Below are 72,089 nucleotides of genomic sequence, written 5' to 3' on the forward strand. Positions count from 1 at the left end.
AGCAGGGCAGTGAAATGGCGAGGGACAGGGCGACGTGGAGGCGATTTGTTTGTGGCCACTCCGTACGGGATTGAGGCGTCTGGCAATAGATAGATAGATAGAAGGAGAGCTTCGCAGTCCTATTGGCCGCTTAGCACTTTTCGCAAATTATGAGTCTTCTCTGAACCACGTTTCACTTTGGAGTAAGTGTTTTGCAGTCCAGTCGGGCCACAAAGCACTTACCAAAATGAGAGTCGTTTGTCAACAGCTACCACCACCACCACCACCACCACCACCACCATCACAGCTACCACCATCACCATCATTATTACCATAGCTACCATCACCACCACCACTACTATGGCTACCACCACCAAAGCTACCACCATCGCCTTCACCACCATTACCATCACCATCACCACCATTCTCGTGGTGACCAGTCACTGAAATGAATTCAATCTCCCGTAAAAAAGACAGAAAAAAAAAAAAAACTACCTTCCCTGCGCCTTATGTTCTCTCAGTCATATTCCTTCCATGTGGCAATGGTGAAATTCAGCAAGAGTCGCTCTGCGTCTTTCAGCTTCTTGGTATCGGAGCCATAGTTTGATTTCAATGCGACATTAGAATATAATCTTATCCTCGTTGTCATGCGGAGACGACAGGGACGACGACAGAGAGAGAGAGAGAGAGAGAGAGAGAGAGAGAGAGAGAGAGAGAGAGAGAGAGCATTATCAGTGTGTGTGTGTGTGTGTGTGTGTATGTGTACATGCGTCTATGCGTCCGTAAACGCGCACTCACAGGCAACCTACTGGGCCTATTGCCACAAAAAGTAAGACATAGGGCAAACTGAACCAGCACACGAATATGTCTTCCGTCCTTCTGAGCTTAAGTCTTCTGAAATTCGAATGTGCACTACTACGGTAACCCATGAACTTGTATGTGACAGATGTGACCAGGTAAAGGCGTAATCTGGCACTATCACTTTCCCTCATCTGTGCGTATGTGACAGAGATATGGCTTGATTAGCATGTGATTTAGCAATGACACGTCCCTTCACTCATACACATGTGGTAGAGATGTGGCCAGGCTAGCTGTCGCTCTGGCTGTGAGACATCCCCTCAACTCACCCATATGTAGCAGAGATCTGGCCAGAATAACGTTCTTTCTGGCTCTGACACATCTCAACCCACGCACATGTGGCAGAGACGTGGCCAGGCTTGCGTTCGCACTGGCAGAGACACATCCCCTTCACCCACGCATATGTTGTAGGGATTTGGAGAAGCTAGCGTTTACTCTGGCAATGACCCATCCCCTCACTCACAGATATGTGGCAGGCTACAGAGGAGAAATTACTGACATGGATACTAATCTGGGCAGATAAACTCAGCTCTTGAGCTTCATGCTTTGGGATCATCATTCCACGGTGGAGATTGCAACCTCCGGACTCAGTGATATTATCTCCACAGTTATCTCACATTAAAATTACAGTAGGCTGTATCGTGAAGGACAGGCATAATCTATAATTCTTCTTGTACTGCATGATCATCATGGTACCAACATTGAAATGCTAAATTTTCGTGTACGATATTCAGAGGGTGCATTATTTATGACTTATTGCACAAAAAAAAGGAACAATGATGTAGTTACATATTTCAATGTCATATTTTTCTGGAGAACATGAAATACCTAACTATAAACGTAAAAAAAAAAAAGTAAACGAACGATAATGCAGAAATTCATAAACTGCTAAAATGTCACGAGGCACGTAATGCAGTATTTCTACAGAAGTGATCCGGAACTCTTAGCCGAATAGAACTATATCTTTCATCTCTAGTTTAGCAGTAAACTTCTGTTTTAGTTATAACAGTATCATTGCAACGGTAATATGCTTTATCCAGTAATAGGTTATAAAATCGGATGTAGATTATGTATCAAAGATTTTTTTTTTTTTTTATTCTGCTGAGGTCATCGAGATCACAGATATTTAACGAACCTCGTCAAAACAAGGAAACCACAATAATGTCAAAGCTGGGTCTCTATTTCACCATGGGAATGTAGCCTACCTGGAAATTACACATCATGTAGACATGCCGCCTTTAAAATTATGCAGCCTCATGTGAATGACACTTTTTTTTTCCCTTAGTCTCATTATGTTCATAATGTGTGGGTCAGTAAAAGATTAGTTATTGATGTTTCCTGGACGTGTACCGACACAGCACTCCCAGTCGGTAATGTGACATTACATTTTTATACGTAACGTCACAGGTTAGGTTACGGGGTGAAAGTTATAATAATCACTTCAACGGAATGCTTTGAACTGTGTGGGGAATAGTTGGAAATCATTGGCAGACACGACATCGTAACTGTTTTTGTGCATCCACTCATCATGTTATGTGAATGACAGATGCTACATTATGAAAGTATTCAGCGTTAGATTATCTAGTGAGGACGAAGGATTTGTTGCCTGCAATGCCATGCAATTATTTAAAATACAAAGTAATATTATAAAGAACATTTTCGCACACAGCACATCTACATTAGTTAATCAGGAAGTGAAACTAAATTCGAATCGGGGTTCACTCAGTTTGAAAGCCCAGCTCGAATCACCTGAAGTTGTAAGTTATATACAGTGTTACCACACGAAACGCGGAGGGAATGGCTAGCGAGGTATCACTTCTTTTATGAGTCACTGTACCTGAGAGCGGAGCTCATTTACTTTGCTCTTCTCCGTTATGTTTGGAAAAGTTTTGAAATGAACCATCGTCATAACCATACTGAAAAACCTACAGCACCCACCTTCACAGGGTGTATTAGTCCTCACCCTGCTCCACCACCTACCACCAGCCCGCTCACTCCTACCCACCCACCCCAACGAAAACCTTTTAAGGTTAAAAAAAAAAAAAATCTCCCCTCCCCATGTCATACAACACCCATCTTTGCCGGGTGTACTCGTCCTCCCCTGACCCACCACATATACTGTATACCACCTTCCTACCCCACCCACTCCTCTCCACCCATCTCGTTCACTTTATGGTACCTTACCTTGCCTCTGACTTATTTTTCTGTATCATCATCATCATCATCATCATCATCATCATCACCTCAGTACACTTTCCCAGCAATGCATGGGGTTGAAGGAATACGAAAAAATTAAAAGGACGCTGGCCAGTAGAAGTGATTCAAAATGCGTGCCACAGTCTTCCTCGCTCCAAGGTGTCCTACCAAACTGGAATCATGAGCCACTCTAATGATATCCTGCCTACAAAGACGAGGGATGACAACTTGATGTACAACCTCCCATTCACAGTCGGCTGATGCTGTTGGGGGTCTCCACTTCCTCATAAGTACTCCTCACTTTATATAATAACAAGTAGAAGCACCAGCTGACTCTTCCTCACTGCAAGCAGAGTTAGCTAGACCTTTCAACTCAGGGTCAGCAGCCTGCAACTCAACCAACTCTTGACGAGACAAATTATCAACACTACGGGATACTGCCTCATCTGGTGAGTGGTCCGAATTAGCAAGAAAAGTGTCAGCTAGGATAACATCATCATCATTATTATCCTTTAAGTCACCAGTAACTTTAGACTTAGCCCTAGTGACAGCACATGCAGAGCACACATCAGGGATATCACAATCCTGGGTCACAGTCACTGGTTCACTAGACAACTGAGGAGCCGGACACACTTGACTTCCACCAATATCATTTCCAAGTAAGAAAGTTACACCTGACATTGGGAGTGTCTCAACCAACCCAACCATAACGGAACCATTAACAAAACCAGACTCTAAATTCACTCTGCACAGAGGGACAGAGAAGTAATTATTCCCTACACCTTGTAAGATTACAGTTTCATCAGAGGAATTAACATTAGAGCCTAGAACACTGGTCAGCATAAGGGATTGGCAAGCACCTGTATCACGATATATTTTAACTGATTTCCTGTCATTATTGTCCAGAAGACTGACAAAACCATCAGACAGGAAATTAGCTCATGAACTCTTGAGAGAGTCACCCACGTTACTGCTCAAAAGAGGAGCTTCATCATGAGAATTTAATTTACCCCTCAAAGCAGGTTCAGTTAACTCAGTTAAAGAATTCTGGGAACTCTCAAGGGAGGACACTAGACCAATTGACTGAATATTTAAAGACTCCTTTTTGTTCACATCACGCTGTCTCCTGAAACATTTCTCTGTAGTATGACCAAGCTTACTACAATAAGTACATTTACTTTTCTGAAATCTAGAGGTGAAGCTGGTATTTACTTCCTGAGAATCATCATCTTTATTCTCTTTCCTGTTACCTGTACTCTGAGTAGAGGCAACGTACTTACTCTCAGCTTTCCTTATTTCTTTAGAATATCTCTTGTGAGTGAGAATATATTCATCAGGTAAAACTGCAGCATCAGACAAATTATCTATTCTTTTCTCATCAAGATATAGGCTTACATCTTTATTAATACACCTTTTGAAATCCTCCAGCAAAATCATCTACTTAAATTTATATTAAACAGAATTTACATTCTTAGAATTTAACCACTGCTCTAACAGATCTTCTTTGATTTTTGCATACTCAACATGGGATTGCTTATCTTGCTTATAAGTTGTCCTAAATTTTACTCTATAGGCTTCAGGAACAAGCTCATAGGCCTTAAGAATCAAGCTCTTAACTACATCATAATTATCAGATTGATCCTGAGGCAAAGATGCATAAGTTACTTGACCTTTACCGGTGAGAACAGTTTGAAGGAGTACTGGCCAATACTTTTTGGGCCAATTAAAACCTGTAGCTACCCTCTCAAACAACTGAAAATACTTTGTTAAATCAGATTCATTAAAAGGAGGGACAAGTTTAACATTTTTAGCCACATCAAAATCATCAGAGCTAGATGATCCAGTTCCACTTTGTTTCATGCGATACTCATGGTCTGCCTGAATCCTAGCAATTTCAATTTGTGCCTGTGCCTCTTGAATACGAGCCTGAGACTCTGCCTCCTTAGCACGAGCCTCCTGCAGGGCTAGCTGTAACTTAGCTATTTCAATCTGCTTTTGCTCATCTGCAGGAATTACATTAAACAAGCTTTTATTAATCATGTCAACAATTTGATCTTTAGAATGATGAGAGCGAACAGCAATGCCCAATTGTTGTGCAACAAGCTAAGTTCATTCTTTGTTCTGTTTTCTACATCACACACTGTTTGCACATTTGACAAAAAATCTTTGGCTTCATCAAGAGTAGTAATAGTAGACATCATGAATAATCACAGTCACAAAATATCAAGCAATATCCTTATGATAATATCCTGAATATCCTGATAAGAGGTCGCCAAATTTATGTTACGGAACAGAGAGAGATAATGAACACTTCAAGTGAGAATACTAAAATCACTACTGTCCCGCAAAGTTCCAGGTTCAAAACAAAAGAGTTAGGTAAAATTACAAGTTAAAGTTTAATGCTCAAACTAACAACTAAACATTCAGGACTCATAAGGATAATGTAATGGCAAAACAGGTTACATATATGGTTAACTGCAATAGCCTCTATTAACACGAATTTAGCAAGAACAAATTTATCTAAGTCAGCCCTGATAAATGAGAGAACCGAATAATGCTCAGTTAAAGTAAAATATAATATTATTACAGATACAAAATATTACTAATACTGGCTGACATTAAAAACTTTACATGAATCACAAAAACCTTACCAGGCCTACGAATTAACACCTTAGGCCATATAGTACAAGAAAAATGGTAACCACACTTATACTCAAATTATACAGCAGCTAGATGGCTGGAGACTTCCAGAGCACTCACAAAAATAATAATACACTATACAGGGGAGGACAGAGATGTGAACAAAATGGGGAGTAGATCTAAGTGGCAATTAATGCAGAGACTGAGCTCATTATACAGTATAGGGACCGGCAGAGCTTGATACAACTTGTAAGAAGGATGCGCAAATGAAGCCATAGGGGAAAAAGAGTTGACAATCCTGCTCTGAACAACAGAAAGAACGACTTACTCTACTATAAGGGGGAGAAGGGGGGATTGAGGTAGAACACGCAAGCCTGGTCACTATGGAAGCCACGAGGCGAATCGTGATCAAACATGCAGCATTCTGTACGTTAGAATTATACAAAGGATGATGAAATCATAGGCTATGTAACACCTCCAACAGGATTACACAGCGATTTAGTCCCGTATTTCATTGGTGCGTGACAGAAATAAATGGAGAGAAATTGTGAATGAATAAGTGATGACGCAGCCCTGACAGGATATTCTCCCGCATTTGGTCTGATCAGCTGGTCATGTCAGGTGCGGGTAAGGGAATGGGTCTGTTATAATGTGGCAGGGGTAAACCAGTTCTGCTGTTGGGCCCTGCTGCGGATGTCACTGATTGCATTACGCAGTTGATCCTTGTGCAGTGTGGTGCGGTGAGGATCTGTCCGTTCTCCCCTTTGGGGTTAAGATGCGAATGAATGTGTTTGAATGGATGAGTAAATGGGGAGTGTGTCGTCCTGTCTCGGCTACCTCCCTTTCCTTGGGGGAAGCAGCCTAGGTATATAGATAGATAGATTTCATTGGTACAAAAGACTTCGTGGCATCACAACTTCTGCAATTTACTTTGCATATTAGATTCTAATATTCTGTATTATATGTTTAATATGAGTGCAGTAAAAAACATGGAGTTTACCAAGATAAATAAGTTTCTGAGGAAGTGGTGCTACGAAATCCATGTTAACGAGAAGACAGCCACCTATCTGCAAGGCTAGCAGCATTTTGTGCCAGACAGCAATGTTTGATTGTTAAGACGACGCCACGCCCCACACCTGTGCTAAAGTAATTATTAAGAAGAAGCTGTGATTCGTTTCTGGTTGGTGCTCTGTATCTCGTTGCCTTGATCTTCACCTTTGATACAGAGGGTTGGTGACTCATTGGAGCATTACCCCAGATTATTCCTTAGGTTGATCTAAAAATAGGGACTTCGATTGTGCTTACCGTAGTTTAAAGGAATATTTGGGTGCTCTCCTGGTCAGTCAGGCTAAAAAGTCAAACATTAAAAGGTACAGTTTCAGTTTTGCAGTTGCACAGCAAGTGACGCCAGGCAAATGTAAGGGAGAGGGTAAAGGAGGTGGGGTAGTTTCTTTCCAGATAACACTCTCTCTAGCAAGAGAACAAATTGATGTTCTCTAGGTTTATACTGTAAACCTTCTTATCTATAACTGAACTGATATGGAGTATCTTTGATTCTGAAAACTGACAAGCGATATTACAACATTTTGAACAGTTTGGATTGTTACCTGGAATTAGGTTTATGTTGTTGTTGTTGTTGTTGTTCATGATGAGAGCTAACAATCCTTCGCTCTTGAGTCTCCCTCCAGTTTAACAGAGTTTATAGCAGGTGAAGGGCTAGCATGAAGTGTCGCCCCTCAAAATATGGGCTGTAAAACTCATAGATGAACGTTACGTAATTAATAACATCCAAGAACCACAGTGTTAATTATACTTCAGTCTTGATTCTCAGCTATAAAATATACATTAGCAAACATGAAGGTGTTAAAAAAATCTTTCAATACTTTCTTCGAGTAGCTTTTAAGATAAAGGAACAAATCACATAAATGTAGGCCTACGGAACTCAGTGCAGCGGCCTTCATACAAGATGTAGGTAGAGGTTATAGACAGAAGCAAAAACACAAGTGAAACAATGCCTTATACCCCCCCCCCCAGCCGTCAACAGAGGCTGCAGTTGTAATAGGTGTTCCCCAAGCAGTCTGGACGAACACCTCCGAGTCCCTAAGGAAGGCCATGGCCGAGACCGGGCTTCCCCACAGAGCTCTCAAGGAGTGTGTGTTGTGTTGTTCGAGCAGGCGGTTATGTGCAATGCAGTTTTCCATATGTGCTTAATAGTATGGGGTGCTGTGTTGCATCCTGGACAGTCATCAGCAACGGAGTCATCCAGCCTTTTCTGATAACTCAAGAGGCTCGATGACGCCCACACCTCAGCCTGGCCAGGTGGACCCTGTCCTTGCGAGGAAGGTAGGATTCAAAAGGGTGGATATCAGAAGGTCGTGCAAGCAGCTGTGTGTCGTCTTAGAGTGACTGAACTGAGCACTGAGTGATCTGAGCATGGATATGCTCCTGGAAGCTTGTTTGAGGCGGACGAGGGTGGAGAGATGACAGAATTTGTGTATGATATCGTGTGCTGGGTGTTTTGATGTTTCTTGGTGTGTGTGTGTGTGTGTGTGTATGTGTGTGTGTGTGTGTGTGTGTTTGTGTGTGCGCTACCATGTAGTGTAGTGGATGGTGTGAGTTTGTAGAGGCTGTGGCAAGAACTTGTGTGCCTCTCATGTCTAGATGATCCTTCACTTTGAGGACTTTGGTTTCTTGGTGTACACACAACAAAAAAACTATCGTTACACCTTCTGCGCGATATAAAATGACACACGAATGAAGGTTTTTGATAACAGCCTCCTCCATTGGTATCCCTGCGTGTGTTTGTTGCATATTTATTATAAGCTATATCCATTGCTTCTCCCATGCATATTTCTACCTCGTCCTAGTTGGCAACTCACCCACTGTCAGGCTTACCAACCCTAGCGAGACAGCCAGGTTGTTCAGTATGAAACACATCGGACCCCCCTGTAACGATAGTTTTTTTGCTGTGTGTACATGGTCTGTAGGTGCAGTAGCTGTGCAGTCTATATGGTCTGCAGGGTGTTGTAGGGTATTTCAATGAGGTTAGAAGCCCAAGCAGGTCTTTGCATAGTTCATCACTTAAGGTACGGTATACATTGTATGCTGTGGTGGTGGTTTCTTTGTTATGTCCGAATGTTGTATAGGCAAGTGAACTTAGGGCGTTGAGTCTTGGTGTTAATTTATTTTTAATGTTTGTGATGCGTTGTTTAAATGACATTGTTGTATTGAATGTTATAATAAGTTGGTGTGTGTGTGTGTGTGTGTGTGTGTGTGTGTGTGTGTGTGTGTGTGGTAGGGGGGTGTTGTTTATAATTAGGCTAGGTGTGGAATGTGACTCTGTTCTGCTGTCCACTTTGTGAGAGGGGTCACTAGATTTTGCTTGGGCTACTTTGAGTCTGTTCGTGATGAACCATTCACGTAGTGTGTTGAGGTAAGACTGGAGGATGTGTGTGGCTGTGTTTGCGTTTTGGTGTGTACATGTTAGTGTCATGTCGTCTGCATAGGAAGCTATGTGTACATATGGTGTGTGAGATGTGGGTATGTCGTGCATGTATAGGTTAAAGAGTGTAGGGGACAAAGCATATCCTTGAGGGATGCCGTTTGTTAAGTTCCTGATGTTCAGTGACTGACCGGCAAATGTATCATGTGCACATCTGCCAGCTAAATAGTTTGCCTGCCATCTTTTTGTGTTATTGCGCATGTTTCTGCTGAATATTTAGTTTGTAAGGTTGTGGTGGGGGATGACATCAAAAACTTTGCTACTGTATAGTGTGACTAGGAGTGTTCTGGCCTAGCTGAACTGATGCCATTAAAAACTCTCTGGGTAAGGTCAATAAGAAGAGTGTTTGTGGAGTGTAGTGGCCTAAAACCATGTTGTGATGGGGCTAGGGGGATGTGAGGTGTTACTAATTGTAATACCAGTCGTTCAGTGACTTTGGAGGGGGTGCAGAGGAGTGTGATGGGGCGGTGTCAGTAAGGTAACGTGGGGTCTTTGTGGGTTTGGGGGTAGTGATGATAATACCATGCTTCCAAATGTGGGGGGTCATGTGTGAGAAGCTGTGGTTTGATATACTGGGGAGTGCTTGTATGCCTTGTGGACCATGGTGTTTAAGGTGTGTTGTTTATGTTGTCTGGGCCACAGGTAGATGAGTGCTTAAGGATGCTAATGATGTGCTTCGTCTGGTTGTAGGTGAAAGGTGCGACATCTGGGTCTGTGGGGAACTGTTCTTGCATCAGATGACACGTCAGTCGTCGCGACGGAGGTTTAGATGACTGACGTGTGAAAAGTGATTGATGAGAGTGTGTTTGCTTGTTGTTTGTTTGAGGGTACGGTGTCTGTTGTAGTGATGGCAGCGTGTGGTTGTGTGGTGTTGCTGCTGGAGAATATGATGCTGTTTAGTGTTTCATAGAGTTTGCTGGTGATTGTTTTGTGATCAAGTGTTTGGGGATAATTATTCCGATTTAGTGTTTGCTGTTCTGATATTTTATTGTTTATTTGTTGTACAGTGTCTTGTGTATGGGGTGTTGGGGAGTTGCAGTGCATCGCGTTGACTGATTAGGTCTCGAATTTCTGGTGTGAAACTGAGATTATATCTCTTTCTGTTGCCTCTAGGGATGTGTCTTTTGTCCGCATTTTGAATTATTGTAATGAAAATTTGCACAGCGATGTTGATGTTTGTGATGAGTGTACTGTTTAACGTCTCAAAGTGTTGTTCAGTTTCAGTTGTGAAGGCCTCCCAGTTGGCTCTCTTATAATTAGTGTATGTGTGTGTGTGGCCAGCTGGGGTGATTCTGGTTTTGGTAGTGATGATGATTGGGAGGTGTATTTGTTGATGGGTCCTGCATTGTACTCGATGTCACCGGATAGAAGTCTTTGAGAAATTACCACTGGGGAGTCATTTCTTGGGGTGAAAAAAAGTGTTGTTGTATTTGTTGTGCTGAGAAACGTGATACTTGCCCGGGCGACCGAAGCCACTCCCAGGTACTCGGACGGGGGTGTTTGCGGTGGTTTGCCCTCCCTGCTGTCCTCCCCGTCCGCTTTGACAGCCTCTGGGGGGTGGACCCACGACGAAGACGCCACCACTTAAGGTTACCACAGTTACCTCCCTTGGTATTTATTCTGGTACTTATTTTACTTATTATTTTACTTATTATTGGCACTTACTTTACCTAGCAACCCGTAAAGACTAAATGGACACCTGGTGTGAGTGGCACCAGTACTTCATTATCACTCCTTAGCCACTCCATCACTATCACAGCCACAGTTACTCACTCACTGCACCTTCACTGTCACTCCTTAGCTACTCCATCACTACCACAAGCACAATCACTCTCACAACACCTTCACTATCACTCCTGAGCCATTCCATCACTATCACAGCCACACTGCATCACTCTCACTACACCTTCATTTCACCATCACCTCCTAGCCACTTCATCACTATCACAACTACATTGAATCACTCTCATTACACCTTCACTATCACCATCTCTCCCTAGCCACTCCATCACTATCACAGGCACACCATATCACCCTCACTACATCATCACTATCACCATCTCTCCCTAGCCACTCCATCACTATCACAGGCACACCATATCACCCTCACTACATCTTCACTATCACCATCACTCCCTAGCCACTCCATCACTATCACAGGAACAATCACTCTCACTACACCTTCACTATCACCATCTCTCCCTAGCCACTCCATCACTATCACAGGCACAATCACTCTCACTACACCTTCACTATCATTCCGTAGCCACTCCACAATCACAGCCACACTGAAACACTGTCACTACACTTTCATTATAGCCATCACTTCTTAGCCACTCCATCACTATCACAGCCACACTGAATCACTCTAACTACATTTTCACTATCACCATCACTCCCAAGCCACTCCATCACCATCACAGCCACACTGAATCACTCTCACTACACTTTCACTATCACGATCACTTCCAAGCCACTACATCACCATCACAGCCACACTTCTCACTCTCACTACGCTTTCACTATCACCATCATCCCCTAGCCACTCCATCACTATCACACACACTTATCACTCTCACTACACCTTCACTATCATTATAAGTCCCTAGCCATTCCATCACCATCACAGCCACAATTATCACTCTCACTACACTTTCACTTTCACTATCACTCCCTAGCCACTCCATCACCATCAGATCCACTTACTAGCACTCACAAAATCACTCCCTCATTAATCTTTACACTCAATACAAAATGATGAAAAAACAAAAGGGCTGGGTGGTAACCATATAACCATACGTGCTCCCTATGTGTCAACAAGTTCGTTGGTGGAGGGTTGGTGCCCCTCCCTGTAAAACAACTAACTCAGTGTCAAATGGCCACCCTGTACGGGACTATGGTGTCTGGCAATAGAGAGATAGACTAAGAAAGATGTCAAAATAAATTGTAATACAGAAAACAGAGACAGATATGAAAGTTTAATTTACGTAAGAGGTAGATTACGAGAAGAGGGGAAAACAGATAATGAGGAAAAGGTGAATTTATTGAAAAAAAAAGAAAAAAGAAAAAACTGAAAGATGTTAAGAACGAATGAAAAGAAACAGAAGATAAAAAAAAAAAGAGACCTGTAAAAGTGAAAAATTCGAGTAATGAGAGAGAGAGAGAGAGAGAGAGAGAGAGAGAGAGAGAGAAAATAATCCCACATTATTAATAATTTCAAAAAAATAGGCCTTAAAACCTAAATGTCAAAAATTCCAAATTTAGCAGCAAAAATGTACTAAATTGGAATCTGGCCAAAAAAAGAAAAGGAGAACGAGAATGTGAGGGCGGTGAAGGTGAGGGCGATGAAGGAAGTGAGGGGGTGAAGGAGGTGAGGGGAGTGAAGGAGGTGAGAGGGGTGAAGGAGGTGAGGGGGTGAAGGAGGTGAGGGGGGTGAAGGAAGTGAGGGGGGTGAAGGAGGTGAGGGGGTGAAGGAGGTGAGGGGGGTGAAGGAGGTGACGGGGGTGAAGGAGGTGAGGGGGTGAAGGAGGTGAGGGGGTGAAGGAGGTGAGGGGGTGAAGGAAGTGAGGGGTGGTGAATGAGATGAGGGGGTGAAGGAGGTGAGGGGGTGAAGGAGGTGAGGGGATGAAGGAGGTGAGGAGGTGAAGGAGGTGACGGGGATGAAGGAGGTGACGGGGATGAAGGAGGTGAGGGGGATGGAGGAGGTGAGGGGGATGAGGAAGATGAGGGGGTGAAGGGGGTGGAGGAGGTGAAGGGGGTGGAGGAGGTGAGGGGGACGAGGGGGTGAAGGGGGTGGAGGAGGTGAGGGGGATGAGGGGGTGAAGGAGGTGAAGGGGGTGGAGGAGGTGAAGGGGATGAGGGAAGTTAGAGGGAAGGAGGAGGTGAGGGGGATGAGGGACGTAAGGAAGATAAGGGAGGTGAAGGGGATGAAGGAGGTGAGGGCGATGAAGGGGGTGAGGGGGATGAAGGGGGAGAGGGCGATGAAGGGGGAGAGGGCGATGAAGGGGGTGAGGGGGATGGAGGAGGTGAGGGCGATGAAGGGGGTGAGGGGGATAAAGGGGGTGAGGGAGATAAAGGGGGTGAGGGGGTTCAGGGAGGTGTGGGGGATGGAGGAGGTAAAAGAGGTGAGGGCGGTGAAGGAGGTGAGGGGGATGAGGGAGGTGAGGGCGGTGAAGGTGAGAGAGATGGAGGTGATGGAGGTGAAGGCCGCCCAAACCAACATCCTCAATGGCCACCTCATCCTGGAGGCTAAGTCACTCCAGGACCAAGGCACACACCGCCCCGCCCTTGGGTGTTTTGCAGGATTTGGGGGCCGTTCTTTCTGGAGGGAGGGAGGGAGGGAGAGAAGGAGGGAGGATAGGAAGAGACGAAGACAAGGGAGGGAGGGAGGGGGGAGAGGGAGATATGGAGAGGAGAGAGGCAAGGAGGGAGCTTCTTGGCCCCAGACACACACCGCCCAACCCTTGGGTGTTTCAAAGGCTTTGAGGGCCCCTCTCTCGGTAGGGAGGGAGGAAGGGAGAGAGTTTCTTGGCCCCGGGCACACACCGCCCAACCCTTGGGTGTTTCAAAGGTTTTTGGGGCCGCTCTCTAAGTAGGGAGGGAGGGAGGGAGGGAGGAAGGGAGAGAGTTTTTTTGGCCCCGGGCACACACCGCCCCACCCTTGGGTGTTTTAAAGGTTTTGGGGGCCGCTCTCTAAGTAGGGAGGGAGGGAGGGAGGAAGGGAGAGAGTTTCTTGGCCCTGGGCACACACTGCCCCACCCTTGGGTGTTTTAAAGGTTTTAGGGCCGCTCTCTCAGAAGGGAGGGAGGGAGGAGGGGAGAGTTTTTTAGGCCCCGGGCACACAATGCCCAGCCCTTGGGTGTTTTAAAGGTTTTGGGGGCTGCTCTCTTGGTAGGGAGGGAGGGAAGGAGGGAGGAAGGGGGAGAGTTTTTTGGCCCTGGGCACACACCGCCCCGCCCTTGGGTGTTTTAAAGGTTTTTGGGGCCGCTCTCTACGTAGGGAGGGAAAGAGGAAGGGAGAGAGTTTTTTGGCCCTGGGCACACACTGCCCCGCCCTTGGGTGTTTCAAAGGTTTTGGGGGCCACTCTCTAAGTAGGGAGGGAGGGAGGAGGGGAGAGTTTTTTAGGCCCCGGGCACACACCGCCCCTCCCTTGGGTGTTTTAAAGGTTTGGGGGGCCGCTCTCTAAGTAGGGAGGGAGGGAGGGAGGGAGGAAGGGAGAGAGTTTCTTGGCCCTGGGCACACATGGCCCCACCCTTGGGCGTTTTAAAGGTTTTAAGGCCGCTCTCTCAGTAGGGAGGGAGGGAGGAGGGGAGAGTTTTTTAGGCCCCGGGCACACAATGCCCAGGCCTTGAGTGTTTTAAAGGTTTTGGGGGCTGGTCTCTTGGTACGGAGGGAGGGAAGGAGGGAGGAAGGGAGAGAGTTTTTTGGCCCTGGGCACACACCGCCCTGCCCTTGGGTGTTTTAAAGGTTTTAGGGCCGCTCTCTCAGTAGGGAGGGAGGGAGGAAGGGAGAGAGTTTCTTGGCCCCGGGCACACACCGCCCCACCCTTGGGTGTTTCAAAGGTTTTGGGGGCCGCTCTCTAAGTGGGGAGAGAGGGAGGGAGGGAGGAAGGGAGAGAGTTTTTTTTGGCCCCAGGCACACACCGCCCTGCCCTTGGGTGTTTTAAAGGTTTTGGTGGCTGCTCTCTAAGTAGGGAGGGAGGGAGGAAGGGAGAGAGTTTCTTGGCCCCGGGCACACACCGCCCCACCCTTGGGTGTTTTAAAGGTTTTAGGGCCGCTCTCTCAGTAGGGAGGGAGGGAGGAGGGGAGAGTTTTTTAGGCCCCGGGCACACAATGCCCAGCCCTTGGGTGTTTTAAAGGTTTTGGGGCTGCTCTCTTGGTAGGGAGGGAGGGAAGGAGGAAGGAAGGGAGAGAGTTTTTTGGCCCTGGGCACACACCGCCCTGCCCTTGGGTGTTTTAAAGGTTTTTGGGGCCGCTCTCTCAGTAGGGAGGAAGGGAGGAAGGGAGAGAGTTTCTTGGCCCCGGGCACACACCGCCCCACCCTTGGGTGTTTCAAAGGTTTTGGGGGCCGCTCTCTAAGTAGGGAGGGAGGGAGGGAGGGAGGAAGGGAGAAAGTTTCTTGGCCCCGGGCACACACCACCCCACCCTTGGGTGTTTCAAATGTTTTGGTGGCCGCTCTCTAAGTAGGGAGGGAGGGAGGGAGGGAGGAATGGAGAGATTTTCTTTGCCCCGGACACACACCGCCCCACCCTTGGGTGTTTTAAAGGTTTTAGGGCCCCTCTCTCAGTAGGGAGGGAGGGAGGAGGGGAGAGTTTTTTTAGGTCCCGGGCACACAATGCCCAGCCCTTGGGTGTTTTAAAGATTTTGTGGGCTGCTCTCTTGGTAGGGAGGGAGGGAAGGAGGGAGGAAGGGAGAGAGTTTTTTGGCCCTGGGCACACACCGCCCCGCCCTTGGGTGTTTTAAAGGTTTTAGGGCCGCTCTCTCAGTAGGGAGGGAGGGAGGAAGGGAGAGAGTTTCTTGGCCCCAGGCACACACCGCCCCACCCTTGGGTGTTTCAAAGGTTTTGGGGGCCGCTTATCATAAAAGACTTTGTGATTCCTTTGTGGTTGAGTTATATATATATATATTAGACTTGTGGACGAGCGGTTATTATACTGGAGTAGCTTGTAGTATATAATTTTCTTTCCCATTTGTAATGTAGTGACAGGAGAGGTAAAGAGTAGTATGGGACTATTTTTATTTGTCTTGGAAATATTAACAAGTCTCTCACACAGAGCGAAGTATAGAGTCCAGTCCCGCTAGCTATCTCTCTGTCTCACTCTCTGTCTCTCTCTCAAGTTTCCAAGCCCTTCTCCCTGCGACCTGTCTCTTGTAAGGCCTCTCTCCTTCTGCTCCTGCCTGTTCTGTGGCTAACCTCCTTCTGAGCTATCTTTCCTAAATTCTGGTGAATCAGAAGATGTATCACGTGTGTTCCCTGTGATGGAAAGTTCTAGAAGCCTGTGTGTGAGTATGTGTGTATGTGTGTGTATGGTCACTAGGCGCTGTCATGTGCCTATCAAGCATTCCTTGAGTTAAGAGTGTGTAAGCATGTTTAGCATTGCTCAATTCTCGCAGACACAATACCTTCTCATCATCTGACTCCCTGCTTCTATCTGTCTCTCTATCTATCTAGTTATCTATCTATCTATTATGATTTGTAATTATAATATGGAGTCCAGATATCTGCTCGGTCACGCGAAAATGGCGTACCATCGACAGTTAATAGTCCTAACATATTAATACATATTATATACATATAATAATGAACTTATAAGCTAATTAAGTGAAATACATAATATTGTAAAAGTAACATAATTGTATGAATATTGTATACATATAATATTTATAGTAAATAGTGATTATTCAGTAATATTACATTTTAAACAAGTTGTATACATATTTGAATAAATGCATTAAAGTAAATTATTTAACTGTAATACAGTATGTACTTGGGTTATTGTAGTGAAATGCATAACTGTGTTGGCCTTATAATTGTAGTTACATTTGTTAATGCAACTCTTACATAAGTGTCTTGGCCTTATAATTGTAGTTAAAGTTACATAAAAGTTACATCTTGTTAATGCAACTGTTAATTGGCAAAGTGTAACATAATGCAATCGTTTGTCGTTACATAATTGTTACATATCGTTTGTAGTTACATAATTGTAGTTAAAGTTACATAAAAGTTACATCTTGTTAATGCAACTGTTACATAATTGGAAAAGTGTAACATAATGCAATCGTTTGTTGTTACATAATTGTTACATATCGTTTGTAGTTACATAATTGTAGTTAGTGTAACATAACGCAATCGTTTGTCGTTACATAATTATAATATGGAGTTACATAATTGTTACATATCGTTTGTAGTTACATAATTGTAGCAAGTGTAACATAATGCAATCGTTTGTCGTTACATAATTGTAGTAATTGCAGTCCTAACATATGCTGCAGTCGATGATAGTGATGATGTGTCATGCCACTTGCTTGTGGAGACAACAATTTGCTTTTTTTGTTTGTAGTTTATGTGGTATTTTGGCATTTGTAGTAACACTTACACTTATTTTCATTTGTTTGTTATGTGATCTTACTCTATTTCTCTTTTTTCTTTCTTACTTTTTCTTTCTTTTTTTTTTTGTATGTATTGATTTTCTATAGTTTGTTTTTCTTTGCTTGTGTACGCTTTTTCTATGTTGTTCATGGTTGCATAATTACTGGCTAATTTCCTTGGGGTACTTTTTAAAAGTTTAGTTTATATTGCACAGGTATTACTGAAAATGATATTATATAGTCCCATATTTTGTTATTTTATATAAACAATATATATACAGTATTAACTATATACACTTTGTTGTTCACTTGTACCTATCGTGGGTAATATGTGTCAGCACTGTGTGGAAATCATTGTCTTCACGATTGTGTTGAAGATGTTCACTCTTGCTAACGTCATTTGTGTTGGCCATTTTTTTTTTTTTTTTTTCTAGTTTACCTTGTAACTTAATTTATATGTTTCCACTAGGTAGCTTTAATTAATAAATGTTTAATACAGTTCTTTTAATCGCTCACTGAGTAACTGTGATGGTATATTTTCTTTATCACTTTGTAGATATAATAATGTATAGTTGTATGTATGAAACACGTATTTTATGTAGGTATAAATGGTAACACTCGTTGGTAGTAAATAAATGTTATAATAAATCAATGAATATATACTGTGTAGAATATTTATTGTTGGTGATTATTTAGTGTTTGAGTTATGCAGATAACTGAAGTAAGTATGTGTATTTAAGTTGTAACTATACAGCACGTTTTATATGTTTGTGCAGAAGCTTATTGTCTATCACTGTGTATTGTATAAATAAAGTAACTATGTAACTCACTAATTTTTACCGTGGTGGGAATGGTGTGGGTGGTGTTGCACGTGGTGATAGCGTTGTTCTTCACGGGTTGATTGGTGTGTTGTGAGGTGTCAGACACACGGCTTGGCGTCGTCTCAGCACACGTATGGTGACGTAAACTTCCCACAGTGGTAGCTGTGGTGAGTAAACGAGTAGCGATGAGTAACTTGAGTGAAGATAAGTAAGATGCTTTATAAATGTGGCTCTGGTGTTTTGCTGCGTGTCTTGACCTCTGCGTCAGCGATTGGAGGTAGGCGGGAGAGAGTGGTGGGGGTTTGTGTGCTTGTTGCTTTGGTCTTTCCTCTTCTTTACTTGCTTTGTTTTATATTCTTCTTGCTGCTGCTTGAAGTTACGTGAAGATTATAGAGTTGTTTTGTAAACTTGTAGGCTATTTGCATTGTAGGCTGTATTTTGTAGGAATTCAATGTAGAACTGAAGCTAATCTTGTAGAGTCTCGCCTGCTTTTGTAGAAATTTGCTTTTAATTCGGAGACGATGTCCGCAGATTCGCTGCTACCAAATGTCATAAAAGACTTTGTGGTTCCTTTGTGGTTGAGTTGTATATATATATTATACTTGTGGATGGAAAGTTTAAGAAGCCTGGGTGTGAGTATGTGTGTATGTGTGTGTATGGTCACTAGGTGCTGTCGTGTGCCTATCAAGCATTCATTAAGTTAAGAGTGTGTAAGCATGTTTAGCATTGCTCGATTCTCGCAGACACAATACCTTCTCATCATTTGACTCCCTGCTTCTATCTGTCTCTCTATCTATCTATTTATCTATCTATCTTTTATGATTTGTAATTATAATATGGAGTCCGGATACGCTCTCTAAGTAGGGAGGGAGGGAGGGAGGGAGGAAGGGAGAGAGTTTCTTGGCCCCAGGCACACACCGCCCCACCCATGGGTGTTTCAAAGGTTTTTGGGGCCGCTCTCTAAGTAGGAAGGGAAGGAGGGAGGAAGGGAGAGAGTTTCTTGGCCCCGGGCACACACCGCCCCGCCCTTGGGTGTTTTAAAGGTTTTGGGGGCCGCTCTCTAAGTAGGGAGGGAGGGAGGAAGGAGAGAGTTTCTTGGCCCCGGGCACACACTGCCCCACCCTTGGGTGTTTTAATGGTTTTGGGGGCCGCTCTCTACGTAGGGAGGGAGGGAGGAAGGGAGAGAGTTTCTTGGCCCCAGGCACACACCGCCCCACCCTTGGGTGTTTCAAAGGTTTTGGGGGCCGCTCTCTAAGTAGGGAGGGAGGGAGGGAGGGAGGAAGGGAGAGAGTTTCTTGGACCCGGGCACACACCGCCCCACCCTTGGGTGTTTCAAAGGTTTTTGGGGCCGCTCTCTAAGTAGGGAGGGAGGGAGGAAGGGAGGAAGGGAGAGAGTTTTTTGGTCCCGGGCACACACCGCCCCGCCCTTGGGTGTTTTAAAGGTTTTAAGGCTGCTCTCTCAGTAGGGAGGGAGGGAAGAGGGGAGAGTTTTTTAGGCCCCGGGCACACAATGCCCAGCCCTTGGGTGTTTTAAAGGTTTTTGAGGTCGCTCTCTTGGTAGGGAGGGAGGGAAGAAGGGAGGAAGGGAGAGAGTTTTTTGGCCCTGGGCACACACCGCCCCGCCCTTGGGTGTTTTAAAGGTTTTGGGGGTCGCTCTCTCAGTAGGGAGAGAGGGAGGAAGGGAGAGTTTTTTTGGCCCTGGGCACACACTGCCCAGCCCTTGGGTGTTTTAAAGGTTTTTGGGGCTGCTCTCTCGGTAGGGAGGGAGGGAGGAAGGGAGTGAGTTTTTTGGCCCTGGGTACACACCGCCCCGCCCTTGGGTGTTATAAAGGTTTTGGGGGCCGCTCTCTCAGTAGGGAGGGATGAAGGAATGGAGAGAGTTTTTAGGCCCCGGGCACACACCGCCCTGCCCTTGGGAGTTTCAAAGGTTTTTGGGGCGGCTCTCTCAGTAGGGAGGGAGGGAAGGAGGGAGGAAGGGAGAGAGTTTTTTAGCCCTGGGCACACACCGCCCCGCCCTTGGGTGTTTTAAAGGTTTTAGGGGCCGCTCTCTCAGTAGGGAGGGAGGGAGGAGGGAGGAAGGGAGAGAGTTTTTTGGCCCCGGGCACACACCGCCCCGCCCTTGGGTGTTTTAAAGGTTTTTGGGGCCGCTCTCTCGGTAGGGAGGGAGGGAGAGAGGAAGGAAGGGAGTTTTTTGGCCCTGTGAACGGACTACCCCGTCCTTGGGTGTTTTAAAGATTTTGAGGGCCGCTCTCTCGGTAGGGAGGGAGGGAGGAAGGGAGAGAGTTTTTTGGCCCCGGGCACACACCACCCCACCCTTGGGGTTTTTAAAGGTTTTGAGGGCGGCTCTCTCGGTACGGAGGGAGGGAGGAAGCGAGAGAGTTTTTTTGGCCCTGGGGGCACACCACCTCGCCCTTGGGTTTTTTAAGGTTTTAGGGCCCCTCTCTCAGTAGGGAGGGAGGGAGGAAGGGAGAGTTTTTTAGGCCCCGGGCACACAATGCCCAGCCCTTTGGTGTTTTAAAGGTTTTGGGGGCTGCTCTCTTGGTAGGGAGGGAGGGAAGGAGGGAGGAAAGGAGAGAGTTTTTTGGCCCTAGGCACACACCGCCCCGCCCTTGGGTGTTTTAAAGGTTTTATGGGCCGCTCTCTACGTAGGGAGGGAGGGAGAGAGGAAGGAAGGGAGTTTTTTGGCCCTGTGAACGGACTACCCCGTCCTTGGGTGTTTTAAAGGTTTTGAGGGCCGCTCTCTCGGTAGGGAGGGACGAAGGGAGAGAGTTTTTTGGCCCTGGGCACACACCGCCCAGCCCCTGGGTGTTTTAAAGTTTTTTGAGGCCACTCTCTCGGTAGGGAGGGAGGGAGAGAGGAAGGAAGGGAGTTTTTTGGCCCTGTGAACAGACTACCCCGTCCTTGGGTGTTTTAAAGGTTTTGAGGGCCGCTCTCTCGGTACGGAGGGAGGGAGGAAGGGAGAGAGTTTTTTGGCCCCGGGCACACACCGCCCCACCCTTGGGGTTTTTAAAGGTTTTGAGGGCGGCTCTCTCGGTACGGAGGGAGGGAGGAAGCGAGAGAGTTTTATTGGCCCTGGGGGCACACCGCCTCGCCCTTGGGTTTTTTTAAGGTTTTAGGGCCACTCTCTCAGTAGGGAGGGAGGGAGGAAGGGAGAGTTTTTTAGGCCCCGGGCACACAATGCCCAGCCCTTGGGTGTTTTAAAGGTTTTGGGGGCTGCTCTCTTGGTAGGGAGGGAGGGAAGGAGGGAGGAAGGGAGAGAGTTTTTTGGCTCTAGGCACATACCGCCCCGCCCTTGGGTGTTTTAAAGGTTTTATGGGCCGCTCTCTACGTAGGGAGGGAGGGAGGAAGGGAGAGAGTTTTTTGGCCCTGGGCACACACCGCCCCGCCCTTGGGTGTTTTAAAGTTTTAGGGCCGCTCTCTCAGTAGGGAGGGAGAGAGGAAGGAAGGGAGTTTTTTGGCCCCATGGACAGACCACCCCGCCCTTGGGTGTTTTGAAGGTTTTGAGGGCCGCTCTCTCGGTAGGGAGGGAGGGAGGGAGGAAGGGAAATAGTTTTTCGGCCCCAGGCAGACACTGCCCCGCCCTTGGGTGTTTTACAGTTTATGGGGCCGCTCTCTCGGTAGGGAGTGAGTGAGAAAGGGAGAGAGTTTTTTCTCCCCAGGCACACACTTTCCCACCCTTGGGTGTTTTACAGCTTTTGGGGGCCACTCTCTATTGAGGGAGGGCGGGAGGGAGAGAGGGAGTTTTTTCGCTCCGGGCAGACATCGCCCCACCCTTGGGTGTTTTTCAGTCTTTGGTGTCCGCTCTCTATGGAAGGAGGGAGGGAAGAGGGAGAAAGGGAGGTTTTTGGCCCCGGCCAGACACCTCCCCTCATTTGGATGTTTTACAGCTTTTGGGGGCTGCCTTCTCTGGAGGGAGGGAGGGAGAGGAGGGAGAGTTCAGTCACTTATACACAGATAAACATTCTGGAGCAGGCACTTAAATGGTTATCACAGGAGGGAACAGTTGGCCGTGGGTGTCACTGCATTTGGATTTTGCCACATTTAGACGATACGTTCTGACCGAGACATTAAAAGTAGTTCACGGGACAGCAATCAGCTCTCCCCAATGAAGGTGCTCTCAGACCTTGCCACTAAAATACATGTAATAGGAACTAGAAACCGATTTATGCGCCGTAAAGAATGTGATTAGTCATTAAGGGTGGCTCGGACAAGGGTAAAGAGTGTTGGTACAGATATACAGCCACGGGAGTGGGTGCTACCCCTACCACGGTAAGGAATGCTGATACAAACATTATTTATCTATCTGTCTATCTGTCTGTGTCTGTATATCTATGTCTTCCTACCTATTTACAAGACTGACGGGCAGACAGACATAAGTATTACACACATATCTCTTCGACTGTAATGATCTGGCAATAATATTAAATGCAAAACATGTTAAATTCAAATGCCTTTCCTCTTCATTCCATCATTATCCACTCCCTCCAACCAAACCACAGACCACGTTCCCACGCTGGTGACTAATTACTTATGTTGAGGAAGGTATAAGAAAACAAAGTTATGGTCAAATTAATGTTACCCCTGAGAACATGCCTGTCGGTCGTCAATTAAGTGAAAAGGAATATAATGCCAGACTAAATAAATGATGATACAAGTAAAAATAATAAAGAGGGAAGCAGCAGGGTTCATGAGGGATGGCTGGAGAAGAAATGGAGACAGAATGATTATATGGAAAAAAAAGATTTAGTCAGTTTTGTCACTTGTAGCTGCACTGGGGTTCTCTCTGATGCCATGCTATTCTCGTGGATGACACAAGATTATTTACAGACGAAAGATTAGGTAGGTTTACGCTTTAGCTGGACTGTTTTCTTAGCTGAAGAAAATCGTCTGACAATAGCAACAATACAGTACCTAATTAATAGCCATCCCATCACAGTCTGTATGTCTACTATATTACTCTAGTGTCCGATTTTTCTACACACCTAACTTATGATATAAACTGTACTTTACACGTCCAAGCCACGTTTCGCGGGTCCTGAAGGGTAACTGATACGTAGGGCTGCCGGAAATCACTTTGTTCCTGTGAAGAAGTAATCAATCCGCACCCAATGCTTCACACACGGGTATAGGTGTGGAAGGCTTTAGCAGTATTGGGTGAAAGTGCAGAGGTTAATTTATGCTTAATAGTTGTGTCTGTAAATGAAAGTCAATAAGTCATACATTAAACCTGGAATGACTTCGAACAACAACACATAAAAGGTCATAGTACCACACCCTCAAAAGGTGGCACTGCTCCATTTTTTACCTGCACAGTGCTTTTCATAACTGAATAAAACAGTAACCAGAGTAAAACACGAAATGCTAACGTTCCAGCTGGAGGGTTAAAGGCTGACAGTACAAAGTTTGTGTCTTTGTGTGCGTGGATGCTTGTGTGTTCGGCCCCTGTCACTGTTTGTTACCTAACCTAATGCCAAAAGACCTAATCTAACCTACTATAACCTAACCAAAAACCTAACAGCTAACGCAAGCTAAACCACCCTAACCTAGACCTTCCCGGGAAAAAAAAAAAAAAAAAATTTTGTGGGAGGGTGAAGTGGGATGTCCAGTATGTACGACTGTGGCGGGGGGAACAGGCACTGACAATAAATTTATTGATATAGGGTTTGGATGCTGGATTTTGTGAGAACGTGAACCAAGCCCATACGGGAGCCTGTTATATCAACGCCACACGAATACAATGGGCAGTATAATCCTGTGTTGAAGATGCTTACTGCCGCCTCTTCCATACCTGTCTATCTATGTGTAACTTTCAACCTATCTATATACTTCGACATGCGTGTTAAACAGACATGAAATTAAGAATGGGTGTAATATATTCAGACAACAGAGTGAGAGACAAACTATGAGCTGAATAAATTGGTACTTACAGATTATGTAGACCATGTACTGCACAATTACTTACCTGAAACAATACAAACCAAATTAGCCTATACTAAACTGCTCTATTTAAATTACATTTGGACAATTTAATTTACATAAATAAACATAAACATTAGCTTACATTCTCCACGCGGTTCCATACTTCATATGACTATCCTAATATAACAAACTTTATACGTTGATATATTAATTGTAATCAATAAATAAATCAACAAATACGACCGCTACTATGAACACAGGATTGCTATTTACAATAATAAAATAATTCCCTCTATCAGCAAGTTGAAATGGCCCTCTGTGTGTAAACTTTTCCTCGAGCATTTTCTCACAGGTATGGTGTGTGCATCCTCACCTGCACTTCACCTTGTCTCAGCCTCTCTTCCTGTTGTTACGAGCAAGCTAGCTCAGCGATGCTTACACACACACACACACACACACACACACACACACACACGGGTAGTGCTACAGTATATTAGATGACGAGTGGACAGGTAAGGATAAAAAGTAGACACGAAGATAATGATAAGGAGTGGACAAGGAGATAAGGATAAGGTGAAGAGGAGGAGATAAGGATAAAGAGTGGAAATGGAAAGAAGAGTACAGAGGGGACGAAAATGAGGAAGAAACAGAAATAAGACATAAGGATAAAGAGACCAGGAGAAGGGTGACAAGAAGTTAGGAAAACGAGAAGAAATATTTAAGTGAAGGGAAAAGGAAAAAAAGACGAAAGAGAAGGAGGAGTGGAAGAAATGTTGTGTAAGCATAAAAACCAGTTAAGTTTGCACATAATACAAACCAAACCAGGCGTGCACTTTAGACAAAAAATATTACGAAAGAGATAGTTGCAATGGGAAGAGAATCAGAAATGGAAATTCATATTGTAGGAGCGAGTGATGGTGATGCACTGTGAGTGATGGGATGTGAGTAATATGCAAGAAAGGCCGATCCAGCCATATGATATAATGTAATGATAAGTCTGACAATAAGAGTGTGCATATGCTCTATACCCACACTGTGATACTGTGTTATGTCGAAAGTAGTTTCAGCCAATCATTGACTCTGCTTAGTTAAAGCTGTTCTGTTACCATAAAATACCAATTTCAGTATTTTGAGAGAGAGAGAGAGAGAGAGAGAGAGAGAGATTATGCAGGGATGGTGTGAGTGGCCGTGTTAATCCCTTCACTACAAGACAGTGATCTTCCAAAGAACGAAAAGAAATTGATCTGGCGGTATCAAGAACAAAATAAGTCAGTACTGCACTGTAGGACTTAATGGAGATTGCCTTTATCCATTTCATTATTGGGGCTCCATCCTAAACTGAAGAATGTCGTGTGGCGGCAGGGAGAATGTATTACAATAGTCATCGTAATGAAGAAAGTAATATGGAAATATGATGAAAGGCAACATGAGATAATGGTGAGCTGAGAGGCTGAGACAGTGATGGAGAATGGGAAAAGAGGAAAGCAGAAGCAGAATTTAACAAAGAAGAGGAAAAGAGGAAATATGCTGAAAATATATGTACAATTCAAACCGAAAGAAAAAAATGAGGGAGGACACAGTGGTGATCTACCTCGGCAGCAGGTAAGTTTTAGTACAATAAATGTGAAAGGTCTTTGCCCCTCCAAAGCAGTTCAGTACAATACTTGACAGACTTCGAAATTATGAAGGTCGAAGAATCCTTCAACCCCATCACTCTGAAATATCTCCAGTAAAATAAATAAAATCAACCGGTGGCTTTCAAAAATAGCATACATTACCTATTTCAAGGGTTAGCAGTATTTCATAACCCATAACTGATGCTGAGGGAAACAACAGAAGTTTACAGATACATGTAAAATGGTTGGGGAGGGAATTCTATTGTACTGGTATTAAGTAGTGAGTTAAAAAGATGAGGAAAGGTTATATATACAGAAAAAGAAACATGCTTTTGGTGATGGTCGTCACATAACGGGTATGATAAGCAAGGTATGGTTACATCCATAGGGATCTCTGCAAAGAATCGTTATTGTCATCATCATGATCATCATCATCATTACCATCATTATGTCTACTGTGAAAGTGCTGTGCTCGATGATCTTACTTTTTTTTTTTTTTTTCACAGTGAAGTAAGCTCTCCCCAAAAAAGTATCGGCCCCTTAGGGTACGATGGCTGTGAAAATGAGCAACTTCCGCGGACACACATGAGTCTATAAATGTGGTGCCTCAAAACATATACCATTCAGTATGTGATTCTTTTTGCAATTTTGAGTTCTAATAATTACCAAAGATGATAATCACACTTGTAATTACAGGATGCCCCACATATTACAATGCTTCGTCCATGTTTCAGAATGATACATGCTATAATAGGGTCGATATTTTTTTTGGGGGGTGTACATGAAGAGCCATTGTGTGCAGCAGTGACAGGCAGTTGATGGTGGTGGTGGTGGCGTTTGATCTGGTCTGGTTCAAGTGAAGAATTGATTCCCCACGGCGAGGTGACGACACACTGGCATCCCCGTGAGTCCGTGACTCTGTTTTTGTCTTCCCCGTCGCTCCCTTTTTCCTGACTAGGCAGGAGGATCGACAGAGATAAGGAAGTAAAGTAGATGGCAGGTAGAGGAAAGTAGCTTTTGCTGCCGTTCATTAATCATAATACACTCGCTAGCCGACGTGTTTCCTCTCTTTCGTTGCATCTCCACAGGTCCATTCTCTCTCTCTCTCTCTCTCTCTCTCTCTCTCTCTCTAACAAACTGCTATCTCATTGCCTTCTTGAAACCTTTTTGGTTACCATTAGACCTTTCAACCGAAGAAAATATTTCGTTTTATTTCATTCTTAACAAGTCTTAACGATTTTTTTCAGCTGGAGATATTTTATGAACTGGAGACTTGTCAGATTCATAACTGCTTTCCTCAAGGTGTCTGTCACGGACTTTAGTCTTGTATACAATGCGTTTATCCATGTCGAAATGAACAGATGTAGATCTTGGCCTCCTCTCAGTCTTATGTTCGTTCCATCCCTTCCCCGAAATATAGTGATACGAGACACTTCTTATGTCAAACAAAACCTCTTGACGACAGCAGGAAATACAAAGTAAACTAGAAAGCATCCAGAACGCACAGCTCCGCCAACGCCAATAAAATACATGATTTACTGCTGTAGTTCCCCTTTCTTACCAAACGAATACATTTACGATCTCACACAGTTAATTCTACGGTCTTAGTCTGCCCTGCTACACAATTTCAGGGAGCGTATACCTCTATCAACGATAATAAAATCTATATTCATTCCTGCATCAGAAGCCAGATCCATCTTAAATCTAATCAACTCTTCCTTGACCTATTGCCCACATATTCACAAGCTTTCAACGAAATCCGATAATTTTTTTGAGATATATTGTACACAAACAAACACGCACGTCCAACTAAGTTGGTGGAGGTTACCGTAATAGTAGTTTGTTTTCTGCACCAACAGTTCACAATGGCCAGTAGGCACCCTGCACGTACTGGCCAGTCACGGGGCATGCGCAGTTGCTCAGTTCTGTCATGGTCGGCTGCTCACGATCAAAGCGCAGCCACCCATCCAGCCTGTGGTAAGGGAACAGCTCTGAGGCCTCACACTCTGTCCCTTTCTCTGCGAATTTGTCTGTTTGTCCATTTGTGTGCCTATCTATTGTCTGACGCCTATTGTCCGACGCTGCATCCTGTGAGGGGTGGGCTCATCTTTACGGCCTCTAGGTGTTACTTTCTCGTGTAGCCTACTCAGTAACGACTCCCTCTTCTTCCCATGACATCACTCCACCCATACTGCACTCCAGCATCCTGGCATATCGTCCCGTCCATGGTTTCCTCCCGCCTTCTTTCAATTACTTCTCCCATACGCTCTTAATCAGACCCCTCATTCTTCCTTTGGTCTCTCTCTCTCTCTCTCTCTCTCTCTCTCGCTCTCTCTCTCTCTCTCTCTCTCTCTCTCTCTCTCTCTCTCTCTCTCTCTCTCTCTCTCTCTCTCTCTCTCTCTCTGTCTAACTTAACAAGTGGAGTGTCCGGGTTGTCGGCGGTGCAGTCAACAGGCCGTCATAAAAAGATCCATCTTGTGGTCTTTTTTCTTTTTTTTTTCCAGTCCATTTGTCCGTGTCCACCCCTCTTTGTCTGATATATCGCCTCCTGGTCCGTGTCTTAGTTATCTCTGGCTCGCGCACGCACGAAAGCACACACGCGCGCGCGCACTCACACACACGCATACAAACGCACACATGCTCCCTGTGTCTGTCTGTCTCTCTGTGTGCTTTCCTGTCATGTTATTGGACTTTCGTAATTAAGGAGTAAACTTGTTCAGCCTTCAGGACGTACCTTCTTGAAACGACAGTGAGGTGTCCGTCACCGCATCCCCCTCCATCCTGTGTGTGTGTGTGTGTGTGTGTACAAGATATCCCTATTCAGGTTCACCATTCCAACTTACACCAACTCTTCTCACTGCATCCACTGCCCCCATCACCTCCATCTGCATCTTCCCTTCATCACCTTCACCACCAGCCCCTCATGGTATTTTCTGTATTGCTTTCTTCCTTGCCAGTAGCTATCTTTTGACACTGGTATTCTTTCTCTTTAACTTCATTTCATCTTACTTCGTTTTTCTCTTCTCATCATTGCTTTTAGTAGGTGATATCAACCATCATCCACACACTTTATGAAGTGCTGCCTACTTCTTCCTTCTTCATCATTCTCTTTCTGTGTCTGCCCTCCTCTCTTCCTATTTTTCACAATCATCCACTCGCTTGATGTAGTGCTACCTACTTCTTCCTTTACTCTTATCATTCTCTTTCTGTGCCTGCTCTCCTCTCTCCCTATTTCTCCCATCTTTCCTGTCGCTTTTATTATTATTCATTCCTTCTCAGGCGGCTTTACACTGAGTGACGAGCGTGATGGTTTCCTATAAGCCAGGAAATCATTTACAACGCTGGGTGGTAACAATGTTACCAACCCATACGTGTTCACCACGTGTTAAGAAGAGGGTTGGCGGAGGGTTAGTGCCCCTTCCCGTAAAACAACTCAAAAACAAGCGGTCACCCCTTATGGGTTTATGACGTCTGGCTATGGGTAGACAGACGAATAGACAGAGCATTGCCTAATTCCTATACCTGTATTTTACCTCCATTTCCTATCATCACTACCTGTCCCACATTGCCTTCTTTCTATTAACACTTTTAATGAAATAGGTGCCCTTGGGTAATATATTTATAGGCTAACTCCAGATGTTGCTGAACTGACTGATATACTTAAAGTCACTAACTTCAAAAAATATCTTACATAACCCCTTCTCTGCGACTAGAACACTTAAATATATTACTTAGGCCAACACTAGACGATTTGGTTCAGTCGAAAGAAATCGTAGCAGTTAGAGGGTTAAGCAATAGCCTTACGATTTTCTTTCCCCACCTTCATCACCTTCTTCCGTCTTGCCTTTCTTTCATCCTCCCATCATTGCCTGACCCTTACCTGTATTCTCCATCCTATATGACCGTCTCTGTCTCCCCACATTTTTTCGCTGTTGCTTTCTTCCTCTTTAGAAACTTCCTTTTGATAGCCTTCCTCTCCTCCCACTTCATCACCTTCAATCTTACACTTTTTCCTCCTGCCACCAATACCCCTTCCGTTCACCCTTGCTATTCTATCTCCAATATCGCTTTTCCTTCACAATACCTCTCTCCTCCCTGCCCTCCCTTTCGCCGTCGCTCGTAAGTGTCCGCGTCATGGTATCAGTTCAGGATCTGAGGTGGTACGGACACTGACTTGTCTGGCGTATATCTAATTTACTCCTCACTGATCATCACATGTACAGTCTAGGGCAAAAGTTAGCTTAATATTTTACTTCCTCTGCTTCTCACTTTTTTTTTTTACTGGCTAATATTCCTCAGCTGAAGTAGGCTCTTGTATGATTCTTTGTGATATGATGTGGCAATGAAGAAGGTGAAGAACATGTTCTGCGTGTCATCTGGACACAATGGAATAGTAGACGAACTTTGCCCCTAATTGTACTGTTGAGGCCATTAGTCCCTGGTACAGCGAGTTGGTCTCGTATTCATTTATATGGGAACAGTCCTTAGCTTCTCAAAGTCACTATGTGTCTACCTAAATTACCCGAAACAATATTTTCTGAATGGTCTTACTATAGTGTTTTATAACTCTGCCTCCTCTGACAACTCTCATCTGTATAAAATTAGCCTGGCACTTGCCGGAACAGAATACTAGAGGCATTCTGACTGCCAGAAGATTAATAGGGACAGTATTAACTTTGGTCCATTGACCCAGCCTTAAGGTGAATTCAGTCCTTTTTCGCTATGATACGTGAGTTTTGAAAACGTAAGCATAAGAATCACGCATTCCTTTCATATTTACAAAAGTTAGTAATATTGTTCCAGGAATTTCTAAGCTCATCTCACCCTACCGCACTGCACCACACACCACCGACCATCCACACTGCTGTCACACTTCAAGGCCAAGCCACCACACACCACACTCCTTCTCAGTGGCCAATCTGATGCCGTTACTGTCAAATGAAACACCTTTAGACACCACGTCCTGTTTTAGTCTCCGAACCGCAACAATTTTGTATCACATTTCCCTTTCTGCAGCACCACCACACTTCTTTCAGATAAGAACAAGTTACATTACAGTACGGTACTTTCATACTATTAGATCAAGACTATGTCGATAATCGGTTCGTGGAAACAGTTTTTGCACTCTGAAATAAGGAAGAGCACGTCTGTGAAACAAAACGACTGGAGATAACAAGAGTGCAAAACTTCACCTTGTCATCATTGTCTGAAGGTTAGCGAGAGAGATATTCAATCCTGAAACGAGGACAGACTAATCAAAAGGTCAATTAAATCGTCTGGCGGCAGCGAGAATAAAATATTTCCTTCATACTGTTATAAAACCGTGTACAAAATCAAATGAGATATTGCTGTAACAACTTTTGATATTCAAGCTGGCTGAAAGGGATGGAATCTTCTTTCATCAGCTTTAAACCCTAGACGCGTGAAAATTCTATGGGGACAAATGTACTATGCAGTAAGGAAAAAAAAAAAAAAAAAGATCCAAATGCTATATGGTTCGTCAATAGGCACTATGGTTGTTCATTTTTCAAACATTTATTCCTCTTTTTTGCACAGAAGTTTGTCTAAATCAATGTTGCATTTACTTCATACGGTGTAAGATAAAACGTCTTAATGTTGGACGGATAAAACTACCAAACACTGTACAACTAAAACTTCTATTATTCTTAAATCTGGAGGCCGAAATTTTCAAATATTTTGCAATAATGATATTCTTGGTAATACAAAACAGGGAGACAAATATATTCATGGACTTTCCACAGTCATCTTATCGTCAGTACCACACGATCTGCAATACACGTTATATAGCCCCTCACCCCTACAAACACAACACGAATCTCATCGCAAAATGATCCCCGGCCATACAATCTTCATAATTCCTAATCAGTATATGTAAGAAAAGACCTTCACAGTACAGAGAGTGTCATGGCCGCACTGTAAATGTATATAATAGTACCTCTTAGGTGTGTGATATATGAACTATACTTAACCATGCACTAGGATTAGCACAGCACAATATCATACACAGCACAATGCATCATATAACGGCACAATTATCAAACGCGTAGGAGAACGTAAACCAGCAGAAACCGTTTACTACCCTGGGTGGTGACCATATAACCAAATTATGGCGCCCGGTGGTTTAGCGGGTAATTAAGGCGCTCCAATCGGACTGAGCCTGTTGAGGTTTACATTCAAGGTGAGGTTGGGGCTTATTGTTCATATAATGCCAATCAAGGATGAGTGAGGCTGGTCACTCTTATCTTAAATGTCAGGACCAACTTGCCTAGCCCTGGGCTTCTACGCTTCTCATGGGACAACATAGGATTGGATGGTGGATGGATGGATGGATGTATTATTAAATCTATTTTTTGTCTGAGAGTAAGGCAGTGAGATGCAAACAGTGTGGAACGTGGAATGGCAGGTGGCTGCTGCACCACTACAGTGCACTTTGCCGAACATTTTGTAACAAAAAAAAAACAAAAAAGCCCCACAACCCACTCCCGTTTTATTGACCTGATTTAGAACCGGGAAACTTCTGGTTATCCGTCAAGGAGAAGTTTGTTATGAAAGGACATAGTTTTCACGGACCAAAAACATCCAAACTGAAATGCAGAGCGTAATGAACACCCTCAAGACAGAACCTGTCAGCGGCATAAACGTTGCAACAAGTTTGTGAACGCAGAAGTGTCTTTTGATGAAGATAACCGGAGTGCAGGAGGTCGGGACTTGGGTATTTAATTCGGGTATTTAAGGCAAAGGTGACCACTCTTATACTTCTGAGCGGCATTATGTAAACTATAAACCCCAGATATTCCCTCACCTCCGACCCGTACAGGTCACATCTGGCTGGACTGATTTACATCACTAGACCACGAGACATCATTTGCTGGTGTTACGGTTACCATCAAACGTAGCAAATGGTTTCGTGGAGTAGAGGAAACATTTGGCCTGTCATTCAGTATAGTCACCAGAATGTATTGCTATAGAGTATATTGAGTGACCCGTGGTTGTCCGCACCCATGAACCTTCAAATTCTTCTGTACGCATTACAAACACATTTCGTCGGATATTAAAAGGTAACATACCGGAGAATTCTAATGTGTAATATTCAAAAGAGACAACTAAGAGAGAATTACTAACAGGCATGATAGAAATGGGTCTACGGGAGGAGGGCATAATAGACATAAGACAGCGGAGAAGATGTACAAGAGTGGCCAAATTCGAGCTGGGAAAAAGTCAAAGAAGACCAAGACGATGCATCACAGCTCAAGTTAGTTTTTGCTGCCAGGTAAGTTTGTGTTTATTGTTGAGGCTGGTCTCCCCACAAGTCGCATAACTTCATAAACAGGAGGTGCTCGTTACCTTCCCGTAATTACCCACACACTGATGAAAAGACTACAAACTGCAAGATAATTAAACTCCCAAAGCAACAAATACACCAAATATCCAGCTTTCCTAAACTTGCACACCACAGGCAAACAGGATGGTTAATATCTCCAGAGTTTGCATTCGCTGAGCTCCGAGGCGTACACAAACAATGAACGAACACACACACACACACACACACACACACACACACACACACACACACACACACACACACACACACACACACACACACACACACACACACACACACACACACACACACACACACACACACACACACACACACACACACACACACACACACACACACACACACACACACACACACACACACACACACACACACACACACACACACACACACACACACACACACACACACACACACACACACACACACACACACACACACACACACACACACACACACACACACACACACACACACACACACACACACACACACACACACACACACACACACACACACACACACACACACACACACACACACACACACACACACACACACACACACACACACACACACACACACACACACACACACACACACACACACACACACACACACACACACACACACACACACACACACACACACACACACACACACACACACACACACACACACACACACACACACACACACACACACACACACACACACACACACACACACACACACACACACACACACACACACACACACACACACACACACACACACACACACACACACACACACACACACACACACACACACACACACACACACACACACACACACACACACACACACACACACACACACACACACACACACACACACACACACACACACACACACACACACACACACACACACACACACACACACACACACACACACACACACACACACACACACACACACACACACACACACACACACACACACACACACACACACACACACACACACACACACACACACACACACACACACACACACACACACACGACTACATCCATGATCCGGGACGAGATGGCAGCTTACAGGGACAGCTTAAATCACAGACGATCACAAACATTTGCCGGCTTCACTCTGCCTATACCCGGGACCCCAAGAACAGTTTTACGGTTTTGTGGTAAAAGGATCATATTTGTTTTGTGGGCAGATGACTTGTGAGGACTTGGTATTACTGTACAAAAAAAAAAAAAAAAAAAAAAACTTCGTAGTGGAGAGGGCCAGTGCATATCAAAGTGAAAAAAATGACCTTTTAACTTAACAGGTTGGGAGGTAGGTAGATGGGTTTTATTTTGTTTCTCTCTCTCTCTCTCTCTCTCTCAATAACACTGATACATCCCGGTTATCAAGTCGCAAACAAAAGGAACGTCATGGTTTATCTCTCAGGCCAACCCTTCCTCCAAACACCTTCCCAGTAACATCATTAATCACAAAAATTTACCAAAAATCCATATTATTTTCCGCACAGAGACCTCCATCACTTCCCACAATTTTTCGTCTGTTTCGTTCATTATATAAGGCAATGCTCACTTTCCCCTCTACCCGTACCTCTAGCCCCTCCCTGTTTCTCCTCCCCCTCCCCACTATCCGCATCCCCTCCCCACCCCCTCTCCCCTTATTCTCTTACGTTCCTTCCTGCCTATGCTTAACAACTTTTCCCTTTCCTCTCCTCTTCCCCTAACCCGTCCTCCTCTCTTACCCCACTTTTCCCAACCTTTCCCTTTACCCTGACCATCCTTCCTCTTCTCTATCCCGCCTCCTTCCAACCCCCTCCCCTAACCCTACCCATTGCCCTCACCACCTTCCCTTTCCCCTCTCCTCCTCTTCCCGTTTCCCAACTCCGCCTTCCTTTTTTACCCCCTTCTCTAAACCTTCCCCTACCTTCGCCATCCACCCTCTCGCCTCCCCTTCCTCTATCCCTCTTTCTTCCCCAATCCTTCCCCATACCGTCATCATCTACCCTGTCTCCTCCCCTTCCCCTACCCAGTCCTCCCTCTTTAACCTCCTCCCCAAGCCTTGCCATTACCCACTCCACCCTCTCCCTTGCCTCTCTCCTACACCTACCAATTACTTAAGAGAACAGCCAAGGTTTGCAAACGGAAGGAATGAAATAATCCTTTACCCTGGGTTAAGGAAAGACGAGGAGACAGCATCTGATTGCACCACACTGCTACAGTGTGGGGAAAAATATGAACAGATTACTATCACCTGAGAGAGTGAGTGTGTGTGTGTGTGTGTGTGTGTGTGTGTGTGTGTGTGTGTGTGTGTGTGTGTGTGTGTGTGTGTGTGTGTGTGTGTGTGTGTGTGTGTGTGTGTGTGTGTGTGTGTGTGTGTGTGTGTGTGTGTGTGTGTGTGTGTGTGTGTGTGTGTGTGTGTGTGTGTGTGTGTGTGTGTGTGTGTGTGTGTGTGTGTGTGTGTGTGTGTGTGTGTGTGTGTGTGTGTGTGTGTGTGTGTGTGTGTGTGTGTGTGTGTGTGTGTGTGTGTGTGTGTGTGTGTGTGTGTGTGTGTGTGTGTGTGTGTGTGTGTGTGTGTGTGTGTGTGTGTGTGTGTGTGTGTGTGTGTGTGTGTGTGTGTGTGTGTGTGTGTGTGTGTGTGTGTGTGTGTGTGTGTGTGTGTGTGTGTGTGTGTGTGTGTGTGTGTGTGTGTGTGTGTGTGTGTGTGTGTGTGTGTGTGTGTGTGTGTGTGTGTGTGTGTGTGTGTGTGTGTGTGTGTGTGTGTGTGTGTGTGTGTGTGTGTGTGTGTGTGTGTGTGTGTGTGTGTGTGTGTGTGTGTGTGTGTGTGTGTGTGTGTGTGTGTGTGTGTAAGTAATCACAGATAATTAAGTGATTAAGCAGTACATATCTCTTGGTAAGATAAGTGTAATACGAAGCTTGAATGAGATGGTAACTGGCTGCATCATCTCTGTGCAACAGTGATAGCATCGTTCTGGCACAGGAAGCTGGTGGTTACGTGATTAGAGACGTGGTCTCCTGTCTGTAAAGACGCTAGTTCGATCCCTGGATTGGATATGACACGTTCCCATAACGTTTGTTGCTGATGTTAAAACAACAACTAAGCTTTCGCAAGACTTATCAGCATATCATAAAATAATTCCATTACTATCATCACACGGGTCATAACAGCTACAGTCATGCATGTACTCTTTATTGTTGGGGATAAAATGGTGACATGTGAAGGTGTATGGCAGGGTGAAGCACTACCCAGAGTCGAACAAGAAAACAAAAAGTGGTTTGATTTAAATGAAACAAGTTTAGAGGTCGAGAACGTGACACATGGGGTCCGCCTCGCTGACAAATACTGCCTTGTCCGCCATATTTCAGGTTGGTGCATAAAATCTGTGTGTAAAGACAAGGCAAGTGTATTGTGTGGTGGAAATGTAAATATGTTGTCTGGGAAGGAATGGTACCGAGGGCAGTGGGTGTCTGGTGGTCAGTGGTTGGACAGGCCAGTCAGTGAGGACCCAGGCAGGCGCATGGATTCTATTCACATTAATTGGCTGGGGAGTTTTATGTCATGTACTGCCACGAAATGGAAGTAGTCTGGTCATTATACCTTAACTCCTTCACCCCCACGACGTATGTTTCGATTTGTTTTGGTACCTTCAGACGATTTTTATCCCGCATAGGAAAGGCCTCACATTGAGGGGTCAGATACAGCCTTCAACAACTCCCCCAGTACCAGAACTGTATAAAATCTTTGAATAATAGTCAAGTGGTAATGTGATTAGTCATCGGAGTGAAGGGGTTAAATTTAACTACACTACGGTAGCCTCGCCTCGGTCCCCTGTACAGTTAGAAGGTGTAATGAAAGTGGCTTCACATTAATTAACCTCCAAATACTTTAGTCAGAAGTGAAACGACAAAGACATTTATTCCTTTACCACAACGCTGGCCGGCAGTCTCATTCACACTTACCATACATTCGCTATGCAGGTGTTCGGCCTCAGTCCACTCCCGAGGCGCCACAAACCCATCATGTAAATAACAACCACTGTGAAGTGTGGACCATCCAACATGGCGTGCTGTTGTGGCGGTGGACAAAACTGCCAGGTATTGTTATGGTCCTTATCACAATATGAAGTGGCAGTTGTAAGGTGCCACAACAGCGCTGACAAGAGGTGGTATTTTGATGGCTTAAGAGCTTTCCCAACGACTCTTCTTCAGCGACTTATTTTACATCCACAGCTGCAGACAATAATATCGCTCCACTTCTCAACTGAACATCTATCTATCTATCTATTGCCAGACGCCTCAATCCTGTTTGGGGTGGCCATAAACAAATCGCCTCCACGTCGCCCAGTCCTCCGCCATTTCACTGCCCTGCTTCCAACTCACACCCCCCTCTCTCAAATACCTCTCCACCCCATCCCTCCATCTCATCCTCAGCCTCCCCCTCCCTCTTCCCCCCTCCACCTCACTCACATACACTCTCTTCGTCAGTCTTTCACCCTCCATCCTCTCCACATGGCCAAACCACCTCAGTGTGTTCCTCATAACGCTTCCTATCACATCCACATCCACACCACAACGCTCCTTTATATCCTCATTCGTCAGCCTGTCTCTCCATGTGACTCCACAGAGTCCACAGGCTCCTCTTAAATAACTCATTTCCACTGCTCTCACTCATGACTTGTGTCCTTCCAACAACGTCCAAGCTTCACTTCCATATGTTAGAGTTGATATCACAATACTGTCATGTTGTAACTTTTTCACTTCCATGCTCACTTCCCTGTTTCTTATCACTGCTTTCAAAGAACCAGCAACCTTTCTTCCCTGCTGTACCCTTTCAAGCACTTCACCCTCCAAACCTCCATCCTTACTCATCACACTACCCAAGTACTTAAACGTACTCAAATTTTCCAATTTCTCACCATCCAACTTCGCTGTACATTCACTGACTTCACTTCTCTCAAAGACCATCACTTTACTCTTCCCTACATTCACCTTTAGATTCCGTTTCTTACACACTCTCCCAAACTCATCCACCAAGCCTTGCAGCTCCCCTTCGTCTTCACTCAACAACACAGTATCATCTGCAAACAATAGTACAGGGAGTTTCCAAACACTATCCTCTCTCACCAGGGCCACTCCAACATCCACTACCCTACCTTGTATCCCTTTTATTACCCTATCCATGTACAGATTGAACAACCATGGAGACATGACACATCCCTGTTTCAACCCAACCTTCAAAGAGAAAAATTCACTTAGTTCACCATCCACACGCACTGCAGCCTTAGCACCATCATACATACTCTTCACAGCATTCAACAACGTCCCATCTACTCCATATATTCTTAATACTTTCCACAATCCTTGTCTATCCACCCTGTCATATGCTTTCTCCAAATCCATGAAAGCCGCATACTACTTCTTTCCCTCCTCTAGAAACTTTTCCACTAAAGATCTAAGAATGAATATCTGATCTACACAACCTCTTCCCTTCCTAAAGCCTCCCTGTTCTTCTCCAACTAATTCCTCTGTTATTTCCCTAACTCTGTCAATAAGTATCCTACCATACACTTTTCCTAGTATACTAAGAAGATAAATGCCCCTATGATTACCACACACTTCTTTTTCCCTTTTTCCTTTGTACTAAAGGAAACCGACTTCCAATCCCCCGGGACTCTACCTTCCTCCCAGGCCAATCTACACATCTTCCACATCCATTCTACTACTGTCTCTCCCCCATGTTTGAGCATTTCACCACACACTCCATCAATTCCTGGGGCTTTCCCCAATTTAACTTTCTTCATTGCTTCCACAACTTCTATCTTACTGAACATATATGAAATATTTGAAAATTCATCGGAAAAAATTATGAGGCTTGGAACACTGCTTCACTGGTTTTCAAAAGTTATTTCTCACTGTCATGTTAATTATCGTGATGAAGATTATAAATATTTTGTTCAGAAACTGTTCAGTACAGCCAGAGACATAAGTACATCTACTGCTTTACTACATCTGCTTTACACTTAGGGTTTATTCGTCATTTTTTTCCCTGATAAATCATTTGACCTATTAGCAGAAAACATATGACATACGACACGTTTCTCAGAGTGAAAACATGAGTAAGAAGAGGAAAGTTAGTAAGACAGGAGTTGAAGTTTGAGCGAACTCTTGTTCCCGGTTGTCCAGAGAAAAAAAATAAATAAATATACTTAGAAAGGTGAATTTGTGTTTTGTCTGTTCATATTATCACAATTCACAATCTGTGCCCAGCCACCCAACACCCTCATCCTTACAAATAGTGGTTGGATTATTATACAGAGGCTGTAAATATGGTTGTGCGTAAATATAGATAACATCATGCATACAAATAAATGGAATGTGGCTTCTCTCAGGCAAAAACCTGCTTAACAACTTTTTTTCCCTATAGACAGACACAGGCACAATATTGACAGATAGGCTACAGACAGACAAACAGACAGATAGACAACTTTTGTAAATGCTCATTATGCATTAATAAAATGAATGAATGCTTACAATGCATCAAACTCTAGATATATTTAAGAAATCTCTCTTTTGTTTCTTTGCATCCACGCGCCATAAAAGGACGCCTTACACCCTCATATTCCGTTACTTACAAACTACATTATATAACGTCTGTATTGAGAGACCCACGAACAATGTCTTACAGGTTTTAACCAGAATTGCTGTTGGCTTGATGCTGATCCTTAGAAATCATCAGTGGAGATTGTTTTAGTTATTTTTACTTTGTGGAACTACAACAGCCTGCCAGTGCCCTAGCCATTGTGAAACCGGCAGTTTTCCCCCTATTATTCAGGTTAACATCTCCCTTTATTACTGCTGTATACATTCTTGATGGTGAATATATAATTTCCGGTTAGCAACAACGCATCCAACGGACAAACTAGTGTCCTACTGAAGAATGGGACTGATGTGGTAATAAATAAGCGTGGCTACAGACGTAAACGATGTCCTCAATGCTATGTCTCAATGTTTCGCTACGCAAAACCAGGCTGGTTTGACTGGCCATCACCACACCTAATATGGAGATAGTCAGGCGTCCATCCAGCTGCCATCCAGGAATGCCAGGCGGTGCCCCGACTCCTGTCAGGCACGCAGGCTGCAGCTTTCATTGTTCTCACCACAGCAGGGGGTTTGTGGGGATTTGGTGCCGCATTCTCAGCTTAGAAGACTTTGTAGCACCCCTTCCGTAGTGATTATTATGCCTACTACAACTTGATATTCCCTTGAATTTTATCAGTCTTCTAAATATCGACAGAAATTGCACAGATTTTGCTAACATGTCATATAGAAAACTAACCAGGTAAGTCAGAGATGCTGGGGAGCTTCCTTAACCAACGAAAACACCACCACATGAGTGTGGGTTATATTCTTTCTAGCTTAGGAGATTTATTGACATTACTTAGTAGTTTATTTTGCCTAATACACCTAAACCCCTTACAGAACGACATTTTGTTCTTGATACAATTAGGTGGTTTTAACATCGTAGGAAGGATATCTTAGCAATGAAGGCATTAGTAAAAGTTCCGCTGAACTCAACCAATTCGAAAAACCTTCCAAAGCTGAATGAAGCCCAGAGGTGGGGGAAAAAAAAAATAAATAAATAAAGGACACTCCGAGGGTGAAGTGATTAATATATTTTTCCCTTTGACTGATCCAGTGGTTGGGTAATATAAGTTATAATTTGCAATAAAGAGGACATTTAGGCATAATAATTATATAAAATAAATGCTAAAGTGGAGGTGCTATGAAGCCTCTTTATGCTAACGAGAATCCGGCTGTGTGTGAAAGTTTGACTGCGTTGCATCTTGTTAACTCGGTATCTCTCGACTTATCCCTTTGCGATTTTCGGGGCAGTCAGACTGCTGGGCACAGACATTTCCCCCTTGTTACTGTCCACACACCAGAGTAACTGGTGACCTGGATAAAAACCGATCAATGTGGGTCGTGTACAAAGGGATGATTAGGACTTAGCAAATATGTTGTGTCTCCCTTAGTGACTCTGGCGGAGTCGAATGTCTGAAAAGCCTTCCTCCACTTCTGTGGAGGAAAAAGGAAACGTTCACACTCCAAGAGATATCTGATCTATTGTTGTGCTAGGCAGTGTAAAGGCAGCAGAGTATTTAGATATAAATTTCCGGCTTATCCTTTCTCGACGTAATTCATTTAGAAGCAAACACTGAGACTCCAAGCACATATGAAGCATTATTACACGACGCAGTTTTAGGACAGAGGTGCATTTACATTGTAGATGTGGATGTCTGGCTCATTAGTTCTTGAAATTGCTGCTTAACGGCAAACGCTCATACATAGGATATTTGGAGCACTGTTGCGCTAAGCAGAGGTGCATTTAGATGTAGATTTCTGGTCATCAGCTCGTATGCTGCCAATGAAGATACAAGCGTTCAGACTCCAGAGATATTTAAAATTCTACCACTCATAGCAGCTTTAGGGCAGACCAGCATTTATATGTATATTTTTGATCGAAGCCTTTGTCCGCGTTGTTGCGGTATTGGTGTGCAGCTGGACACAGGTATGCTGCTTTATGAGTCCGTTTATGCCGGTAACGATGACTTGTGGTAGCCGGTGCAGAAGAAACATGGGGTGTTAATTGTCTTTACTGCCCCAGCATTATAACATGCCGGTAATTTTTGTACTTGAGTGATTTTACTTTCAAAGCCGCAGGAAAATTTATGCAAAACTGAAGAGGCCCTTGAAGGGTACTCTTGAGGACGTTGATGGTGGGTTGTTAAGTAGTGGTGATGGTCGTAAAGGTGATGGTTGTGGAGGTAATGGTTGTAATGGGTTGTTAAATAGTGGTGATGGTTGCAGAGGTGATGCAATGTAAAAAAAAAAAAAAAGGCACCAGACGTGACGGGGCGGAGGGGTATTGGGGCGGGAAATGAAAACAGGTGGAGGGGGAGGATCGGGTTGATGTAACCATTGTCTACGGTAAACAACTCTCCATAAAAGTTAATTATCATATAAATAACTGTCTGTATTTCGTCAACTTAATATTCAAACTTGTTTGGTAGCTGTATGAGTGAGAATTATAACATAATCATGCAAGTCTACTGTTGTAAAACTTTGAAAACTTTGTGAAGATGGACCCAGAGATGGACGACGAGACAATGGGGCGAGAAAAGATGATGACATTAAAATAATACCCTGAAACAAGTGAACATTGGATACAGGAGGGAGAAAAAACCTCTCCCAATCTTTGCTTGCAAAAAAAGATGTTGATGTACACTGCTGTCTCAAGATAAAATAAGTATATAGTACGATTTTTTTTTTTCACTGTAACTGAAAGTGCTGAGTTAGTCATCTTTTACGTGTACATTCTGATTTTGCGAAGATTTATTGTTTGCCACAATGGCACATTTGCAATCAGTTCATAAATAGATCCCTTCTGCTGCTTCTGTGTGTTATTTTACTGCAAATTAAATTAGTCTACGATCAGATAGGTAGACCTTGTTTAAGTTTTACTCAGAGTGATGGTCTAATTGCAATAAACCTCTACTCCGTGCCAAATTTTTTCTTGGCTACAATAAATAACTATTAGTGCTAAAAATTAAATTATAAGGACGTTAAAGCGTTCAGGGTGTTAATCACTTATATTTACATCATCTTCATAGCGAGAGGTTTTTTCCGAAACAGAAATAAAGTCTCTTAGTGATAAAGATTACAATCTTAGTTGGCGGTATCTTAGCAGAAAACATTTTTGCGTCAGTGAATGACCTGACAAGACATATGATGGGCGTCTCATCCTTTGTAACCTCCTTTCTGCTTCTTTGCCACATCCTTGTAAGAACTCATGTCCCTCCAGACTACATACCGCTCCCTATTACAGTCCTCCTCTTACTACCTTTTTTTTTTTCTTATTGTTCTCATCCCCCTCCCCTTTCTGCTCCTCCTCCACCTCCTCTTTCTTCTTCCTCCTCGCTTCCCTCCAAGTCCTCCTCCTCCCCTGCTGGCTTTCAACTAAGCAATTTTACTCCACCCCGTCCACCCCACTAAACTTGATATCCCGTCACTCTGCGTAGCTTCCTATAACCTTCCACTGTCTCACCAAAATCCCCAGAGTATCTATGTCCCATTAACTCTCCCAGTCCTCCTATCTCCCTCATATCGCTTAGTTCATGCCAGGTTTTGCTCACCTACAAATCCAGCTCCAATTTCCAAGTTCCCCGGCATAGTTCTCATTCCTCGTCACTACATTCCTCAGTTTCTACCTGGGTAATGAGAGTCACTTCGGCAGAAAAGTTTAGGCGAGATCCAGCATAGCAGTGGCAATTGTTTTTCTCGCGTTCGTCCACATTCACCTGCAATTCGATGTTGGGATGTCTTCTCGCCCTGACTCCCTTTTCTTTCCTCCCCGCTCACCTCCCCCCTCCTCAGTTCACTCCCCTCCAATCCACCACACACAACCTACAGGTCTACTTTTTTTTGTCCCTTTTACCCATTTCCTTTACCTCTTCTAGCCCACCCACCACCTCCCCTTTTCACTTTCCCCTTCCCCTCACCATTCTTCTCTCATCTTCCCTCCTGGCCTGCACTTCCCCTTCCCTCAAGTTTTACATGAATTTCCCGTCTTAACTTCTACATTATATATCCAACAATGGTGTAGTTACAAGGTGTGGGATGATACGTTTGTTTGGTACTATATTTAAAGACATTTGTTAATGTCTGGTTTTTACCTCCGATGCATCAGTGATAATTTTTACTGAAAGGAAATGAAAGTACAAGTCTTGTACTGTGCAGACTTAATAAATAGATTTTTCTTTTCTGTCTCATAACCTCAGCCATATACGATGAACTGATGCTCGTCGTAAGCCAATGAAGTGCAGGTAAGTTTTTTGGTTTTTCCTCATTTTCTTGCCATCCACAGCAATGACATTTAGAGTCCTTCATAAAGCCATAAAACCATCATGTGTCTACCATATGGTTGTTAGCGGCTCAAAATACCGGCGTTGTCACATCTTGGTTGAGATTAATGACGATTAAGATGATGTCTTTTCCATTTTATTGCATCTGTCACCATCACCATACTGCTTTATTCGGCTCAGAAGAGGCGTTTTGTTGTCCAGGGGTTAATGAAGACGACTGTGTCATACCCCGGCTGTTTGGAAATATCTGACAGAATAAATGATATAATGGCAGGAAGAAGAAAATACGTAAAAAGTCCTTGGACTTAAAGTGTTAATATTGTATTCTGTGCTTTAGGTGGAGGCTGGAGACTCTTGGTGGCTGCTGCTCCACCACCACCACCATTATAAGCCTACCTTCCATTTTTTTTTAAAAATGGGGTTTTTGGTGTTCAAACGTGGACTGAGACACTACAGTACGATGGTATAATTCTGTTATATAGCCTACCCTTGATACTGTCAGGCATATCTATTCAGATTAGTTTTTTGGAACTGGAGGGTCCAGATCTAATCTTCACTAACTCCTTCACAGATAAAGATCAAGGGAAAATTACCACATAGGAAACATAATAGTCATCATCGTAGTGAAGGTTACTGACAGTCAGTTTACGCAATAATTGCTGATGTACTAGAGAGATGGGGGACCATATGGGACTTGGTTTAAGTGAAACACCATATGTGGCTTTGCAGGAGTAAAGCAGCTTGCGTGTGAAAATCCTTAGGTAGCCACGGTGAAGCACAAAATTGGACTTCGCTAGTGAAGCACCGTGTAGGTAAAAATCGTCATGACTGGGCCGCTCCTCAAGATGCTTCTGTCTACCCCCTACCCCCCCCCCGCCCCCCAAAGAAAAAAGTGTTCTCCTTTCCATTAGTAAATGATGACTGCTTATTGAAAACTCCATGGGTATGTCCGGTACAAATTGAGTTGAGCATACTTTAAAATTACTCAGTAACACTGTTGCCTTCTCTGTAAGTATAAGGTGACCATTGATACTGCCTTGGTAAGTCCGGGACACAGGAATTATAACAACAAGGATAAGTTTAATCTAAGGTTAATCATATAGTTTAACACTACATTGCCAATTTTTCTATACAAACTCAGTAATTAGCCATGATTAAGGTTTAGCACGAGAGCAAGTTAATCCCACATTCCACTGATCCACCGGCTATTACTATGAACGTAATTACAGGCTGGAGGCGGTGTTTACCCTGCAACACGGGGCATTAACTAAGCCTCCGCCAAAACACCCAGATTAGAACTCGGCAGCGTATTTGCTGTGCGTCTCCTGGGAGCGACTCACTAATTTGTTATATTTATTGGCTCGACCAAGAGTGAGGTTGGCCTTGCTGGTGAGGCGGCTGGACAAAAACTGTGGCTCAGGTTGACGGTGTGTGTGTGTGTGTGTGTGTGTGTGTGTGTGTGTGTGTGTGTGTGTGTGTGTGTGTGTGTGTGTGGAGGAAGGGAATGAGGACATACGCGTAAGGGGAAGGAAGAAAGGTGTGGCACACGTGGTTGTGGGGAAAGAGGACAGGGGTATGGGAGGAGGGAGGATAGGTGTGTGCGGGGGTGAGGAAGGACAAATGTGTGGGGGGGGGTTGAGGGAGGACAAATGTGTGTGATGGGGAGTAAGGCTGGGCAAATATGTGTGCAGTGGTTAGAGAGGACAGGTGTGTGGGGGAGTGAGGGAGCATAGGCGTATGGGGGAGAAAAAGTGTGTGACAGGTTTGTGTGGGGGAAATGGAGGACAGATGTGTATGTGCTGGAGGTAGGGAGGAGAGCTCCGTGTGCGGGAGAGGAAGGACAAGTGTGTGTGGAGGGGATGAGGAAGGACAGGTGTATGTGTGCGGGAGGGTGAGGGAGGACAGGTGTGTGAGGAGGGGAATGAAAAATGTGTGGGGGGGGGAAGGAGAGGTGTGGGGGATGAGGGAGGACAGGTGTGTGGCGGGGGAGTTGAGGAAGAACTGGCGTGTGTAGGGGGTAAGGTAGGCCGCGTGCGTGTGTGTGTGTGTGTGTGTGTGTGTGTGTGTGTGTGTGTGTGTGTGTGTGTGTGTGTGGGAGAGAGAGAGAGAGAGAGAGAGGGAAGGTGTGTGCAGGAAGTTGGGTAACATGATGCTGGAAGATATGTTAATGTTCGACTGGGTTACTTTTGTAAAGGAACCGAGATTTAGAGTGACAAAAAATCAAATACTTCCAGAACTGAGCTTCACAAAATTACAAAAGACAATTTTCTTCTCATACCGAAGACTTCTTTTTTGCGGGATGAACAAGAGGCATCGATACAATCAGCGTTATTAATTTATTGTTCTTATTTCCAAAAAGAGATCTTGGTTACGACAGGTAGCAGATCATTAACGTCCAGGTGCGTAAGAGAAGGTACTGGAATATCAACCGATAACAGGACAGTGATTGTTGTACAGCAGAGATAGCTAATTACAGATATTATAAGAACGACAGGAACGATAACTAGGAATTATCCATAAAATTCAAAAGTAAATTAACAAGCCGGATGTGAACCTAAAAGTCGATTTAAAAGAATATAAAAGAGTATAACCAATAACCATATCTTCAGGCACTTATACCGTTCAATGGTAAAAATTTTCCAGTTTTTTTTATGGATCCTCTCCATGTTAAACTTGCCTCAATGATTGCAGGTTTTTACCTCTTCAGATAGGCCGGCTTCTGACCAAATAAGATGATATTAACTTTCCTGTGTGGGTGGTGGAGCTGTGGCAGCGGTAATCATATAATGTTGGGTTATAATTACTGGGAGGGTTACTGAGGTAAAACTACACTGGGGAAGGGATGGGTGACGCCGCCACTGAGATATCACGCCCTGCCCTGAGGGGTCATGATGCAGCCTCCTCCCACACGTGGCCCACCAGGACAGAAAGTGCTGACACTGCAGCCAGGCACGCCATAACAATGGGCTTCGTCACGCAGGAAGCTGATATGACGCTCATGCACGTCCCGATCCTTGCCACGCCTTGCATGGCCTGGCGGTGTTTTTACACGCACACACGCACGTAGATGCAGCCACATCTTCACCCCCACCCCCCACACACCGTCGTCCCCACCAAACACACCTAACCCCCCCCCCACACACGTTTCCATGCCACTGACTCCAACGTCCCCACTTCCACCATGCATCTCATTCCGCCGAAGTAATTTATCCACCACACCTCAACGCCTCTCCACAGTGTCTCACTCCCTGGCGCCACTTACTTCCCCCCTGACACCAAAAACATCCATGCTTCCTGTATGCTTAGTCATCCCTCCACCCGAACCACCACCACCACCACCACTTCCCTGCCACACCACTACCATCCCTATGAAACTACCACCACCACCACAACCACATCTGCCACACCACCATCACCCTCTATATCACACCACCATCACCACTATATCCACACACATCATTACATAATCATACTGCTCTATCATCTGGTCCATTCAGTTTATTCCCTAATCGGGCTAATACACACGTATTCTCATACCAAAGTGTTTATCCACATGGCGCCATTTGACCACTACCGCCTTCCTATCAACCACACCATATCCGTCTATATATTTGTTTTTCAACAAACTGTTATCTTTCTAAAGCCACTCACACTAAAATCATTCACACAACAGCCATACCTATATCACCAACATACTGCTCATATATCTATCTGGCACTTCTGTTCATTTCCACCTTAGAAAAGCCTTGCGGGAGAACGATTTCTTTCACCCAGGCTATCGGACTACCTCAGGTAATGTTCTCTCCTTTCACCAGTTAAGGTCAGCACATGGACTTACATCACCACCTGCATAATACACATTATCACAGACTACAGTATTGTGCTTCTCTTCACCACTACATTTCCTCTTCACCAGTTCTTTATACTTTCATTCATCCCTTTCACCAAAGCAGTCCAGCACCACATGTACTTAGAAATTCCTTTGCTGTCTGCACATGATAATTACACTTGTTTCCAACACTGACCCATTCAAATCACCACAACAGCAGTCCAGACTGTAATCACTACTCTTTCACGAAACCACCACATTCTCTCACTCACTATCACGTCCAATGACTCCTCATAACTACACCTGGCTACATTCCAGGCACACCTAGTTGTTCAGGCACAGCCATTAATTAACAGGGACACCTGCCCTCATCACATCCACACCTGTTCTCACCACCATCACACCTGCCTACAACAAGATCACACCAAATGACACGCTACTCTCATTTTTCTATTATATTACTACACCTGTCATTACTAACTGACCTTTCACTTTTCCACACCACTGGCATACATCACAGCCACCTTACTTGATAGCATGACCACATTTCTCACGTCACCACGATACACCAATATCACACCAAATCATTATCAACACCACACAAACTTACTACCATCATTCCAACTCATCCCTACGCTATACCTTCCAACTTCATCACTACACTGACCCATCACAATCTTACCAATGCAGACTACACCAGTAATTTTCTTTACGACGATGCCTTTCCATACCAACAGCACGGTCGCTCGCAAACAAACTTCTTAACTACAACAGATCCTTCTTATGAGGAAAAAAAATCTATTGGCCGTAAGATAAATAACAAAGTAAAGCGTCACTGTACTAACAGGTGGACTGCCGCTAATCGTTCCCTATGAGAGTCTCCAGAGATGAAAAATATGGTCCGTCAATGTTACGAACAGAAAAAAGACGTGATTTCCTTGAAGTCAATGAAGACTACTGCAGATCGAACCATGAGCTCGCGCCTGGTAGCAGTATCAGTTAATTAATGGGCTAACCCCTTCGACCCATAGGAATTTCATAAAATATATTTAGCTGAATGAGTTTCGATCTCATTCAGTTTCTTAGACGTCCCCGGATGGAATAGGCTAATCTTGTCAATGTGTACCTACCTGTAAATGGCATTATATCACCACTGCATCATCACACCTGCCCACACCCACACAAACCTTTCATCCACCACCACGGCTGTCCGCACCACTTAAGTTCTCTTTCATATTCGATGAACGGTAAGTCCATCTGTTGCTGCCGCCCCTCACCGCCCACCCATCCTTCACACCGCATCGTCCCCATACCCTTATCCACGTACATTCTTACCAAAAATCAACCAATCAATCAATCATTCAACCAATTAACTAGCCAACCAACCAACCAACCACCAACCAATCTCTCTCTCTTTCTCTCTCTCTTTCCTTCCCTTCATACTTACTCACCTTCGGTCTGTCTGTTTCCTGTTTTCATGTCTCATCACCACTGGTCTTCAATTTTCAACTCATCTCACTAATTCTCACTTATCCACTGGCCTTCAATTTTCTACTTAGCTCACAACTCCACCTCCCTTATCCATTAACCCACCCCCACACCTCACACCATCTCCCTCCCACCCCCACACCTCACACCATCTCCCTCCCACCCCCACACCTCACACCATCTCCCTCCCACCCCCACACCTCACACCATCTCCCTCCCACCCACACACCTCACACCATCTCCTTCCCACCACCACACCTCACACCATCTCCCTCTCATCCCCACACCTCACACCATCTCCCTCCCATCCCCACACCTCACACCATCTCCCTCCCACCCCCACACCTCACACCATCTCCTTCCCATCCCCACACCACACACCATCTCCCTCCCATCCCCACATCACACACCATCTCCCTCCCACCCCCACACCTCACACCATCTCCCTCCCACCCCCACACCTCACACCATCTCCCTCCCACCCCCACACTTCGCCAGCCATCGCTGCCTGGGTGAGGGCGTGGGTTCTCTGATCTCGGGGTTCACCAGCGGGCAATCACTGTCTTGATTTACGAGCAATAAAGCTGGTGGGGATCACGGGTGAATTGGATTACGAGTTACCGTAAAGTGTACGAGTGATGTCCACCCTCTTACTCACCTGCCAACCCTTTTATGCTCCAGATTCCCTCCTCTCTTCTTTCCTCCTCTTTTTCCTCTCTGATATCTCCTTTTCTCTCATAAAAATACCTTAATTTCCTCTTCTCGCTATCATTTCAATTCCTCGCCTCTCCTCTCTCTTCTCTCCCTTTTTCTACTCTGCTCTCATCCGTATCTGGGCCTCTTTTTCTCCTCCCCCCTTACTGGAATCCCTTGCTCTCTTTTCCTCTCTTTCGAGTTTGATTGGTGGTTACCATAAAATGTTTGAGTAATGTCGACCTTCTCATGCACACAGGAGCCCTCACATCTCAGCTCTCATGCATCAGGACTTGCTCCTCTCTTTTCATTCCTTGAACTCTCTCCTTTCTTCTCCTCAGTTTCATATTGGAACCCCCTATTACTGTCTCCTGCCCTCTTCTCTTATCTTCTTTTTCTTGCATTCACGTTTCTTCTCATCTATTTGGAATTACATGCTTTCTTCTTTCTCCTCTCCTTAGAACACCTTTCCTCGAGGGAATCACTGGTTAAGTTGATCAGGCGTTACCCTAAAGTGTATGATTGATAGTGTGGATCTCGAACACACAGAGGCCCTGCTCTCTTAGAAATTCCTTCATCCCGCAGTTTCTTATCTGATCACAGTTCCTTCACAACTGACAAGTAAGATCTGCTTTCGTCTTCCCTTAAATGTTTGAATAATGGAGTTTCTCATGCACCTATGCAGACTTATTTATCTTCTGTATTCGCAGTTCAATATCTGCCTCCTCTCTTCTACGTGGATTCCCCAATACTCGCCTTCTTTGTCCACTCCTTGGTAAACCCTACTCTCCCCTTCTCCCGTATATCCTCACACAGGAATCCTTTTTCCTACTTTTTTCAATTCTCCTTCCTTCATTTTACTTCTCGCAATTATCTCACCTCTACGCTCCCCTTCTCCTCTCCTCTCTCACATTCTCTTCATCTTTCTACATTTTCTCTCCCCTCCTCTCCTATATATGTCTTATGTCTGGGCCACTCCGATATGGCCGAGTGAGGAGCATCCCATCTGACTGGGGAATGTCATAGGCCTTGTTGCTGTTCACTGTGGATGAGTTTTTATTGATTCTTGAGCTCGTCCATTCCGAGTCAGACACTGATACTTGCCATCCTGTTATATTTAAGAGCTGCGTGTTCTTCACAGTCATGGTTAACCCTCTGGCTGCTGTATGCCTTTGTGAATTGATGTTTAATATCCTCTGACGTTAACTGGAATATATTAGTCTTATTCTTCTGTTAGAACATGAATGAGAATGGTTTTTACATTAAATACTCCCCGTTTTAATCTGAATATAATTGTCAGGAGAAAACATCAAGATATAAAGAGCGTGTTACTACTGAAGAGACTACTAAATATATATGTTTATATTTTTTATTCACTACACTCCAATTACGGCTTCCTGCTTAGTACCCTCTAAATTTTAATTTCACAAAAACTTGATTACCTTACAAAGTTTCACATTGCACGGGATTATATTTATTAACTGTTAAGAGAGAACCCCATCTATATTCAATAACCATGATCTTTTGTGTCACCAGTTATAATAATACAGTGCAGCGTAACCGTCTCACCATCAGCAACGAGCACCATAAACTCATTCTTATATTACTACGATAATTTACACCCTCTTTACTAGTAACTACCAGTTTCCCTTAACAGTAACTCCTGCCCATAATCATATTTTTCCCCACTTCTGAAGATGTATGGAAATGAAGTCTGTCGACAACAGGGTAGAATAAAGCGTACTCAGGTGGCATGGTCATATGGAGAATTGTATAGACACTGTAATGAAACGGGTATATTGAATATGAAGTACGACAATCTGCTGATGATAGGGTAAATGAGTGTGTGCTTAGATAGTATGGTAATCTGGGGAGAATGGATGCAGATAAGAGTCGTGATAGGGGTATGTGAGCAAGCTTGAATGTGGAGGACGTGGTTAGCCAAGAGGAAGCTGGATAGATATAATAAATGAGTGACAAAGCGAGATTTTGAATTTTAGGAATTTAAGGAAATGTCTCTGACGTGGGAAGTATACCCTGTGAGTACTGCTGTTATAGGTCGGCAGATGGTCGTGGCAGACACTGTTTTGATATTCATTGCATCAGAACAGAAATAGACGGGGTGGGTGGAGAGGAGTGGACGGGATGGGCTGAGTTGGTAGTCGTCGTTGAAGCACGCTTGAGGAAGTTGATGCTGAGAAGGTAAGTGTTGCAAATACGCCAGTAAGGTACAAGCAAAAGTGGGAGAACAATAAATGAGTGAGGTGGGCAGATATTAGTGGGTGGGATGGGCTAAGATGGTGGTAGCTGATGAGGTATGGAGGGGGGAATACATCCTGTGCGGATGGGTGACGTCGGCTGTTCGGTATGGATGTTGCGGTGATTTCGTTCAAAGAATAAAATAAAAAGGCAAACAAGCACTCATCACTGTTAAATACGTGACGACTGTCGCCACAGGTTTCAAGTTCTTAGTATCTTTAACAGTACTTTTTTTTGTTTTAACTTTCTTATCCATTCTTTAAGCATAGGAATGGTTTCATCCTCTGAATTAGTTAACATTTTTAAATTAAATTCTGTATACTCCAGACGATTGTATTTAACGTTGGTTTAACCAGTTATTGATAGTTATAGGCAAAATCTGCTAAACTCCTCCAGCACATAAATCTTTTCAAAGCTAAAAACAGCCATCAATAAGTAGAAGAAGAAAGCAAACCCGATGTGTCAGGGAGAAGGGGCTAACTCGTTCAGACAGTTAACGTCATTCTTATTTCACTGTTAACATCACCTGACGGTTTTATTCAAGACTGGAAATATCTTAAAGGGGTTAACGAAAGCTATACCAACACTTTATTTTAAAAAGTATCTCATGCACTGAGTAAATCGTCAGGCTGTAGCAAGAGTAAGGCGAATGCAACGTCTTTGGAGGGAAAGGCTTGGGAGTTTTAGCAGACTGGAACTTGTTGTTTGAGAGTTGAAAGAGGGGAGAGGCGATGATGTGGAGATTTTTCTAATGATGAGATGCACAGACACAACAGGTGGCGGGTAAGCTGGAGAAAAACCATTAGAGGGAGCGACAGGGGGTGACAGAAGATGGCAGTGATCAGAGATATGGAATGAATATGGAAAAAGTTGCTGAAAAAAAAAAAAAAAATGGCAGAGATGATTCAGCCTGACAGTGTGGGTAAATGAAAATAAAATGACTGACAGTGGTGGGAAATATTTAGGCTTCGTCCACCTGTAAGAAGTAAATTTATATATATCAAGGAGAGAGAGAGAGAGAGAGAGAGAGAGAATCATTTGCCGTGTGACTATGATGGATTAAATAATGAAGAATGGCGATGGTGATAATTGTTATTGCCTCTTAGTACTGGATATTTAGATAAAGACTTACGACTTAATATTTTGGTGAATAAAAGTGTAAAAGTAGATCATTTAATTGATCATTTGTTTACGAATGTCGTAATTGAGCGGAGATGGACGCAAAGGTGAAGCCAAATAATTCTGATTGCTAACTGACACTGTTTATTCATGTAGGAGATTGTAACAGCTGATTATAATGTATGATTGTGGTCAGGAGCGTAAGAGTAGATCGTTGGATTATCGTCTGATAACTTGTCAGATGAACTTGTGAAGGATGTTGATGAATCTGACTGACAGCTGGTAATGTATATTTCAGAAGAGTCCGTAACAGCTGGGTAAGTTGATGGTGGTCAGGGAAGTGAAAGTAGAACGTCTATGTGTCGTTCCCTGTGTGACTGTCAGACGAACTTGTTTTGGTATGGAAGATGACACTGATAATTTTGGTTGCTGACTGTTACTGCAAACCTGGCTGCAGATACTGATGATGGTGGTCAGTAAAGTACCGTAGAAGTAAAACGTGTTATGTCTCCCAGTATGACTGTGGAGGATGAACGTTTATGGAAGGCAATATCGATAATGATAACTTTTACTATCCTCTTCTCTGTGGTGGTGAGGATCCACATATGAGTTCGTTTAATGTGATGATGATGATGTTATTATGAACTGAAGGAGGAAACTCGTCGTGAGAGATAACAAATGACCAATTAAAACCTGTAACGATGTTGGTGTGGTGCTGTCAAGACTCGGTGGGGAAATACTTTGAACACGCAACATACACAGCGCTGACACCCACCAGAAAGTAGGCAGGATAAATGGTAGAAAAAAGATGTGAAGGAACAGTAAAATATCTCAGCTCCATATTAGATGTACAGCAGAGATGCAAGAGACAAGGAGGACAAAAGAGGACAGTGAAATATGTAACTGGGGCTGTGGAGAAGTTGTCATTTTATCAGGAGTTTCAACAATGTGTGTCCCTTGTGGATAAGAACTTTAAGTCCAGCTTCTAGTTTTTAAAAGCACTTTTCTTGTCACTGTGCTGGATAAGGGATCCAGACTCTTAAACACTTCAGGTATACTGTATAATACCAGCTAAACTAACATGACCTTTACGTTCCTCTATGTTAACATCTAATGACCTGTCTCTCTCACTTACGTGCGCACGATCAAAAAACCTATCTTTACAACCTTCGTCTTTACATTTTAAAAGAGTGGGTGAGACGCACGAAAATATTCCCCAGTAACTGCTCATAGCTGTGCATGGCTAGTAGTTTTATTAGCACGACGTCAAGAGAGAACTTTATGCAACATATTAAGTAACCAGTTCATTCTGAAATAGTCACCTATAGAAAAAACACGATATGCAACAGCGCTGGATGTGAAACCACCGGTGTTGGGAGTTTTTTGATCGAATAAATTATTAAAAGGCATCGGACACTAAGAATCCAATGGTACCCAATATGATCAATACTGTTCGTGACGCCTAAGGAGGCTTAATTTACTTTCACGTGACCGTGCATATAATAACACTTACCGTGGATGCGACTGCAAATTTCTCTAGCAAAAAAATACAGTGTAACCTCATGACAACAGGGTAGGAAATGGGGGTTGGGAATACGGGATATTTTATTATATCCATCGTCTGTGGTGTCAGATTGTTTCACGAGGACTGGGCACCGATAGTTTGTTGAGGGAGTGGATTCTGCACCAAATTACATTAATTACAAAGACTTTTACACACATCGGCTTTGTGCAATAATTTCTCAATAAATACAAGCAGGTAAGCTGCAAAATTCTTTGGAAAGACTAATTTTGTGTATATATGTGAGAGGTGTAAGAAATAGGATGTTTTGCCAAAGGAACATAAATGTAACAGCTAAAGCTCACGAGTTTTCAACAACCTCTGTGTAGCTCTGATACTCAATACGCTACACATGAACACTACTTTTTAATCTGGTTATAAATTTAGAGGAACTGTTAAGATCTGCATGATAAAATGTTCGTTAGCTCCATAAAATCTTTACACTGAGATCGTTTCTCCATAGAACCAGAACGTCTATACAGCTGTACAGTTCCAATAAATTTCCACATAACTATTTTCCTGGAGCTATTAAAGCTTGTTAAACAGTACATCTTGAGGAATGTCCTTATATCTACGAAAAACGTTTTTTTTCTTTAAAGCTTAACGCTACCATGATGAAGATGATACAAAGCTTTCCTACTCTAATATTAAACATTCCATCTGGGATACTCAAAATTTAACTATAATAGTTTCCAGCCTCTAAACACTAATTAGAATATTTCGAAGGAGGGTTCAGTTACGAGACAAAACTGGCAACCAGATGAGATTCGCCCATTCTCTACGACGACCGACGTTTTATCCTATTGGACGGGAGTAATTGGAAGGGTTGGATACAGCCTTCTCTGACCTCTTCGCAACTACGTGCTCTCCTAAGGTGACTAATATTGTAGTAGTAAGAATAAAATATAGGTGATGTCCTCTGGCTGAAGGAATTAAGTTGTTAAGGTGTGTGTAAGCACTGATTAGGAAATGATGGCAACATACAAAAATAGTTATTATTTATGTAAACAATAATAAGGAAAAAAGAAGTGGTATTTAGCTACGAGAGAAAACTGTGAAACAAATAAGACTATGATGTTGATGTGTGGAAGATGTGAGAACGGTGAGGATGAGATGTAAACATATGGCAGGAATGTCGTAAAACCTTATCAGAGTCTGGTGGCTGTGGCCTGACTGGGACCCCTGCATGCCTTGTGACGTATTCTCCTTAGGTAATGAGGCTCTCTGGCACCCCTACTTTAACCTGTTTATTCCTGCTTATTGTGTGTTACGATTGTCTTCCACATTACTTATGCTATCGATGTCCTTAGTGAGAAGACATGAATAACGCACAACGGAGTATTTGGGTGTAATGTGCAAAATATATTGTTCAGGAGGTGTTAGAAACCCTACTAAGCTCACGAGAACAGCGTGTCATGTGATGCCACCACTTGGGGGAACTGCCCTTATAACACCACCATCCAAAATACAACACTCACTCCAGGCAGCCACAATTGTTTGGAGGTTAATTTCAGATAGCCATTAACATTTTCATTGGGATGACTTGGTCCTTAAAAACTTCTTCCTAATTCCAGGGGCTTTTATGCACATTGAGAGCTTCCGAACCGGAGGGGTTAGAAACAGCAATAATTTAACCCCTTAAAAAACGACAAACCTTTCCTATATAGGCTGAATAAAACTGTCTGGAGGTAGCAAGACTAAGCCACTAACATACGCCATCTTATACAGGGAGTTAAGACTAGTCATGTAGACCAGTAGGGTCTCGCCTGAGATAAGCAAGATTGTATAGTGGTAAACATTGAAATAAATGACCAGTGCCTGTTTTACGGTTAGTCTGAATAAAACATTATGGAACGGTCACGGATTGACGAGGTAATTCTCCCTCGATAATGCTACTTACAAGAGGATACTCAGTGAGAGAGAAAAAGAGCTTTGATATCATTACAGCTTTATGGGAGACATCACATTAGCACCAACTGTCAGAAGACGAAAAGATGGACACAGACCATGGACGTGCGTTCCAGAGTTGACCAGTGCGCATGAAGGCATTCGGTATCGATTAACTTTCGCACTGGAAAGTTGGACAAAAAATATGCGACAGTATTAATTAGGAAAACATACATGAAGTGAGAATTGTGGTCAGTTCAATACTAACACTAGAGAGAGAGACTGAATCAACTCAAGTCATGAGAGGCTGAAAGGAGTCGGTAAGAAGAATGAAGTTGGGAAAAAATAAAATGCTGCACTCTTTTAGAAGCACAACCACCCACCTCCCCGTAACACTCGCTCCCAGCTTTCATTCCCATCGTTAGTCCTCCCTGACCATCTTAAGAACACTCACGGCACCAACACAAAACAGTTCGTAGGACCTTCCACCCAAACATTCCTGTTCCGGCATCAAGAACCAAGGGGATGGTGATAACTACGTCACGTAATGGTCGTTTATCATCACACACACCAACACATCCACATGGCCGAATTACTGGCTCTTGCTGTGGTAATATTATCTTTCCTTGTTGACTGTTTTGTGAGTATCGTGGTGGGGGAGGCAGAGTGTTCTGTGGGAAGCAGCAGTGGACTGTAATTTATTTGCTCCTTATGGCGTCAGGTGGTGGGCAGACGTGTGGTATAGTGTATTATTTTTGTTAGGATCTGATACTGTGTGTTTATTATATTTGCAAGCCGGCACCATACCTTAAAAGTTATGTTGCTAAAATGTATAGCAAAATGAAATCATTAATTCAAACACTTTACGAAATCCAATGAAACAGAAAACCATTACACAAATATTTATCATGCAGAGAAAATCTTGGATAAAAGTATTGTTTTTGTGAAGGAAATAGCTTAGACTGAAGTTACAGCTGCAGTCACCCCACAAAAGTGTCTTTACCCAAATGGTCAGTAGTTCCACAAAGTGTATCGTTGTTGCTCGCATACATTAAGGTAAGGCAATACTAAATGAATATGCAGGATACTTATGGTGAATAACATTCTTTCTTCATTATGTATAATGACAGTTGCAGACATACACATAAAACAAAAGTTACCCGATAATTTTCAAACGTTTCAGCTACTGCAGTATTCAAAGTTAGAAAAAGTCAGCATGTTTTTGGAGTGATTAGACACGTTGGTTATTATTACAGTGGTCATAAAATACAATAACAATGTTTTGACAGCAGCAATCAGGGCCTGCACTCTGTAACTACACCAGCTGTTGACAGCAGCAATCAGGGCCTGCACTCTGTAACTACACCAGCTGTTGACAGCAGCAATCAGGGCCTGCACTCTGTAACTACACCAGCTGTTGACAGCAGCAATCAGGGCCTGCACTCTGTAACTACACCAGCTGTTGACAGCAGCAATCAGGGCCTGCACTCTGTAACTACACCAGCTGTTGACAGCAGCAATCAGGGCCTGCACTCTGTAACTACACCAGCTGTTGCCTCACCACCAATACTGGGATACTGTGGTATTATTGACAGTTGGCCACACAAGCCTGTTATTGGAACTCTAACTGGTGGAGTTTAGACACGTATATTTCTTTAACAAATACTCTCTAACTACATCAAGCCGCTACCTCGCCTTTACTGGTATCACTGGCAACACACATCTGGTACTGAAGTACTCTTAATAGGGCGAAAATTAGATATTTTTATTTTAATCAGCAATACTGCTCAACCGGTCATTCCCACTGTCTGGAAACTTTTGTTGTTCTAATCACTTCCACAGACGGCTAAGTTTCAAGGGTCGCTACTCTCTCCCCACTGTCTCAGTCCCTTAGTCACTCACACGAGAGTCTGAGTCTGTCAGTCAGTCTGTTACGTTAAAGAGTGTCAGAGTCAGTCTGTAAGTTAGAGAGTCTCTGAGCCTGTCAGAGTCAGACTGTAAGTTAGAGTCTCTGATTTAATCAGTCAGCTAGAGTCAGTCTTCGAGTATGTCAGTGTGTCTGAGAATGTATCATAGTCATTCATTTAGTCAGAGGCAGCCTCTGTGTCTGTCGGTCTGTGTGCCTGTCTCTCTCGTACTCCCGCCTCGCCCACTGTACAATGCCAATCCAAATTTTTTATAGAAGTATTCACCTCAGGTTCAGGGCAGCTTAGAATAGCAGTGATGCTCCCCGTCTCAAATGCTGCCTTTACCGTAATTTACACTGATGTCAAACAACGTAAGGAAATAACAGTATGCACACACACAGACGTCTACAACGACGTTATAAATATTTTACTCATGTTGGTGCTAGACAGTTTTGCTCAGCATAGGAAGTGTACCCTAGCAAAGTAATGCAGGTGTTCATCAATGCTCTAACTCCTCCAATAATAAAATCTCATTTACACGAAATAAACTCACCAAGGAGCAAGAATAAAATATATAAAATGTCCTCCATCTGAAAGACTTCATACCGGTTTTACTAACCTCAAAATGTCTGGCTCCTCTCTTCCCAAGACCCTCCCCCCCCCCTCAGAGCCAGACAACAAATGAAGATGTAATACTTATGCGGCCACTCCACTACTCCATCCAGCCCATTCTCAGTACTACAAGTACAGTACAGTAACAGTTTAACCCACTTACACAGGCTCATAACTTTCCGTAACAGCCACTTAAAAGCTCATCACAGGCGGCAACAGTTGGCCGTGGGTGTCACTGCATTTGCATTTTGCCGCATTTAGATGATACGGTCTGACCGAGGCATGCAAAGTAGTTCAGCAGACAGCAGTCAGCTCGGCCCCATCAAGGTGCTCTCAGACCTTGCCACTAAAATACATGTAATAGGCACTAGAAACAATTGTATGTGCCATAAAGAAAGTGAATAGAGTAATTAGGGGTGACTGGGACAAGGGTGAGGAGTGCTGGTACAGACATATACTACCGTGGGAGTGAGTGCTACCCCTACCAAGGTGAAGAGTGCTGGTACAGACATACAACCGAGGGAATGGGTGCTGTCCTTCGCTCGGTGAAGGGTGCTGGTAGACATTTTATGGTATAAATGACTGACCACACACACACACACACACACACACACACACACACACACACACACACACACACACACACACACACACACACACACACACACACACACACACACACACACACACACACACACACACACACACACACACACACACACACACACACACACACACACACACACACACACACACACACACACACACACACACACACACACACACACACACACACACACACACACACACACACACACACACACACACACACACACACACACACACACACACACACACACACACACACACACACACACACACACACACACACACACACACACACACACACACACACACACACACACACACACACACACACACACACACACACACACACACACACACACACACACACACACACACACACACACACACACACACACACACACACACACACACACACACACACACACACACACACACACACACACACACACACACACACACACACACACACACACACACACACACACACACACACACACACACACACACACACACACACACACACACACACACACACACACACACACACACACACACACACACACACACACACACACACACACACACACACACACACACACACACACACACACACACACACACACACACACACACACACACACACACACACACACACACACACACACACACACACACACACACACACACACACACACACACACACACACACACACACACACACACACACACACACACACACACACACACACACACACACACACACACACACACACACACACACACACACACACACACACACACACACACACACACACACACACACACACACACACACACACACACACACACACACACACACACACACACACACACACACACACACACACACACACACACACACACACACACACACACACACACACACACACACACACACACACACACACACACACACACACACACACACACACACACACACACACACACACACACACACACACACACACACACACACACACACACACACACACACACACACACACACACACACACACACACACAAAATATGAGAAACCAGCTTCAACCAGGATTGCCAAGTCGCACCCTGCTCTGCCCGCGGAAACCCAACTGAAAACCAGCCCAAAAGTAGCCCAACACCAATAATTATTTTAAAAATCCTCTATTTATGCGAAATTAGTATTTTATATTAATAATTCATATATAGGTCCCTATTAATGCCTGAAATGATCACTTGATTCACTTAAACTTTCCCTATTTCCCATAAAAACACTATTGCCCATAAAACAACAATGATTCTGTTGAAATATACTTATCATTACACTAGGTAATACAACATGCAAGTGAAGGTATTTTCTCTCCCTCTGAGTCAACTTTCCATCACACTTATATTATTCAAAAATCTATATGATCATCATCACTGTGTTTCGTTGCTGTGTACGTCATATGTGAAATTTGCTAACATAATTTTGTTTGTGAAATCATTACAACAGATTTTATGTCCGCATATTGCTCTAACATGAAGAGTGTTTTCAACTGTTTCATGTTGCTGTCTGTTTCTTCATTTACTTTTCACTAAATTATACTGAGAGAAAATCCTCTCTACTGCAGCAGTGCTTGCTGGCAACGATAATTGGGATAAAACAAAACTCTCCGGAGTCTCCGCACTGGCTGCATCCACTGGTCCCTGTGGGAGTATTAGGGGGTCTCTCTCCGCCATATGTTTAAACTCTCTCTCTCTCTCTCTCTCTCTCTCTCTCTCTCTCTCTCTCTCTCTCAGTATATTGTCGTGATGTGGTTTAACTCCATACTAGCCCAAACAACCGCGACAGTTTTCAAACCAGCCCAAAAAACCGCAACCCGCGACCGGTAAAATCTGCCCGCGGAAGAGCTTCAAAACGAGCCCAATTTGGCGGGAAAACCGCGACCTTGGCAACCCTGGCTTCAACCACAAGCTTACTCAGAGTCTCATTGGCAAAAATTTAAAAGGATATTTAACACACTCATAGTTGTGTCTTGTCTCGCGTTTTCTTCCAGCTAACGGCAGACGATCTCATTAGACTAGGAGTGAATTATGGCAACCGAATAGCGATAACACTGGTACCATTAACCCTGACTAACTCCATGTCATTTTATTCTATTGAAAGTGACTAATATCAGCGTAAGAATGATGATAATTCATTTCAATACAGTAGCGTCTGTTTTCAGTTATCCTTGATATTTCCCAAACCAATTAATTCAGTTTAGGTGAACCCACTGCAGAATAAAGGTCATGAATGTAATATGCAACTACTCCAGTTAGAAAAGTGGGATTATCAGATTCTCTCTTCCCACCTCGTTTATAACCGCTCCACTCCTCTTGCTACCTTTCTCCCTGCTCTCTCCCCTGTCCTGTTTTTCTCTCTCTCCCGCTTCCTTCTGCGCCCATCCCTCTCTAGTCTTCCTGACTACTCTCTCCACTCTTCTTTCTCCAATTTCCTAACGCCAACCTTGTCTACCTATCGCTTCCCTTAGACTGTTCCTCCTCTCTTCTGATTGGATAAGGAAGGGTGGCGTGTTAACGTTGTGATGTAAATACGGCAGCAAAGAGATCGCTTGCCAACGCTCCCCCACCCCCTTCTCCACCATCACCATTCATTCGTATGCTTCCCACACCACTCATTCATCATCTTTCCACACCCACGGCCACCCCACACCACGCAAGACGTTTACATCCCCAGACTACCGGTACTCATTATCTCCTTTTCCTCCTTCCACTCTCGCCTCTCCACGAAATTCCTTCTTCACACAGTGTCACTGTTTGTATAATTTTATGAGGATAAAGCATCTTTAGACTCGAATCCTACTCCGTTCCTGAGTAAAACAATTCATGTATTAAACTACTGTATACCTGTTGCTCTGAATCCTTAATTATTCAACATTTGGTACTGCAGACGATTTTATGATGCTTAGGATTTGTTCCCTGTTATCCTCTGGTTACCCTTTAAACTTCAATAGACAGTACATCCATATTATCTGGGTAAAGCCAAACTATTTTACTTGACTCCTGGGAAGCTTGCCAGGTTTGATATTACAGAAAACTACCTCGATTTAGTCCTTTAACCTAGAGGGACGATTCATCAATTTCTTTCTTTTTTTTCTTTGCCTTTCAGTGATTTTACTCACCAATGGAAAATCCTCCGAGGTCAGAGGGTTACGAATCAATCCAATATCCCTTCACCTTTGCTCCTATTCATTTCTGTTCTCCATTATCACTATATGCAAACCTTTCACTTTGATTCACCACGCAGATTGTCCACACCCTTGATTTTCTCTCATTCCTCCTCCTCTTTGATGCATCTTTGCTAATCTCTTCACTTTCTTGCAATGGTTCTCTTTTTTCCTCACCATCCAGACTTTCCACGCCACTCACTGTTACAAGAGGCTCATCTTCTTCCCTCAACCTTCCTCCTCTTTTTTTTTTTTTTCTGCATCTTCTATAATTTACCCTCTGTCCCTCAACTTACTTCCATTCTTTCCACACCAGTGATTCAAACTCTCCTCGCCACTCATTGTTATTCATCCACCGTGATTATTTCCTCCTTGCAGGCTGTATCATTTTCATCTCGTCCTTCCTTGTCATCTTCATTATTCTATTCACTTTAATTCAATTTGCCTCTGTCTTTCCACATCACTCAGACTCTTCACACCATTCATTGCTACTTAAACACGCTGCTTATCTTGTCTCCTCGAGCTATTCATTCTCGTTTTCCTTCATTGTCTATCCTAATTTTCACCACGCCTACTCCATTCATTCTATTATCCCAGTCAGTTTTTACCACACTACGTCACGCTGTGGATTAAGGCTATATTGGGCCAGAGCATCCGTAACCCGAGGCCATAGTGGAGCTGGTTTGTCAAGCCACTGTCTCCTTCCCCCTTCCCTGCTCCTCTCTTCTTTACCCCCTTCCCCAGTCTTTATCTCTCCAACTCCTATCTTCTTCCTTTCCCCTCTCCTCTCTTCTTTACCCTCTTCCCTATCTCCACCCCTCCAATCTTCTCCCCTTCCCATCCGACTTCTTCTTCTCCCCCTCCCCCTTCCCACCGGCCCTTCATCTGGATCCGTATTTACAAAAGTTTTTGAGCTCATGTTATACTACTATTTGTTTATACTTGTCATTTCCCATACAGCCACCATGCACTTGTAGTCAAACTAGACTAAGTTGTCTATCTACTGTATAATATTACTTGTTAATATGTGTCTTCACTAATGCAGCTGCCATCTTCAGCCACACAGCATTAACATTAAACTGTGCATAAGATTGGTTATTTATGTTTTTGTCTTCATTGTCTTCATTTGCTTCATTTGCTTTTATCATTCTTTACTGTGTCTGTCATCCTCTCATCCTAGTTCTCCCATCCTTCCTCTCGCTTTTATCACTGTTATTTCCACTTCAGGTGACTCTACATTGAGTGACAAGCCTACTGGTTTCTTGTAACCCAGGAAACAATTTACAACACTGGGTGGTAACCATATAATCAACCAAGATGATGATGTGAATCATATTGTGGTGCCCGCTAACTGGTTTGAGAGCTGCAACTGCAAAGTCCATCCAGGAACTAAACCTCCGCACACTTGCCCAAGCCACGCTGTGGCGAGGCGTTGTCAGCCACAAGGGAACAACGATTAACGCAGGGGACGGGCCTGCAGGGGCGGCTGCTTGCCTACAGTTGATGGGTCTGCTTGGCCATACAAACATGGGTTATTCAACAGCTTATTTATAAGGACTGCTGCACTATAAGGTTAAGGAATATTTCAAGTTACACCATGTCCCAAGGTGTTATCGATGGTGGGATGGTGGTATTCTAACTGGCTGAGGAGGCTGCGTACTCGTATAACATCTTCTTTACCAATTAATTTATGCATATGGCACATTAGTACACCTTGTCGATTATTTATGCAAATTACTGTATGTCAATTCTACCAAGACAGGAATAACTTACACTGGAACATAAACTGTAATTTACAAAATAAATCGCTAGGAACGAGTGTTAGGTTCACTAGTCTATAAGACTCTGGTTGGGTGAGTGGCTAGTGTGTTGGTGTGATCTGCAGGTACTGTCACTGTTGGCAGCTGTTGTTGGCTAACTGGACAAATTGCCACACATTATTGGATCATCCACCTGCCGCCATAACACCACAATTTGCGTCAGATGATTCGGGCTTTGTAGCGACTGGTCCATCTCAGCACTAATGGACGTACTACTTAGATGCTCACCTTATCCCACCAACGAGAGAGAAATATGAGAAACTAAAGGCTAGATCCACAGCCTGTGAAACCTAAGCCTGAGATGACAGCAGGTATTAGTACTGGATGGAACAAAAGGAACTATGAAACCCACATTTTAGAGGAGCAGTATGAGAACAATGCCTGAACAATAACCCCTTCACTACGAGGAGGTCCTATTTAACTAACCAAAATAGTCCAGTAAATACTCGTATAGTACAATGATGCTCTTTTATCATGAGCACAGGTCTCCAAACTGACATAAAAACGTTCAACAGCAGAAATAATATCAGCCATCATTGGATTGAAGTGGTTGTATCTCGCCCTTCCCTATAACCACACAGTATTATAACCCAATCCAGTCTTCCCTGCTTCCCCCTGATTTCACACACACGGCCTGTTCACACAGAGGCAGGAAACGGATATATTCTGACGCAGACGATCTGATGGTGTAGGTTGAAAAGGAATCTAAAAGGAAGAAAGCCCCGTTTCACTGAGCCACATTCTGGGTATTCCGTTTCTCAGCGCCAGACATTATGCAGAGACTGAGAGAAACTTAATGGCCCAGTGAAGCGGTACGTGTTTCACTGTTTTATTCCAGCCTACACGATCAGATACTCTTCGTCAGAATATGTCCAAATCAGGCCTTTGTGTGGACAAAGGTCTTGTTCACGGAGGGTCTTAACTGTCACTATATACACATCTCCACGGCAGTTATTTATTACCAGGAATCGTGCTGTTTGGACGTATTATTTACTTGAACATGCACTCTGGTTTGGTTGTGAAATGTTTGGTGTCTGTAGGAGTGAAGATAAAATGGAAAACAACCTTATATATAACACGAGTTTGAAAAAGGTTATACACTCATACCCTCTCACTCCATATCCCGTCTCCTACATCTCTCACACTAATACATACATTCACTGCGTCCTACATCTCTCACACTAATACATACATTCACTGCGTCCTACATCTCTCACACTAATACATACATTCACTGCGTCCTACATCTCTCACACTAATACATACATTCACTGCGTCCTACATCTCTCACACTAATACATACATTCACTGCGTCCTACATCTCTCACACTAATACATACATTCACTGCGTCCTACATCTCTCACACTAATACATACATTCACTGCGTCCTACATCTCTCACACTAATACATACATTCACTGCGTCCTACATCTCTCACACTAATACATACATTCACTGCGTCCTACATCTCTCACACTAATACATACATTCACTGCGTCCTACATCTCTCACACTAATACATACATTCACTGCGTCCTACATCTCTCACACTAATACATACATTCACTGCGTCCTACATCTCTCACACTAATACATACATTCACTGCGTCCTACATCTCTCACACTAATACATACATCACACCTCACAACAACAAGCAGTACTCTATCATCCCTCCCACATCGCCAGGGTTTTCCATTCCGCCACCACCCGCATTACTTATTCATGTTACTCCACGCGCCAGGCTGCTTCCTTCACGCTGACCCCACGCCTACCCACTCACTCATGCTGGACAGCGTGAGAGGCGAGGCGAGAGGGAAGGAAAACGGAGAAAAGGGGTAGGGCAAAGTAGGAAAGACAGACTGGAGAGCGAGAGAGTGGAAGGGAAGGAGAAAAATATGAAAGGAAACAAGCTTTGAAAGAATGGGAAAAATCAACTCAATAAAATAAGGGTGGAAAGAAAGAAATATGAAAATGTTTAAGACTCAAATAGCACGAAAGAAAACGAAAATATAATGAAAGGAGAGAGAGAGAGAGAGAGAGAGAGAGAGAGAGATGGGGGGGCGGGAGAACTATGGAAGGCTGGGGTGGAAAGAAAAGAGGAAATCTGCAGAGAATAATAAATATTCCTCCATAATAAAATCATGTTTACTGTGAAGAGTCAAGTTTTTCGGTCTGAACAGGACTCCCTTCTCAAAAAAAAAAAAAAAAAAAAAAAAAAAAAAGACGGCTTCAATATACAGTATAGGCACAATTCTTCCATTATAATATATAGCGGTACTACAAAATGAGATTCGGTAAAGGATGAGTTGATGGGAAAAGGAAGAAAAGAAAGGAAGAAAAAGAAGGAAAGTAACGAAGAAAACGACAGATTTATAAAATGAAGTCACTGAAAGGAGAAGGGTAGGAAGGAAAAATGAGCTCAGAAAGAGGAGGAGGCAAAAGGAAGGGTGGAAGACAGTGGCGAGAGCACGTAATTACTACAGTGGCAAGGAGAACTGCGAGGGAAAATGAAAAGTGGGGTCACGGGGGAAGGGGATAAAAGGGGAGGTGGGGAGGATGTAAGGAGGGGTTCTGGCGAAAGGGTAGGTGCTGGGGAGGGAGGGAAGGGTAGAGAAGAGGAGGGGTTCTTGGGATGGGGCAAAGAGACGAGATAGTAGAGGAAGGGGAAGGGTGGGAAGAGGGTTTAAGACTGGGTGGAAGGAGAAATGGTTGGGGGAAGGAGAAGGGGAGAGGAGAATGGAGGGGTTGAGAGGGGAGGGGGTCAGGAGACAGGGTATTGGAGAGGGTGTTGATATGTGGGAGGGGGCAAATGAACTGCTGGATCTGATAAAGAAGTAAGGGGTGGGGATGGCAATAAGGGGAGGCGAAGAGAACAGTTGAAAATCTGGGATGGGAGAAGGGACAGAAGTAGGAAAGAGGGTCTAGGAAGGAGATAAGGGGAGAGAGAAGGGAGAGAGTGGGGAGTGGAAGGGGTAGAGCCAAGCGGATTAGGGAGAGAAAATGAATAAGGAGAAAAGTATGAAGGGAGGGACCTAGGAAGGGAAAACAAGGGGGAGAAGGGTTCCTTGACAGTGACGCAGGGATAGAGGTTGGGAGCGTGAAGAGGGGATAAGTGATAGAGTGGTGAGGGGTCTGGCGATGGGAAATGGTGGTGGGGGAGACGCACAACAAGCCCTGACCACGACTCCCAGCTTGGCTGAGGAATGCCATTGGATGGCTCTGCTAGAGAGAGAGAGAGAGACAGAGAGAGAGAGAGAGAGAGAGAGAGAGAGAGAGAGAGAGAGAGAGAGAATGAAGAGGTTAAAGAAATATTGCCGATAAAACCCTTAAACAGATAATGCTTTAAAACAATGTTGGGAAGAAGAGGTGGGAGCGGCGGCAGGCGTGACGATCCAGCAGTTAGGAGGAAATAATACTAATGTTGTGCCAAGAGGAGGAGAGGGGAAGGTGAAGGGACGGATGAAGATGGAGGGGAAGGTGAAGATGGAAGGGAAGGAGAGGGGCTGGGCAAGTTGCAGGAAAATGTGGATGAAAAATGCAATGGGGGAAAATGTGACGCAAAAAGACAATAAAAGAAAGGACAGAAGGCAAGACAAGTTAAAGAAGCTGGTACGAGAAAAGGGAAGATGTTCGAAAAATAATATTACACGTAGATAAAAATGGGGTATTGGTGGAAAATGAGTAAAAATGCTGGAGATGAAGGTGTGGGAATAAGCAATGAAAATCGAACTAGAAAAAAGAAAAGTCTAGGAGAATAATTCCAAACATACAAGTTAGTAACAATGTGTAAAGGAAAAAAAAGAGAGAGGATGAAGATGAAGTGGAGAAGATGGACGTGGGGAAGATGGACGTGGGGAAGATGGACGTGGGGAAGATGGACGTGGGGAAGATGGACGTGGGGAAGATGGACGTGGGGAAGATGGACGTGGGCAAGATGGACGTGGGCAAGATGGACGTGGGCAAGATGGACGTGGGCAAGATGGACGTGGGCAAGATGGACGTGGGCAAGATGGACGTGGGCAAGATGGACGTGGGGAAGATGGACGTGGGCAAGATGGACGTGGGCAAGATGGACGTGGGCAAGATGGACGTGGGCAAGATGGACGTGGGCAAGATGGACGTGGGCAAGATGGACGTGGGCAAGATGGACGTGGGCAAGATGGACGTGGGCAAGATGGACGTGGGCAAGATGGACGTGGGGAAGGTGAAAGGGAAAGCTGGTTGGTGGGTGGGTGGGGGATGCCATGAGGGGAGCAGCATAAGAGGGAACAGGATGGGCAAGACGAGGCTGTGGGAAGATGATGAGGTGGAGGGTGGAGAAGAGGGTGCGCTAAAAAGATATTAATGGTTGGAAGTCTGAGAAAAACAGGAACCCGAATGATATGAGAAGAGGAAAGAAATGACTGAGGGGAGTTAGGACTGGAGAGGTTGTCAAACGTGTTTTCCTTGGGGGGGGGGGGAAATGACAGATGGAGCAGCGAAAATATCAAAGTATGAGACAAAGTACCGAGCTGGTATACCAAGATGTAAAGTAGTTAAAGTTGTCAGACAGTGTTACTTCAGCATTCCTTATGTCTCTACAGAGAGAGAAAGTCTCTGCACGAGCAATTGCCGAACTCAACTATATACATAGTTTCCATCCGAGCACATCGATTTTTGCTTGGTTTTAGCACTTAGAGTTGGCCTTAGAGTTAATGCAACAGAAAGATTATAGTGTGGAGAACGAAAATACAAAATTATTGAAGAACAAAGTTCAAACCTGCAGAGAAATGGATAAGGCGGCAATGGAAAAGCACAGACTACCGCGTATATGTGATAGAATGCGTGACATTTATTTAAAAAAATAATAAAACCGTAAAATAAAGTACTGGTATATAACTAGGAGGGAGTGGCAGGAAGAGCTGAAAAAAAGGTGACGCCCCTTTGGTGGCATGAAAGAAAAAGGAAAAAGGAAAAACAAAGGGCGCGTTACTGTGTTATAAATGAAACTCAGACTGACTGAAATTAGTGTGAAGGAAAAAAATATGAACATTATACAGTTAATACGGTCAAGGAGGAGTAAGGAAGAAAGGACAGGGGAGGACTTCAGAAAAGGATCTGTTATCAAGCATGTTATTACGGGATCAAAGGATCTGTCACTAGGAATAAAAAGAACACGGGAAAAAAACAAGTATGAAAACAAGTATGGAGCGACTATACTGTACGTACAGTATCAATGAAGTAAGAGGTGCGTACGGAGGAAAGTAGGAAATTATCAATCGTGATATCATGGAATAAAAACAACCGTGATACTGACAAAACACAGCGGCTGAAAACACTGGACAGTATCCAGAGTTTTGAACTAACTGACTGATGTGGAGGGAGTCAGAAAAATGGAAAGGCGGGGGGGGCTTGTATAAGAAAGTATTAAGCTTGTTTTGCCATTAAGGAATTGACTACATTGAAAGTTTGTTTTAAAGAAATAGATTAGGAGGTAGTCTCAACAGAAGAGGAATGCAGAAGAGATGAGAATTAGTTAGGCTCGTTATTGCGAAAACAAATTAAACTGAATAAAACGAGGAGTGCAAGAGAAGCATATATATAAAAGAGATTAGAGCTCATACAACGTTGTGGAGGTAGTCAATGGAATCGAGGAAAGACACACTGAGAATGGAAGGAATAATTATAAGGCTCGAAACTGTTGCAATAAAAAAAGAGATGAAAAAAAAAAAAAAAGTATCCAGCAACAAATTACAGAGTTAATAAACAAACTATCAGCGATTCTGATGAAAGGGAGAAAGACGAGAATTTACTAAACCTATTACTCCGGTAAAAAAAAATCTGTAATATTAGAATGAGAATTATATGCACTATGAAAACTAATGAAATATACACAGGCGAAGTAAATAGGAATGATGTGGATGAATCTGACTGAAGAGAAATAAGGGAAGTAGAATTATTTCGTTTTATGGCATGCTCAAATAAGCTGCAATGGCGAGAGAGAGAGAGAGAGAGCATATAACATACCCCAACCATAATCTAGTGAAACAAAATACTAAAATAAAATCAATCGTTGCCTAATAACATGGAAGTTTTTCAGTCTGACGTACATATATCCACACAAACACAAACATTTACATCATATCCTTTTACGCTGACACACACATTAAGCTTATCTGTTCCGGTTTGTCTGATTCTTCCTTGTACCTCTCTCTCTCTCTCTCTCTCTCTCTCTCTCTCTCTCTCTCTCTCTCTCTCTCTCTCTCTCTCTCTCTCTCGGTCAGTCTATCACTCATTCGGTCACTCTTACCGTCACTATCTCCCACACTTTCATTTCACTCTCACTTGCATACTCTCTCACTCCCTCTCTTCTATTTTCTGGCTCATATATTAATTCATTAACTCTCATATTTACTGACTTACATATCCGGTGTCCTTTTCTCTCACGTACTTATTCCCTTGTATTAAATCATCCTGGTACACCTTCAGACACAACCTTCCCACTCATTCACGCACACATACAAAATAAAACATTAACAGATATATTACAGTTGGTCATGAAATTTCACTTACATTTACCTTGGCAAAAGATTTTTTATTTTTTTTGTTAAAAGTAATAATAAGTGTAGAGTAAATATTTACAAATTGGCAAATTACCATTTGTGTTCAAGATATATGTATTTATGAATAATTACATCACTAGTAATAAGTAAAGAAACACACTGACACCCACGCGGACACTTATAAATTTACTTATGTTCATAAATACTCAGATATTTATCACATCATATGTTTCATACATTTTCATTGAAATACAGTAATTATTTGCACCTAAATATTTATCTCTTCTAATGTGAACAGAACAAACAAACGCGCATGCACGCACGCACACACACACACACACACACACACACACACACACACACACACACACACACACACACACACACACACACACACGTACAACTACTAAACGAATATGGAAGGCTACACGGTTATAAAAGTTAACATTGGCAGATAATAAGCCAGTAAGCATGAACAGTGACATCCACTGACACCCACTTATCTTTCATATCCACATAATTGGCTGGCCCACACAGGCATGGCCAAAAACACACTGACAAACACTAATATGCCATAAACAGTGGTGCCAAGGCCTCCTCTAAGTCAACAGGCCAGGGG

At 43.8% G+C, this 72,089-nt stretch overlaps 1 pseudogene; it reads right to left on the reverse strand.

The window, feature by feature from the left end:
- Window positions 1-12,406: 12,406 nt before the first annotated feature.
- On the reverse strand, window positions 12,407-49,045 carry LOC145418389 (uncharacterized; annotated as a pseudogene).
- Between the last annotated feature and the right edge of the window lie 23,044 nt (window positions 49,046-72,089).

Source organism: Coenobita brevimanus, chromosome 114 (genome assembly GCF_032717465.1).
Source record: "Coenobita brevimanus isolate Jiangsu-jjx chromosome 114, ASM3271746v2, whole genome shotgun sequence".
Lineage (NCBI taxonomy): Eukaryota > Metazoa > Arthropoda > Malacostraca > Decapoda > Coenobitidae > Coenobita > Coenobita brevimanus.